Here is a 72,089-nt window from a genome sequence, read left to right as displayed (position 1 = left end):
ATTATGAGACATCCCAAAACAAAATAAGTTAGAATGATGCAGTCAAACAAGGAATGAAAAGACAAGTGGAGAGAAATCTAACTGGAACTCTCATCCGAGCTCGTGCTCGGCGACCACGTAATTCCTCCATCTTCCGAGGAGGCGGGGGGAGTACCTTCCCTATAAGTGTAAGTCAACCTCGAAAGGTCTCTATAGTCATTTGTCCTGTATTGAAAGACTATTCCATCCCATACCTCGATCAGACTATACATGGTGTCATATTTCCCGAGCCAGCTATCGAACCTATGTACCCTCTCATCTACCCAAGACCATACATAGAAATGGTTCCTATCGTCCTTACATAGTATTAATCTATTGGGTTTATTCGTTAGTAGTGAGGGAGACCACAAATCCGAGCTAAGGATGACTGTACCTCTGTCACTCAAGCTCGAGCTCGAGGCTTCATCGTTGGCCTCATTCCCCGATTGCGAATTCACGCGACGCCGAGCTGGAGATGGAGGCCTCGCATTTCTCCTTGGAGGAAGGTTATCAGTTGGGAGAGGCACGAGCTCCCACTGGTCATACTTTTTATTGGACCAGTCAGATGTAGAATGATCCTTCTCCAAGAGGCCACATGCTCGGAGTTTTCCTTCGTGCAGGAGATAGGAGAGGGACCTCCTGCCATAAGGTGGCAGTTACTCAAAAAGTGATATTTTTGGGAATCGTGCATTCTTTAAAAAACCCTGATTTTGTACCCAATATCTTGGTGTGCAAGATATGTCATCTGAAATTCAAAAATTCAGTGAAAGAGCCACATTTGGGTCTTTTGCACATAAACTGGGGTTTGGAACCTATAATGTTAGAATTTAAATCTAATATTTGTCAGCCGAAACATTCTAGTGCGTTAAACTAATGAATGGGCCAACAATGCAACAACATAGACATGCATGGAAGAAACAATGCAAAAATACGGACTTACGAAGCCATGAACAGAAAACTTACACAATACGATCGGCGAAAACAGAGAAATTGATGATTGTATAAGCGGCTGCAAATACGATCTCACAGAATCAAAGAGTCCAATGTTGCTGTGTCTTCTCGGCTTGGGGAACATGCAAGAAATGGGCAATGAGGTTTCTGCTTTTTTCTCTCTGAAAAATCAAATGTGAAAGTAAAATGGGGACGACGAATAGAGTCTTATTTATAAGCCTGTGGAAATGTGAAAAGTCGGATTAATCTAGGCCATTGGCCAGATTCCGTATCAGATCAAATGGCCAGGGACCTGTGAGTTGATAGTATCATAAAGAATGGCAGGCGGATAGACGTGCGCAGGTTTCCAAGGCACTCAAGTACTTTGGGTGATCAATACCCGTTCAATGCGTATCCACACTCGAGTATATTTGATGGTACGATTCCCAAAGGAAGTAGTTCAAAAGTTTCCTTCTCATAGGATTCGAACTAATACTTTTGAGGGGGAAAATTGTTACACCTAGATTTCGAGACCAGAATTATGACCTCGAAAGCTGGACTCGTCAAGTATGAGCTCGAGATATATGAAATACATGTTTATGATCCAGTTGAAAAACCTCCGAAGTAAGATGGCAATCTCGAAGACATGTAACCTCGAGATTCTTTCTAGGCTCGAAAGGGCATAGCATCGGGGTACATCCGTTATCGAGTGCCTTCGAATCGAGTAGTCCGAGCTTAAAAAGTAAAGGCTCGAATCTGACAGCCTCGATGGTATTTATCTGCTCCGAGCAAGTCTTGGAATAAGATGGCCAGTTCGTAACATGACCGTAAGCCTTGACTGACACGATGCTGGTTGCTGACCTCGGAGATTCGATGAGTCATCTGATGTAACACGTTCCGTATGTTTAAATATATTTATTATTGTAACATCCCAACATTAAAGGGAAATTAACAAGTTTGTTATCCGTTTCCGGGTCTTCAGGGGACGTTTCCTTGTATATATGAGTTACAGCATTTAATGTAATTACTTGAATTAATATGCAGAAGTATCTTCTCAAAATATGTGGGAATGAACTCTGTAACCTCTCTATAAATAGAGAGGTAATGATCACTTGTAAAGGACCGATCATCTGATATCTTGAGAGAAACTCTGGGTAATTCATCTCTGAAGGGTTTCCAGAAAACTCCAAGTCTTAATAACATAGACTTGTGGACTAGGCTGATTTAACTGCTGAACCACGTAAAAACCTTATTGTTCCACTATATTATTCATTCGCACCGTAGTTCATATTGTTTAATTGCTCTACAGTTTAAGTTGACGAAAAGCGGCGTCAACAGATTTGAATTTTGAATTTCAAATAAGTTTGTTTAATCAGTTATTTAATTATTCCTTTTTAAATATGATTTAAATAAATAATTAAATTAAATATCAGATCAGTTTTAATTTGAATTTTATTTTTAATAAAATAAAGATTATTTAATTGGATTAAATATCTTTTATAAGTTTGATAGTACGTGACTTTAAGAATAAGCTTTTATTTTTTATGAGATTAAAAAATACAACCCTCTCTCTCAAAAAGCGATAGATTTTCTATACCTGAAAACTATTCTAAACATCTTCTCTCTGTCAAACCTCTCTAGATCTCATTTGTTGAGTATATCTAGAGAGTCACATAAATCAACCTTTTGAATTCTATGTGCCCACACATGTCGTTGTGTGTTTGAGGATTGGTCTGGAAGATCAAGGCGTGAGCTTTCAGATTACTAGATAGGAAGATCGTTGATTTTATACAAAAAAACTCAAGGACATTTGATAGGGTACAAAAGGTAATCCCTAATCTGTTTTGTATGTGATTTAATGTTTATATATATATATAAACATTAAAATGAGTTCATTTTAATATATATATATATGATCTTGGCTGGTATTAATGTTTATTAAAATGAGTTCATATATTCCGTTGTGTACCTTTTGCGACAGTTAGAATCCCGTGATCCGTAAGGGGAAAGACCGGGTAAGCTGTGCAATCCCACACCGCCTGGGGAAGGTCAAGTGTGATGATTCTAAGACTGTGTAGGTATGGGACTACACAGTTGAAGAGGGCTTAAATGGATTGATGTGTACTACCTATATCAACAAGATGCACCTTCTTTTCGGTAGCCCGTCACTTGAGAACTCCAAAGTTAAGTGTGCTTGACTTGGGGTAATCTAAGGATGGGTGACCTTCCTGGGAAGTTTTCCTAGGAAGCATGTGAGTGAGGACAAAGCACGCTGAAAAGACTCGTGTTGGTTTGTAGGGCCACTCGTCATTCCAGAAAGCAGCCATAGTGACGTGGGGCGTCACAAATGGTATCAGAGCCTTGACCCAGCAGGAAGTGTGGCCGACGGGGACGTCGGGCCCATAAGGGGGGGTGATTGTGACAGTCAGAATCCCGTGATCCGTAAGGGGAAAGACCGGTTAAGTTGTGCAATCCCACACCGCCTGGGGAAGGTCAAGTGTGATGATTCTAAGACTGTGTAGGTATGGGACTACACAGTTGAAGAAGGCTTAAATGGATTGATGGGTACTACCTATATCAACAAGATGCATCTTCTTTTCGGTAGCCCATCACTTGAGAACTCCAAAGTTAAGCGTGCTTGACCTGGGGTAATCTAAGGATGGGTGACCTCCGGGGAAGTTTTCCTAGGAAGCATGTGAGTGAGGACAAAGCACGATGAAAAGACTCGTGTTGGTTTGTAGGGCCAGTCGTCATTCCAGAAAGCAGCCATAGTGACGTGGGGCGTCACACCTTTGATTTGATCATTTGATACCAACAAAAAAAGCATCGGCGACAGTATTTTTTAAAATTTAATTTTTATATTAATTTTTTAGAATAAATAAAATTTTTGCCCTCGAACTATGACTAATTCAGATTGTGCCCCATGAGTGATTCACAATGTTGAAAATTCCCCTTGAACTATACACGTTACCGAAACATGAGACTTTTGTTAGATTTTGTCTTAGATTGCTAACCGAATGATAATGTTGCATTTTGTTGTTGATGTGACAATGTCACGTGTAGAATAGTTAGTAATTTTCCCCCAAACTTTGATCAGTAACAAAATTGTGCCCCCTTTTATTAATTTTTTTCGTAAAAAAATAATTAAAGCCTTAAAAATTATAAAAATATCATTCTAAAAGATTAAGAAAGTAAAAAATACCAAAATTTTCAAATTACAAACAAATTTGCAGTTCACTAAATGTAAACCCATATTATAAATAAATGTAAAAATGAACAAATGGGTGTCTTCAACAACCACGAATCTATGCACTAAGAATGAAAGATATGCCTGCGAAGAGTAGAATCTCAGAGAAGACAATTACCATTAATATTACTGGAACGTCCTACCAATCAAGGGTCATTACACTGTGTATTTAAAATAGTGCTTAACTTGTTAAGCGAGTCATTTGGACTCAAAAGTGTACTTAAAATTAAATAGTGATTTAGGTATTAAAATTTTTTGTCAAAGACATAATCTTTTCATTATATTTTTAAATATTTACGTGGAATCCCAAAAAGGTTTATCAAAATATAATTACATTAAGAGTTTACAAAAATAGTCGACCTAAGCGACAAAATTGGACGTATACCCTAAGTCCCTCCAAATCCCTCGACCATGGCAGCCGGGCAGGCCGAACATGTAAGCGCCGCTCGAAAGCTCTCCAACTCATAGCTGGTAAACCTTCCCCCTTGCCCTTACCTGCACCATAGAGCACCCGTGAGCCAAGGCCCAACAAGAAAACCCAACATAGCATATTAAATAACCGATCAAACATAAACAACAAACAACATGCTTCACAAATAATAGATGAACTCATTTCAGTACATAAGCAGTTTACATGGCCTATGCCAAGCGAGGTGTCACTCCTGACACTAAGCATACGACCTTATGTTGAGCAAGTGTGTACAACACTCCATAATGGTCCCGTGCCATCATGGCCTACATTCCGCATGTATTGCCGATTACACCCCATGTCGATCAATCACAAACAAACATATATAATGCAATTAATGCAACAACCACAAATATAGAATGGGGTACGTAACCCCAACTTAACTTTAAAGTAAATAGTTGTAACCGTTACATATCAACATTGGGGCTCGCGCCTTGCTCTATGTGCATGTGCCATCGATTCTAGTAATAATGGCAAGACTACCCAAGTGCAATCCTGTTCAAGCGTCTTTAGCCAAACCTAAACACAATCGATCAAAACTAATTAACACCACGTTTAGTTCATAATTCTGACTCCAAAATAATCACATCTAAACATGGCTTAGGTTGTGGGACATTAGAGATTTTCACAAGCTTTCCAACCATATAAAGAATGTCCAAATCCGACATTAGGGTCGAAAGTTATGATCTAAATACGAAACTAAAAATTCGTGACCTAAATCGAGGTTGGCGCCGAGGCACCTAAAGAAAACTTATTTTGAGTTGCGGTGCCACATAAGTCAGAGAGTGTTACTCTACTCAAGGGAAACACATTTGCGCCGTGGTGCCCACTCAAAAGGTCGCGACGCCACCGCGATAAACCTAGAAATCTGTGTTTTCCCCTTGCGATTTCAGACCTTAATTTAGACCCAAAACCTCTTTCCAACCAGATTTAACACCAATTCCAACCTTAATTCAGTTAGTAAAAACTATAGGCAACATCAAGATGCCATCAAAACATCAAACACACATAAAAAAAATCCCCATTTCTCAAACTTCAAGTTCTAAACTAAACCTTTGCTTCAAAATCCAAAAATCCCAAACACAACTCACGGAATCCAGCAGCAAATCAAAGCTTAGAGAAATTACAAACTTAATTCTAACCTTAATCTCGCACCCAAAACAACCCAACACCATCAATTTTCGAAATTGAGCTAAAACCCCCAACGCTAAGAACACCAAAAGTTGAACTTACAAACTTGAGAATAAAAGAGGTTTACCTCTTTGAATTTCAAAATTTCTAGCCTGATTGAAGATGTCTTACTGCTGCCAACTCCTTTGGAAGTCTCAAATCCCCTTGAAATCCTCAAAAATCAACTTGATCAAGCTTGGATGTCCTCGGGTTCTTGGTTGAGCTTTGAAGAGGAAAACTAAAAGAGGATAAGTGTCTTGAACGTGAATGGAATGGCTGCTGCCCATTTGGTCTAATCTCTTGGTCAAATGACCATTATACCCTCCCCTCTAAACTCCTCTTCAAGGCACCTCAAGGGCAAAATGGTCTTTAGCCTTAATTATATCTCTAATTCCCAATTTAATCCACTAATCTTCCAAACATAAATATTTTCCCCAATTTATTTTATTTACCAATAATTCCCAAAATATGTCAAATTCCCAAAATAACCCTAGGCTCGACCCGAGTCGAGCATTTATCCTTGTTGTGACTTTTTCGCTAAAATCGCTCGAAATGATCAACTCAAGCCGAATATCACATATATATCCACATAATAATGTGGTCTCAATCACATAACACATAAAAATTACAAATATGCATCAACGGGTCAAAATTACAAAAATGCTAATTTTTAACAAAAGCAAGTCTTTGAACACATTTAATATACATAATCAATCATATAACCATAATAAATCAACTCATTCACATAATTATCCCACGTGCCCTTCTGACACTCTAATCAAAGCACTAATTCACATTAGGAGTTTCGGGATGCTACAGTTACTATAGGTCGTTACTCGCCGTCGACTCTTCAATTCCAAATCTGTGTAGCACATACGTCATTTGGTCTATTGTCCTCTCGCGTCCTCTGACTATCTTCGTTGTGTCCTCCGACTGTCCATCTCGCTGCACAACCTAGAAGGGGAAAAACCTTAGTTTTAGGATTTATTTTTAATTTTTATTTTAAAATAGTTTTATTTTATATTGTAGTATAAAAGAAAAAGAAAAAAAAGTTATTAATATATTTTTAATTTTTTAACATTTGAACATTTATTTAATTAATTTGAAAATTTTAGTATTTTTTATTTTATTAATATTTTAAATTGATTTTTAATTTTTTTTAAGGTTTTAATAATTTGTTTAAGAAAAAATAAATTATATTTTTAATTTTTCTTAAATAAAAGTGGCACAATTTGGTAGTAGTCAAAGTCTCGGATGGGAGGAACTGCTAATTATTCTACATATGACATTGCCGCATCAACAACAAAATGCCACATCATCATTATGTTAGCCACCTAGGACGAAATCTAACAAACGTCTCATGTTTGAGTAACGTGTATAGTTCAGGGGAATTTTTAACATCGTGAATCATTTGGGGGGCACGATTTGAATTGGTCATAGTTCAAGGGACAAAAATGATATTTATTCTAATTTTAAAAAAAAATTATAAATAATCAACAAATTAAATAAAATTAGTAAATTTATATCAAACATACTAATTAGATACAAAAATTAGTACATTGTTTTAATTATTTTTAAAAATTTTAAATTAAGCTAAAGTAATTATAATTGTCTTAAACGAGTTAAAACACAGAGAGTTAGGTAATTTTTTTGATTGAGTTGCATTTAGCGTAGGCAAAGCCCCATATCCTTTCTTATAACGAGACTGGCCCCAGAACACCAGTCACTATGTCCAAATTAGGGGGGGTTTGAATTAACATTATCGCCAACACAAGAAGTTGTTAGGAAAATATATGTTATTTCAATGGAAATGGTAAGAATTATTACAATTCTAGACAAAATAATACAAATAAACAAGATTGATTAAATAATGTTACAACTCTTTGACTGAAAAATACAAATAAATAATAGAAGAATTAGAAGAAGAGAATAGAGAAATACAACACTCCTGGCCACGGCCACTGGCCAATTTCAGCACACAAAATGAGGTTGTTTTTCGAAACGGTTCCAATCTACTCCCAATTGATTTTATAACCCCCAAACACATTATTGGGGTTAAAATCATATCTCTAACAACCATTTCACTTATGTCTTTAAGAAATTCAACTCAAAATCGTGTAACTATAAATTTACACAATAATGGGCAATGTTTGGAAGTTACAAATTTGTAACACCAAATATGTTACATATTTGAATATTCACATATATCTAATATTGTAACTCTCTTTTATATGTTACAATAGACACTCTTTGTCACAATTATTTAATCCAGAACATTATATTATAAAATAATATAACATTACATTATATTATAAAATAATATAACATTATATTAGACTAATCTACAAATGAACATCTATTATGATAAGAATTAAATCTTTATGTCAATCAGTAAGTTTATAAAGATAATTAATTCTCATTGGTCCTGTCAGATATAATCTCTATTATATACAACACATTTACTAAGATATCTATCCACATCAGTAATCCGAATCTAGATCACTTGCATCCCATATGCTTAGAAAACCGTACTAGTAACCATTCATTAAAGAATCCTTACTTTAATATGTTACTGACTATTTTATTTATTATATATGATCTTAAATCTCTTGTAATAATACAAGATCATATTCTCATGAATGAACAAGGAATTTTATTGATATTATTATATAATTAATTCAAACAATAATTATAATATTCAAATATAATAAAACTATACTTTTATTTAAATAAATAAAATATCTTTACATGCTTTTTGGGCATTAATGCAAACAATAACTTGTTGCTTCTTACAACTCCATGACACCAAGCATGACCCAAGAAACACACAGCAGACACCAGTAGATTTACGGTCATCCAGACAGCTTGCCCAATCTGCATCAGTAAACCCCTGTAGAGTGAGTGTGTTGGTAGCACTTGCCTTGAAACTAATTCCATATGTGATAATATCTTTGAGATACCATAGAACACGCTTATAAGCCAACCAATGAGTGGTAGTAGGAGTATGAAGAAATTGACTCAATTTAGAGACAATATAGGCTATGTCGGGGCGAGTAATGGTCAAATACTAAAGCGCTCTAATAGTGCTTCGATACAATGACAAATGCCATTGGTTCCCCCTTTCTCTGAGATAGGGTGGTGCGAGGTGGAGCAGGAGTAGAGCAACCTTTAGCACCTATCATTTTGACCTTAGACAAAATATTAGAGATATATTTTGATTGGGAAAGATATAAACTACATCTGTCTCAAAATGCTTCAATACCCAAGAAGTAATGAAATGAACCAAGTTGTTTGAGTGCAAAAGCTCCATTTAAATCATGTACCAGCTGAGTAATAAGAGTGGCACTAGTCCCTGTGACCAATATATCATCCACATATACTAAAAGAAAGAGTAAATGGGATTGCTTACTGTATATGAACAACAAGACATCAAATTTTGAGGCAGTGAACCCCCATGTCAAGAGAGCATCTTTTAACTGATCAAACTAAGCTCTCGGAGCTTGTTTAAGTCCATAGAGGTCTTTATGAAGCTTGCATACATATTGATGATGTGTTGAGCTAACAAATCCTTCAGATTGGGTCATATAAGCTGCTTTGTGTAATACACCATTGAGGAACGTGTTGTTCACATCAAGTTGTTGTATCTCGCATCCAAAATGTATAGCAGCAATCAACAGAATGCGAATTATGACTGGTTTAATAACGGGACTAAAATTTTCATAGAGATCCACCACGGGAGTTTGGTGAAAACTTTCACAAGAGTCGAGCCTTGTGCTTCTGTATAGTACCATCAAGATTGAATTTGATCTTGAAAACCCACTTGTTTCCCACGATGTTAAGAGTTGATGGAGGAGGGACAAGTGACCAAGTACCATTTTGCATAAGAGCAGTGTACTCACTTTCCATAGCTTTTCTCCATACTGAACTTTGAAGTGCCTGTTTTGTAGTATATGGTTCATGAGGACCAACATCTACTACCAAAGGATGTCTCAAGCTAAGAAGAGCTTTTATTTTGACAACCCCTAATTTTATTCATGTTTGCATCTGGTGAATAGAAAGTGTAATTATGAGAAGTTAAAACTATTAGTTTTGAATGGAAATTACTACAAAGGGTTTAAGTGCTTATTAAGGAAAAGTTAGAGGTTGGGGACAGTAATGTAATTTGGTTTTATATGATTAAAATCATATTAAATAATTAAATAATAAGTAAAATAGATTTAGAGGTCATACAATTTTTAAGACTTCTGTTTTTGCACGAAATACGAAAGGGAAAACAGACCAAGAACAATCTCTCATTCTAGATCTAAGTCTTGAAGCCTAAGGTGCTGCAAGAGATCATTAATTTGGATTTTGAAGGGCTAGGAGATCTCATAAGGAGCAAGGATCTAAGCTTTGGGGCTGAGATTTTGATTGTAAGTGTGCAAACCTTACTATTTAAGTAATTTGTAAGATCTAGGTTTTTTAAAGTATTGAGACTATTTTTATTGTTTATGAGATTATGAATATTTACTATCGATTTAGGATTGATAATATTTGGGTGTCAAGGGATAGAAACATGTTAGGATAGCCGATTTGAGGATTTGGGGTCAAAGTTTTACGATTTGGTTCAATTCTTAGGTTTAGAAATCGCAACTGCGATCTCTAAAATTAGAGACCTAGTGCAACCGTGTCCAGCCCTGGTGTGACCGCGCTACATAGCTGGATTGGCCTCGCGTTCTGTGAGCGCGACCACGCCAGTTGCCTAGAAACACATATTTTAGAGATTTTAATGCACCCTATAGGTATAAGATTGTACATTTTTGGAGCTTTATGTAGTTGAGTATTAAGACTTTCTAAAGGGTATTGTGGGGATGGCTGAGCTTTAAAAAGAATATGAGTGTATCTTAATATGGTTTGATTTGGTTGGAGATTTTAAACTTTGATGTTATGTACCATGTTTAGGATCTCTAAGGATACTTGAAGAGACATGTTAGGGTGTATGGATCGCTGCTGCTTTTACGGTAAAAAGAGTGGACACTTGCACACAGGGTGTACGCTTGACGTACTGTATGATAGCAATTGTTTTATATGATATGTTTATGCTAATGTATGAATATGTCAGTGTGTGATTATGTTTAATAGCGTACATGTAATTGTGGTTTATTTGTTTTATGTGTATATGTGATAATTGTGTGGCATGCTTATGTTTTAAAATGCATGTCTACGTTACGAAACTGCATGCTTATGATATGTTGAAATTGCAAGCTTATGTTATACTGTACTTGTCCAACTCAGCTTGGGCTATGTTATTTTATAATTTATGTTGTATTTATCTTTATTGTTATTGTTTTGAACCCCCAGTTAAGGTTATGGGCTTGTGTTCTACACAAATCTTCTTGCTGGGCTTTGGGTCATGGGAACTCTGAGCTGCAGGTAAAGACAAAGACATGGTTACTACGCAATAAGTTGGAGAGCTTTGGCAGAGGGCGTACATGTCAAGGATTTAACGACCATAAGGGATCGGGCCGACATTGGGAATTTATTAAGTATTTTTTTTTAGAATAATGTTTAGTTTTGTTGACTGAATTTAAAGTTTGTTTGTTTTACTTTATATATGATAGATACGAAACTCTAGAGTTTCATTCTTTTAAACGTTTGGTTTGTATTTACGATGAATTTTCTATAAATAGAAGAGTATTGTAATGACCCCAATAACTTAAAGACCTCGGACCATTAAAACTACTAAGACATTTCTATTATTTTCGAATACATACATAAAATAATAAAATTTTATTAGAAAATAAAAAATACGGGATCCCATTGTTATTACATAAAATCATAAGGAAAACAAAACCTTTAATTAATTGTTCAAATACTAAATGCAGAAAATCATAAATACATAACTAAAAAGACAGAAAACATAAACGTCATCCTCGATCTTTCCCATCACTCCATTCACTTAGTTCTTGCCCAATACACATGCTAAAGTCACCATGGATCCGTCCTGCCTTCCGAACTCATTTACCTGCACAATCTACATAAAAAGGAATGAGCCTAATGCCCAGTAAGAAAAACTACTAAAGCATATCATAAATTATAAAACGTAAAAACATAAAATGTATGATGTAAAAACGTAAATCATAAAACATAAGACTACAAATTAATGGCCATTAACTCATTACCGTAGTATGTGATAGAAACCATCTAGGTCCTCTTGCCACTATTTAGAGGTAGTATTAAACACAAATATAGTATATGATAAACCATCTAGGTCCTCATGCTACTATTTAGAGGTAGGTTTAAACATAAATAAAGTCTACGATAATGATAAAAATCTTGGGATTTGCTTATTTGCTATCTAAGCAACCATATTTGCCAATACATAATCTAACCTATTTTCCTTACCAAAACTGGGATATTGGAGACAGAGTGGGATTGGAAAATCCTAAACCAAACAGTAAGATCCATAAGTTTTCTAAAGAAAATAAGATGAAGAGAAGATCTAAACCATCAAGATAAGAACTTACTGAAAACCTTAAGTTTCAAAGGAAATTAAACACCTAAGAAAATGTCATTATAACAAGGTAGGATTTTGAAGAACTGAAAAGAATAAGAGGAACTATAATGAACTAAACCTGAGGATTGAGAGTACCTTAGATAGATTAGAACGTCGATCTACACCTCAATACCAAAATATCAATCTATCTTACTTCCCAAGTGTTTAGAAAGCTTGGATTTGAAAGCTTTTAACCCCAAAACCCTAATGTTTCTCTCTTAAACAAACTTAGCAGCTTGGAGGCTCTGAGAAGTGCTTGAATGATGAAGCAAATGGCTGAGTGAAGGGTCATATTTATAGAGTTCAAGAAGTGAAACTAACTCCTTTTGAAATGAATAAATAATTGAATAAAATTTGAATTTTCTGCTCAATAGATGCTCAGAACTTGGTCAAAAATGTTCAAGAGCAAGTCCAAGTTTTTTAGGGCTGTTTCTAGCTCAGATTCCACTGACTTTCAAAACATGCAAGTGGAGCCGATATATCGCCCCTTATAGGTGATATATCGCCTCCTCCATATTCCCGAGCCTTCATGGTTTCGTTCGTGCGAAGTCGACGTGTTTTCCATATCAATCAAAGGCGATATATCGACCCCTAAAGCTGCGATATATCGGCATACGCTGATATATCAAACACGTTTTTGCACACTTTCAGCACATTTGAATTTGTTTAAACCACTTTGAATGAGTAAAACGTGATCCTAACAGCTAAGGGAAGGTTCTAGACTTCTTAGGTTTATCCTTTATTAATTTAGTCATCTAAAATCCTTAATAAACATACATGTGACAAGTATCACATTCTTAATTATTCTATCTAAACCTTATGTTATAATAAATATCATATCTAGGACCAGCTATATTAATAAAACCTTATGTTAAAATTAATAGTTCTAAACTATAGGCTAAACTTATAAAACCCATAACTATTTCTATGAGTTTCAACTAAATCCCGACTTGAATCAATAACCACGAAAACTAACATTCTACAACACTAGCTACTATCAAGCTAATTAAAATTCTGAGACGCTACGATTCTCCCCTACTTAAAAGAATTTTATCCCCAAAATTTACTTACCAAAAAATTCAAGATACCATTCTCGGATGTCTCCCTCCAACTCCCATGTTGCCTCCTGTTTCGTACTATTACTCCATAACGCCTTGACTATTGGAATACTTTTTTAGCGTAATTCCTTCACCCCCCCCCCCCCCCCCGACTCTCTAGAATGCTAACTGGTCATTCCTCATAACTTAGGTCTTTTTGAAGTGCTAACGTATTGTACTTGAGAACGTGGGATGGGTCTGACACATATCTACACAACATCGAGATGTGAAACACATTGTGGCTATCTGCTAGAGTTGGCGGTAGGGCTAATCTATATGCTATTGGTCCCACCTTGTCTAATATCTCAAAAGGGCCTATAAACCAAGGACTAAGTTTGCCTTCTTCCAAAACCGCTTCACTCCTTTCATAAGAGATGTTCTTAAGAAGACATGATCTCTGACTTTGAAATCTGCATATCGTCACTTGGCATCTACATAACTCTTTTGTCAACTCTGAGCAGCGAGCATACAATTTGAATAAGCTCCACTGCGTCTTGAGCCTCTCTAACAGCTTCGGGTCCAAGAATTTGTCTTTCTCCTACCTCATCCCAATGTAACGGCGATCAGCATTTCCTTCCATAAAGTAGCTCATAGGGTGCCATACCGATAGTTTTTTGGTAGCTATTATTGTAGGAGAACTCTATAAGTGGCAAATACTTACTCCACGATCCTCCGAAGTCTAGTACACAAGCACACAACATATCTTCTAAAATTTGTATAGTACACACGTGTAATCCTGTCACAACCCAAGCCGAGTCGTGTTGCTTAGTTGTTTGTGGTAATCCTGTCACGAAGTCCATGGCTATGCCTTCCCACTTCCATTCCGGAATATTAAGTGGTTGCAATAAGCCTGTGGGTCGCTGATGTTCTGCCTTTACTTGCTGGCATATTAGGCATTTGGACATATACTTTGCTACGTCTTTCTTCATTCCCAGCCACCAATATAGTGCCTTAAGGTCGTGAGTCATCTTGGTCGACCCCGGGTGAACAGAGTATGGGGTAGTGTGTGCCTCTTCTAAAATCTTCATCTTAATTCCATGATCATTCGGCATGCATACCCGACCCTTATATCTCAAGAACCCCTGTCCTGATATAGAGAAATTCGTAGTCTTGCCTTCTTTGATTGCAGCTATATGTGATACTAACGTGTCATCATGCCCTTGCCCGATCCATATATCCTCTAGTAAACTTGACTGGATGGACAAGTTAGCTAGTTGACCCATGACTAGTTCTATCCCGGCGTTAATCAGCTCTTGCTGTAGCGGATTTTCAATTCCAGATAATGTTGCCAGATTTCTGTAACTCTTCCCACTTAACGCATCTGCAACTACATTCGCTTTTCCCGGGTGGTATAGGATTTCACAGTCATAATCCTTTACTAGTTCTAATCACCTATGGTGCCTCATGTTGAGCTCCTTTTGCGTGAATAAATATTTTAAGCTATTGTGGTCCGTATAAATCTCACACTGTTCTCCATAAAGATAGTGGCGCCAAATTTTCAATGCGAAGACCACCGCTGCCAACTCCATATTGTGTGTTGGATTGTGTTGCTTGTATTCCTTTAGCTGCCTTGAGGCGTAGGCTATCACTTTGTCACTTTGCATCAGCACACAACCCAAACATTGCTTGGATTCATCACAGTATACTACAAACTTATCATTGGGTGTCGGTACGCAAAGTACTAGTGCTGAGCATAATTTATCTTTGAGCAACTGGAAGCTTTCTTGACATTTATCCATCCAGTTGAACTTTTGCTGTTTCCATGTCACGTTGGTAAGCAGAGTGACTATCTTAGAAAAGCCTTCTACAAATCTCCTGTAATAGCCTGCTAGCCCTAGAAAACTTCTAACCTCTGACGCATTCTTAGGTCTTGGCCAATCCTTCACAGCCTCTACTTTAGTTGGGTCTACTGCGACTCCATCCTTGGATACTATGTGGCTGAGGAACACTACTTGTGATACTTGGCATAAAGTTGATGCTCCATTAGTCACATCATGGTCAGTCTTAAGTGTTCATCGTGCTCGAATTTGTCCGTGGAGTACACCAATATATCGTCTATGAATACCACGACAAATTTTCCCAAGTAATCCTTGAAGACCTGATTCATTAAGTCCATAAATGTGGCTGGAGCGTTGGTAAGACCAAAAGCCATAACTAGGAACTCGTAATGTCTGTATCGAGTCCTAAAAGTTGTCTTTGGTATATCCTCTTCCCTTACCTTGAGTTAGTGATAACCGGACCGTAGATCAATCTTTGAAAATATACTCGCTCCTCGAAGTTGATCAAATAAGTCATCGATCTGGGGTAGCGGGTACTTGTTCTTAATTGTCACCTTGTTCAGCTTGCGGTAATTGATACACATCCACATGCTTCCATCTTTCTTTTTCACAAATAGAACTGATGCCCCCCATGGCGAATGGCTTGGTCTGATGAAATCCAAGTCTAAGAGCTCTTGTAACTGCGTTTTCAACTCCTTGAGTTCGGTAGGTTCCATTCAGTATGATGCCTTTAAGATAGGCTCGGTTCCTGATACTAGTTCAATTGTGAAGTCAATTTCCCGAGTAGGGGGTAACCCTTGTAAGTAATAAGGAAATATCTCTGGAAATTCCTTTATAATGCAGACGTCTCCAACCTTTAATGATGTTTTCTGTGCCACATTCATGGCGCTTGTTAAGAATGCGTGACATTCTTTCTCTATCATCCTTTAAGCTTTGAGAAATGATATAAGTGGTATCTGTATTTCTGAAACCTTTCCCATAAAACATAGTTTCTGACCCTCAGGAGTATCGAACATCACTTGCTTGCGTCTACAGTCAATGGTTGTGCCATGTCTTGCTAGCCAGTCCGTGCCCAGTATTATGTCGAAGTCCTTGATCTCTAGCTCTATCAGGTCTCCTTTAAGCTCTGTGCCCTCGACTATGATCGATACTTCTCGTAATATTCGTGATGATAGAACTACTTCGCCTGAAGGCAATTCTGTAACAAACCTAGTTCTAAATCTTTCACAAGGTTTGTCTAATTTCTCTATCATTCCTAATGAGATATATGAGTGTGCTGCTCCTGAATCAAACAATACTAAACATATATTATCGAGGGTAGGAAGCTGACCTGTGACCACCTTGTTACTAGCATCAGCTTCTCCCTGGGTCAAGGCGAGGACTCTGGCTGGAACCATCTTGTTGTCCTTCTTTTCTTCAGTTTTGATCTACGGACAATATCTTTTCCGATTACCTTCCTGGCCATAATTGTAACAACCCTTGGTGTTTTCACGACACTCCCCAAGATATCTTTTCTGGCACTTGGAGCACTAAGGGTATTCTACATAAACCGACCTATTATTATCGTTATTGGTCTGTGCCCTTTGGTCAGCGTCGACTTGGTTATTATCAAGATGCTTTCTTTTATGCCCATTATTGTTATGATTTTTGTTGTTGTGTTTTCGGCCATTCTGAGTCTGATTCTGCTGCTTGGGTTCAAACTTGCTTGCCTCCTCCTTACTAACATTTGCTTGGAGCCTTTCCACCTCTATAGTCGTTTCTAGAATATCGGCGTAAGAAGCGATTCCAGGGTTTGCAAGCTTGACTCCTAACTCAATCTTGGGTCTAAGTCCCCTGGTGAACTTGGTAACCCTCAAATAGTCGGTTGGGACCAACTCTAATGCAAACTTGGCTAGACGATCAAATTGTTGAGCGTACTCGACTACCGTCAAATTTCCCTATTTCAGACTGGCAAACTCTTCCACCCTCGTAGAAATGACTACTAAGTTGTAGTACTTTTTGTGAAACAACTCCACAAATCTAGCCCAAGTCATGGTAGTGATATCATGAGTTTTTTGTACCAAATTCCACAAGATTTTAGCATCCTTTTTCAGTAGAGAAAAAACGCAGGATATGCGATCCGCGTTGCCGAGGTTCATGTGTGCTAGAATAGGCTCTACATTCATGAGCCATTCTTCAGCCTCAAAGGGGTCGGTTGTCCCTTTAAAATTTGGAGCGTACTTTTTTACGGAAACGCTCGTAGTCTGGTTCTATGTACTGAGTTGGATAAGGTGCATAGTTCGCCATCGGCCATCCCCCATATGGATATCCTACATTCTGCCATTGTTGGGGTGCTTGAGTCGTTGGCTGAGGCTGCGGCTGAGGCTGTTGCTAAGGCTATGACGAAGGTTGTTGTCGTTGTTGCTATAGTAGTTCTTCTACTTGCTGTCGTAATCGGATAATCTCAGTGTTGTTGTCAACTGGAGGTGGTGCATTTCTATTGGCAGCAGCAGTGGTAGCACGCGTTCCCCTTCTTCGGACTGGACGGGCTTCACCAGTCTCGTTGGAGGTGCTGGGGGCATTGCCATTCGTGCGTGCAGACCTTCGGAGTGACATCTTCAACAAAGTTCTAATAGTTGAGAAAACACATTAGAACTTACCCTAGTGGTTTCTAAGGCAATAACTTAGTCTAAGCAAACATAACTCGGACCTATCAGTTATAATTTATTATGAAAAATTATGTAAGCGTTCTTCATAAATTAGGGTGTGTTTCTATACTTAAAATATTAAGCCATCTTAATTATTTTCTAAGTCTGTTTCTAACCACCCTATATGACTTAATTCTCAAGCTCGAAACTTGTCCCTGTTCCAAAGTTAACCATATTGAGGGAGGGCTGGGATCAGTAAAATCGTTCCCACTACTATGGCCCCCTAAACTCTCAATACGGAACCTGATTCATTGATTTGTATCCACCCTCATCGAACTCAATCATTATATGCCATTTAAAAATAACAACTTTATTCATTTGGAAAAAGATTTTAACTTATTACAATCATAAATTCAAAATAAATAAAGAAACTATACTAATAATAACTAGGGTAAATCTAAAAATTAGGATTTTCTACATCTGACCCTTCATCTAGCATATCATCATTTATTTCCTCATAATCATCATTATCATGAGCCTCAAAACTACCTCGGGGAATATTCATTAGGATATTATGATTTTGTTCATTGGTAAATTGAAACTCAAACCTATAGGTAAACCTAAGTATAAGAAAATAATATCTCATGTTTACTGGTAAATCATCTTCATCATCCATACTCTCCCATAATTCTTCCAATTTTGAAACTATAGAAGGAAAATCCTTAAAAATCCTAATTACTATGACATATTGTTCCAAGGCTCTCATCATAATTTGCTTAGAGATTTGAAGGTGAACTATCTCCTTGTGAAATATGATCAATCTCTGAGTGATTCTTTCTAGCACTCTTATTGTATCTCTTGACTCTCTAACATTTTTCAATGCCTTGATGGCTTAGATATCATGATAGGTCAAAGCTCCATTTATTTTGACTGAAAACACAATGACTAAAAACATTAGCTATTAACATAAACATAACTTTCATACCATAAACAATTACATTGGTGGTTAGATCCGGAGCTTTTCCGTGTGTCTCAAGGAGAACTTCATGCATATGAATTGTGGCTCTGGTACTAGTTGTAATGACCTGACTAACTTAAAGACCTCAGACCATTAAAAATACTAGGACATAGCTATTATTTTCGAATACATACATAAAATAATAGAACTTTATTAGAAATCCAAAATACGGGATCCCATTGTTATTACAAAAAATCATAAGGAAAACAAAACCTTTAATTAATTGTTCAAATACTAAATGCGAAAAATCATAAATACATAATTAAAAAGACTAAATACATAAACGTCATCCTCGATCTTTCCCATCAGTCCATTCACTTAGTTCTCACCCAATACACATGCCAAAGCCGCCATGGATCCGTCCCGCCTTCCATACTCATTTACCTGCACAATCTAAATAAAAAGGAATGAGCCTAATGCCCAGTAAGGAAAACTACTAAAGCATATCATAAATCATAAAACGTATGACGTAAAAATGTAAATCATAAGACATAATACTACAAATAAATGGCCATTAACTCATTACCGTAGTATTGATAGAAACCATCTAGGTTCTCTTCCTACTATTTGGAGGTAGGTTTAAACACAAATATAGTATATGATAAACCATCTAGGTCCTCTTGCTACTATTTAAAGGTAGGTTTAAACATAACTAAAGTCTACGATAATGATAAAAATCTTGGGATTTGCCTATTTGCTATCCAAGCAACCATATTTCCCAAGCGGCTACAACATAAAATACATACATAAATCATAAAACATAGAAACATAAATCATAAAACGTATGACGTAAAAATATAAATCATAAAACATAAGACTACAAATAAATGGTCATTAACTCATTACCGTAGTATTGATAGAAACCATCTAGGTTCTCTTCCTACAATTTAGAGGTAGGTTTAAACACAAATATAGTACATGATAAACCATCTAGGTCCTCTTGCTACTATTTAGAGATAGGTTTAAACATAACTAAAGTCTACGATAATGATAAAAATCTTGGGATTTGCTTATTTGCTATCCAAGCAACCATATTTCCCAAGCAACTACAACATAAAATACATAGTCATAACACATATAATCTAACCTATTTTCCTTACCAAAAATTGGGATATTGGAGACAAGAGCGGGATTGGAAACTCCTAAAAATAAATAGTAAGATCCATAAGTTTTCTAAAGAAAATAAGATGAAGAGAAGATCTAAACCATCAAGATAAGAACTTACCGAAAACCTTAAGTTTCAAAGAAAATCAAACACATAACCAAAACCCATTATAACAAGTTAGGATTTGGAAGAAATGAAAAGAATAAGAGGAATATAATGAACTAAACCCGAGGATTGAGAGTACCTTAGACATATTATAACTTCGATCTACACCTCAATACCAAAATATCACTCTATCTTACTTCCCAAGTGTTTAAAAAACTTGGATTTGAAAGCTTTTAACCCCAAAATTCTAGTGTTTCTCTCTAGAACAAACTTAGCAACTTGGAGGCTCTGAGAAGTTCTTGAATGATGAAGCAAATGGTTGAGTGAAGGGTCCTATTTATAGAGTTCAAGGAGTGAAACTAACTCCTTTTGAAATGAATAAATAATTGAATAAAATTTGAATTTTCTGCTCAACAGATGCCCAGAAGTTGGTCAAAAACGTTCAAGAGCAAGTCCAAGTTGTTGAGGGCAGTTTCTAGCTCAGATTCCACAGACTTTCAAAACATGCAAGTGGAGCTGATATATCGCCTCCTATAAGTGATATATTTCCTCCTCCATATTCCCGAGCCTTCGTGGTTTTGTTCGTGCGAAGTCGACATGTTTTCGTTATCAATCATAAACGATATATTGGCCCCTAAAGCTGCGATATATCGACATACGTTGATATATCAAACACGTTTTTGCACACTTTCAACACACTTGAATTTGTTTAAACCACTTTGACTGAGTAAAACGTGATCCTAACAGCTGAGGGAAGGTGATAGACTTCCTAGGTTTATCCTTTATTAATTTGTTCATCTAAAATCCTTAATAAACATACATGTGACAAGTGTTTCATTCTTAATTATTCTATTTAAACCTTAGGTTATAATAAATATCATTTCTAGGACCAACTATATTAATCAAACCTTATGTTAAAATTAATATTTCTAAATTATAGGCTAAATTTATAAAACCCATAACTATCTCTATGAGTTTCCAACTAAATCCCAGGTTGAACCAATAACCACAAAAACTAACATTCTACACACTACTACTACTATCTAGCTAAGTAAAATTCTGAGACACTACAAGTATTTTTTTTTATTTCAAAACTCAATTATGGTAATAGTCAATTAACGCTTCGAGAAATTGAGGCGTTACAGTTGGTATCAAAGAAATGATTTTGTTTCCTGTAGACTATCCTGACATGTACTCTCGCCACGGAAGACAAGCTCGAATTATTGCATTGTAAGCTTTACTTGAGTTGTTTTGGTTATGTGACTATTTTCCTTACGTGTTTTATTGCCTTATCTGCATGTATAGAGTAGCCAGTATGCCTTGTGTGCTTAGAGTCCCTAAGGTTCGTTTGAACAAGACTCAATGAAGGAAGCTAGCAAGAAGGATAAGGATGCAGCGTTTTGTAGAATGGAGCATCGAAAAGTTAATGGACCATTGTGTGACGATCAATCATCGCATTCAAGACATGGTCTGGGAAGGAGAACTGTAAAGTTGTAAGAAGAGGTACGAGGTATTTAGAGATACAATTTCCTCAAGAAGGATGTAGGAAGAGCTTCAGGCGGTGTCGAAGCACGTACAAGATAGAGCTCTGGAAGGTGCTAAGTACAAGTGTACACTTATGGCCTTCGCAAGAAAACAAGGGAATCCAATGGCTAACAAACCATCTGATACAAGGAATTTCTGTAGAGCTGTTAGATAAGCTCAAAAGTTCTTTTCCTGTGCATAGAATGTGTTTGTAGACGTTTTGTTGTATGCAGATTGGTTTTAGTTGATTTATTTCTTTACCTTGGTTTGTGAGTTTTGTGAATGATGGATGTATCAAGATATTTTAGCTTTATGAATAAATGGCGATTAGTTGTATGATGGATTGAAAGTATGTTTTGGCTCGTGATTTGGAAGAATTGAACTAAGCTACACTGTTGGTTTCAGGAATAAACTGAAATCATGCCTCCTAGAAGATCAATACAAAGAAATGCTGGGGTTAACCACAACCTCGAAAATCTGCATGTTGTTAGATCCAATACGCGAGTTAACCACTATGACAACCCTCCACCAGCTGATGGGGAAAGTAGGCACGAAGAAGATCCTCATATTGCCTACCAAAGGTTGGAGGCACAGTTCATGACCATGCAAGAAGACATGAGAAAATAGGCTGAGGATTAAGGGAGCTGAGACAACTGAGGCAGCAACAAGCTTAACTAGCACCATTAATCTGAGATATTAAACAACCTATAGCACCAATTGTAGTTATTCCTGAAGCTGACAATCATCTGGAGCCATTGTATGAAAGGTTTAGGAAGCATCATCCTCCAGTGTTCGAAGGGAGCACTGATCCATGGAAGGCGGAGCAATGGATAAGTATGATGGGGTCAATTTTGGACTTCATGCAAGTTGAGGGAAATGACAGAGTAGCCTGTGCAACTCACATGTTGAGAGTTGACGCAAGAATTTGGTGGGAAGTGATCACCCAGGCAAGAGATGTTACTACAATGACCTAGGCAGAGTTTCAACAATCATTTAATGACAAGTACCATAATGTTGCAGTACAGGCGTCAAAGGTGGATGAGTTTGCTGTTGGGAAACTTATACATGATCTTTATTTATTTTCATGTAGATCTAATATTAAACAAATTAATATGAGATAACCTAGAACATGTTTCTAAAATTGAATTCAAAGGGAAACAACGATAAAAATACTTACAGTATACGCAACATAATGAATGTGTCCTTCCTTCAGTTTCTCTAACCCTTGTATCTTCTCTGTCGCAGAGTATTATCAAGAAACTAAACCAATCTTCTATTTTCTTCACAGTCTTCCAAAGTATCTTTAGAATCGCCTAGACTAGAGTGGGAAATTCTCAACACATGAGATAGATACAAAGAGAAGAATAGAAAATAACAAAGAGGCTTAGAAAAGAACTTGTGTTTAGAGAGAATCTAAAAACTATCGGAAAATCTAACTTGTGACTTGTCAAGCTTGTGTTTTGACTTCTCTCTAAGCACTCCTTTTATAGACTCAATTAGGCCATTTAATTTAATTAAAAAATCAATAAAATAATATCTAATTTGAAGCCCTAGGTCGAAATTATCACGGGCTTTAGGCCTGTGAAATTTCTCATTTGATTATAAGCCCATTGGACTTAAAATCAAGGCATGTATTATTTTCTATTGATTTCATTAATTAAATAATTATTTAAATACTTTATCAAATTAATTATTTATAATTTGAACCTTGATTTAAACTTATTTATTAATTTAGATACCAATTTATCTTAATTAATAAATCTGCCCTAATTTATCTTTTCTTCTCAAAATTACATAACTTTGTGAAATTATCCAAAATTGACCTGGTCAACTTTGATAATTCTAATTGATAATTAAATCAATTAATTGAGACTATCTAGATGATTTTATCCAAGGTACAATGGGGACCATGGACCTATGAAATCAAGCTCTAATAAGTTTTCATAAATCTAACAAATAAATTTACTAACTTATTAATTCCTCGTGACTCCACTAAAGACTCGGAATTGGACTCTTGAATTCATAGAACGCTCTATAACAAATATAGATATGCTATTAATTATCCATTGTTACAACCATAATTGTCACTCAATCCTCTATAGACAGTCTACAATGAGATGAGACTAAAATATCGTTTTACCCCTCATTATATTTTATCCTTAAAACACTTAGTTCCTTGTAAATGATATTTCAGTAAACTAATTTAATTACTGAAATGAGATCTCTATCATTTAACACCTTGAACCAAACTAAAAGGAAACCACCATTTCACTTCTTCATCAAAAGCTATAGATGTTTATATCTATGATTAACATTCCCACTCAATTATACTACCGAGTTCCCAAGATGTAAGTATGGGCTAGTCCGTAGGGTAAGCTGGTAACGAACAAGCCAAAGAACTCAAATAATAAAATCAGTTAGAATACTAACCACTCAGAATTGAGATTGAATTGACCTATGGTCAACTATATGATATGACTAGAATAGATAATAACAGTATGTTTACTTATCTTATCAACTGTCAATATCGGTCATGTCCGATGTAACAAATACATCTGATCTTATCTATTTTGCTAATGTTCTGGAAAGAACATAACACCACAATGTGTAAGTAGATTATATCGTAGATTGGCAAGTTAGTGTAAATCATGTGCACTGACTAATCTTAGGACTAACTTATTTTGAACATATAATCATATTTACATTCCACTGTGATTACGTCACTATAAATACAATTAACTATATGCTCGGGATTTAATAGAAGTTTATATTAAACAAATAATCATGAAAATAAAACACGTGAGCAAAGTGATTGACCAAGTCAAAAAATGATTTCTATTATTTTATTGATAATAAAATGAGATTACAAAGAATTTGAGTTTTAATTAGGGCATAAAACCCCAACATTTTCTACCTTGACCCAGGGGAAAATGATGGCGATGAAATACACATTAAATTTTGACAGACTTGCCAAATTCGCAGCAGATCTAGTTCTAACCAACACAACAAGAGTAGACCGGTTCATTCGAGGCTTGAAACCTATGATAGACAAAGACGTGGAGATTGTATCAGTAGGGGAAATAGTACATATGCTCAGGTTCTGGAAAGGGCCCTCAGTGCTGAAAGAATGGAAGACAAAACCTGGAAAAAAGGTGCTGCTAAGAGGGAGGCAAGAAAGAACGCCTCCCATGGTCATAAATCTAACGATCAGAAAAGGAAGGGAAGTGACCAGGCAGGGCAGTCAAGCCAGGATAAAAGGGCAAAGGATAACAGGGGAAACAATCACACTGGAAATAGGGAATGGGTACGGTACCCAGAGTGTGAGAAGTGTAAAAAGTGCCACCAAGGTGAATGTTGGGCCAACGCATGCTATGGTTATGGTAAAGAAGGACACATTAAGAGGAACTGCCCATGGAAGAGTCTGGAAGGGGTCAAAGAGCAACATAGGAAGGACGATAATCTGGTTCCAACACGTGTGTTCGCTCTCACCAAGCCTTAGGCAGAAGCAAGCACTTCCGTGGTCTCAGGTCATATTTTTATCGCTGGAATTGATTGTCATCTTTTAATTGATTCTTGTGCCACTCATTCATTTTTTTGCTAAGAGAATAGTGGTAGATTTAATAGACCTTATGAAATGCATGCTAAGGGGTTTGGGACCATGTTACCAACATGGGAGGTGGTAATATCTAGGAAGTGATTTAGAGCCTTGCATTTGAGGGTAGACGGTAGGGAGCTATTTGTAGATCTGATTGAGCTGAATATGAATGATTTTGATGTGATCCTTGGGATGGACTAGCTGACGAAATACAACACTACCATTGATTGCAAGAAGAAAATGGTGGTGTTTAAGCCTGATGGGGAGGAGCCTTTTGCGTTCGTGGGGACAACAACAGGATTACGAATTCTAATCATTTCAGCGTTAGAAGCTGGGAAGATGTTTCAACATGGATGCATGGGATTCTTGGCTAGTGTGATTAACACAGCAGAAGCAAGAACGCAGAGACAAGAAGAATGAGGATAGTACGTGATTACTTGGATGTATTTTCGGAAGATTTACCAGGATTTCAGCCACAGCAAGAAATTGAGTTCACAATTGAGCTAGCACCGGAAACAGCGACAATCTCAAAAGCACCATATAGAATGGCACCCGTTGAATTGGAGTTAAAGATTCAGCTCCAAGAACTACATTACCTAGGTTTCATTAGGCCAAGTTACTCGCCATGGGGAGCACCGATGTTGTTCATAAAGAAGAAAGATGGATTTATGCGGATGTGCATTGATTATAGGGAGCTTAATAAGGGCGCCATCAAGAACAAATACCCTTTGCCAAGGATATATGATCTTTTTGATCAACTCCAAGGAAAGACGGTGTTCTCAAAGATAGACTTGAGGTTGGGATACCAATAGTAATGGGTGAAGGAAGGGGACATTCCGAAGACAGCATTCCGTACTAGGTATGACCATCATGATTTTTTGGTGATGTATTTTGGACTTACCAATGCCCCTGCGACATTTATAGATCTAATGAACAGATTCTTCAAGGACTACTTGGATAAGTTCGTGACAGTATTTATAGATGATCTTCTAATATATTCGCGAAATGAAGAAGAACATGAAGAACACCTAAGGTTGAGGGAGCATAAATTGTACATGAAATTCAAGAAGTGTGAGTTTTGGCTAACTCAAGTGGCATTCTGTAACGACTCAAAATCACTAATATGGCTAAAGGCCTTGATTAGTGTGCCGGGAGGGCATAATTGGTTTATTTGTGAATTTATTAAGTTTGATGCATGATTTTATGATAAGCATGTTTGTATGGCTATATGAATGTAAATGTGATTAAATCCTATAATTGTGAGCACCACATTATTATGTGGGTAAATCTACAGAATGCGACTTGAGGCGATCCTAGGGAGCTAGTCAGCGGGAAAGTCACAATGGGACTTAATACTTGACTTGGGGCAAGTCAAGGGGTATTTCGGGGATTGGATGGTTATTTGAGTTATCGGGTTATGGAAATAAATAATTGGAGATATATTTGAGGTTAGAAAGCTTAGGTGGGAATACTGGGGAATTTTACCATTTTTCCCTCGGGGACGTTTCTGGCACACCGAGCCTCGGGATTGATTTAATTGCTTAAGGATAGACTAGGAAACTTTAGAAAATAGTAGAACCAAAAGATAAACTGACCTTTCCCTTTCTCTCCCTTTCTCTCTCAAGGAAATTACAGAAAAACTAAGGGAATTAGGCTGGAACACAGAGAATTGGGTGGAAGATTTGGAGGATTAACTCAGTGGAAGCTAAAGAATCTAACTAGGAACTGAGGTAAGCACTGAAATGCATTCTTGATCAATTGATTATATAGTTTTGGGGTTGGATTCTAAGATTTTTTAGGTTCTTAACTTCAAGGTTGAATTAAGGCAGAAAGCTTGGGTGTTAGCTCAGTAATTGCTTGGAGGATTGAGTCTTCAATCAAGGTAAGCTCCAATTCATGTTATAGTGTTTGAATTCTGAGTTTTATGACTGGTTTTAGTGTTCTTGAGTGTGTGAGTTTCAGAAATTGAGAAGGTGTTTTGATGAGTTTTTAGATTAGGTTTCTGCTGGCTTGCGCTTCTGAAATCATGCATGGATGTTAGTGATAATTGTGGTATATTATTGGGATGATTTTGAATGGTTTTGAGTGAGGTTTGGGAGTTAAAAATGGAGGTTTTTCTGGGTTCAAAGGGGTCAGGCCGCGACATAGTTCTTGGTGAGCCGCGACCCTTTGAAGCTGATGAATGTTGGAGAGGGAGGGCGGGCTGCGGCATGGGCTACGTAGGGCCGCGGCCCGTGTATGGTTCTAAGTGTGGATGGGCCTCTGTTTGGGGGCCATGCCGCGGCATAGGAAGCTTGAGCCGCGACCCTTAAGGAAATTTGGGATTTTGGGATTTTAAGCATGGGAATTTAACCTAGGGTGCTCGGGATCGAATCTACTACCGTGTTTGGTGAAATTCGATGTTCCGGAGACTAGAACCTTATCTAGAAGCCCTTTTCAATTATTAATGGTATCCCTTATCTTGGTTGTGACTAGGTATAAGCTAGGGGTTCGGCAAAAGGATCGTGCTTAAGAGGCATCTCACGTAACCAGTACACTTGGAAACTAAAGGTAAGAAAACTGCACTCGGTTTTGAATTGATAACGGGACTAAGGGCTCCCTAACTTGTATGCATATTGAAGGATGGTATTATGCCATGTGAATAGTAAACAAATGACCTAAGAGTGTCGGAGTTTACATTAGCGCACAGGGCGCGGCTTAGCCAATGGTAGCTGAGGACAGCTTGTTATTCACTGAGCTCGTTTTAAGCGAATCGGAGTCAGTAGGGTAAATAGAGGGTGCGACCTAAGGGCGTCGACCCTGATTAATATGCGATCTGATTATTATTATGAATTGATGAATTTGTTATGTTGAATAGCTGGGTGTTGATTTGTTGATTCTCTGCTTATGTCTATGGATTATGTGGTATGCAAAGTATATGAACATGCTTTAAGGATTACTCAATTGATGTCATTGTTTGTACTATAATGTTATGTTTTCTTGTTGGGCCTTGGCTCACGGGTGCTACGTGGTGCAGGTAAAGGCAAGGGCAAGCTTGGTCAGCCCTGATTCGGAGAGCTCTGAGAGCAGAATGTACATGATCAGCTGTTCATTCGCCACGGTTGAGGAGGAGATAGGAACAGGAGAACCATAAATGTCTGTTTTGCCCTTAGAGTGGCTAATGGCTGTTTGTACTCTGGAGATTTTGTAAACTAACTTTTTAAACACTGTTTCTTTTGGGATCCCTTGTGTAAAATGTTTAATTATATGAAATGTATCTTTTGAGACCAAAACCTTTTAACCCTAGCTCATTAATAGTTTCAGTGACACGTTTTTAACTAAATGACTTGATTAGCAAGTCCTGTACCTTCATAAATACACAGTGTAGCGGTCTTGGCTATCCGGTGCGTTACACATTCTTAGGACACATTGTTCGTAAGAATGGTATTAAGGTGGACCTAGTAAAGATCAAAGCCGTAAAAATTGGCCACAACCAAAGAATGCTTCGGAGGTGAGAAGTTTTCTTGGGTTGGCAGGGTATTACCGAAAAAATTGTAGAAGGGTTTTCAAAGATTGCTACGCTATTGACAAAACTGATCAGAAAGGGTATCAAGTTTGTATGGACTAAGGATTGCGAACGGAGTTTTAAAGAGTTGAAAGATAGGTTTATCATGGCACATATACTCAGTCTACCTACAGATAATGAGAAGTTTGTGGTATTTTGTGATGCGTTGAAGCAAGGACTAGGGTGTGTATTAATGCAGGCGGAGAAGGTGATAACATATGCATCTAGGCAGTTGAAAGAGTATGAACAATGCTACCTGGCGCATGATTTGGAATTGGTAGCAGTAGTGTTTGCACTGAAGATATGATGACACTATCTTTATGGGGAGAAATGTGAGATTTATACGGACCAAAAGAGCCTGAAATACTTCTTTACTCAAAAGGAGTTAAATATGAGGCAACGACGGTGGTTAGAATTAGTCAAGGACTATGACTGTGAAATATTATATCATTTGGGGAAGGCGAATGTGGTGGCCTACGCCCTAAGTCATAGAAGCCAAGGGCAAGTAATGGCTATAAGAAATATATCTGCCAAGTTGATGGAAGAAGTATAACGAGCAGGTATAGAGTTGATCGTAGGGGGATTAACAAACTTGACTCTACATTCAACTTTGTTAGAAAAAATTAAAGAAGGACAGAATAATGATTCACAAATACAAAAGTATAAACAAGGAATCTAAGACGGAAATAGCAAAGATTTTAATCTCAGTTACTGTGGAAGAGTGAGATATAAGGAACTAATATGTGTGCAAGCTGATTTAGAGGTTAAGAAGGAGATTTTTGATGAGGTGAACATTACTCCATATTCTTTACACCCAGGGACTCTGAAAATGTATCAATACTTGAAGATGTTCTATTGGTGGCCTGGAATGAAGAAGGACGTAGTGGAGTATGTCACAAGGTGCCTCACGTGCCAGCAAGTCAAAGCAGAGCACTAAAGATCGTCTGGTTTGTTGCAACCGTTAAACATTCAAGAATGGAAGTGGGAAGAGATTTCTATGGACTTTGTGGTGGGGTTACCTAAGACCACAAAGCAACATGATTCATTCTGGGTGATCATTGATAGATTCACGAAGTCGACACACTTTATACCTGTCAAAATAGTGTTCACAGCAGAGTAGTATGCAGAGCTTTACGTGCAAGAAATTTTGAGAGTTCATGGAGTACCAAAGTCAATCGTTTCGGATAGAGACCCGAAAATCATGTGTAAGTTCTGGGAAGGATTACAGAAAGCGATTGGTACCAAGTTGAAATTCAGTAAATCATTCCACCCCAGACAGATGGGCAGACAGAAAGAACGATACATATTCTAGAAGACATGCTTAGAGAGTGCATGTTGGATTTCGGTGGATCATGGAGCAAGTACCTTCCATTGATAGAGTTCTCATATAATAATAGTTATCAGTCGACTATTGGAGTAGCACCATACGGATGCTCCACAAAAGGAAATGTAGATCGCTGATTCATTGGGTTGAGACAGGCGGATGTTAGTATTTAGGCCCGGAGGCAGTATGAGAAATGAACGAAGCTATTGCCAAGATTAGAGTGGGCATGATCGCCTCACAGGATCGACAAAAGAGCTATGCTGATCCTAAGCGTAAGCACGTTGGGTTCCAAGTAGGGAATCATGTATTCCTCCGTGTTTCGCCTATGAAAGGAATTCAAAGATTTGGCAAGAAAGGAAAGTTAAGTCCTCGATTTGTTGGACCATTCGAGATTTTAGAGAGAATTGGGGAAGTGACTTATAAGTTAGCTATGCCCCCAGCTTTGTCAAGAGTGCACAACATTTTTCATGTGTCCATGTTACACAAGTATGTTTAAGACCCGTCCCACATTCTTAGTTTAGAAGGTTTGGATATGCAACCAGACCTATCATATGAAGAAAAGCCAATAAAGATTCTTGGTAAGATGGAAAAAGCATTATGGATTAAGACGATCAGGTTAGTCAAGGTCTTTTTGAAAAATGGCTCTACCGAAGATGCAACGTGGGAACTGGAAACTGATATGATGGAGCAATACCTAGAGTTGTTCAGATAAATTTCCAGGACGAAATTTCTTTTTAGGAGAGGATAGTTGTAATATTTGCTTCTACTTGTAAGGGTATTATGGTAAATTGTATGATATGATGTGTTTAATTATATGAACTAGGGTATGCATCAGTTATAGTCTATGTTTATTTTATGTGTTCCGTCAAGCAATCCACACGCATTACCTTCTTCAAATATTAGGGGCCAAATTACAATAGAAGTTGAATTATGGGGGTCAAAGTAGAATTATGGGTTTGGTTAGAAAGTGTACTTATGAGAAGTTAAAACTATTGTTTTTTAATGGAAATTAATACAAAGGGTTTAAGTACTTATTAAGGAAAAGTTAGAGGTTGGGGAAAGTAATGTAATTTGGTTTTATACAACTAAAATCATATTAAATAATTAAATAATAAGTAAAATAGGTTTAGAGGTCGTACAATTTTTCAGACTTCTGGTTTTGGGCGATATACGAAAGGGAAAAAAGACCAAGAACAATGTCTCATTCTTGATTTGAGTCTTGAAGCCTAAGGTGCTGGAGGAGATAATTAATTTGGATTTTGAAGGGCTAGGAGATCTCATAAGGAGAAAGGATCTAAGCTTTGTGGCTGAGATTTTGATTGTAAGTGTGCAAACCTTAATGTTTAAGTATTGAGACTGTTTTTTATTGTTTATGACATTATGAATGTTTACTATAGGTTAAGGATTGATAATATCTAGGTTTCTAGGGTTAGAAACATGTTAAGATAGTCGATTTGATGATTTGGGATTGAAGTTTTATGATTTGGTTCGATTCTTAGGTTTAGAAATCGCAACTGTGATCTCTAAAAGTAGAGACCTAGTGCGACTGCGCCCAGCCCTGGTGCGACTGCGGTACATAGCTGGATTAGCCTCACGCTCTGTGAGCGCGACCGCGCCAGTTTCCCAAAAACACATATTTTAGAGATTTGAATGCACCCTATAGATATAAGATTGTACACTTTCAGAGCTTTATGTAGTAGAGTTTTAAGACTTTCTGATGGGATGACTTAGCTTTAAAAAGAATATGAGTGTGTCTTAATATGGTTTGGTTTTGGTTGGAGATTTTAAACTTTGATGTTATGTTCCATGTTTAGGCTCGTTAAGGATACTTGAAGATATGTGTTAGGGTGTGTGGATTGCTGCTACTTTTAAGGTAAGAAGCATGGACACCTGCACACAGGGTGTGCGCTTGACGTACTCTATGGTAGCAATTGTTTTATATGATATGTTTATGCTAATGTATGAATATGCCTGTGTATTATTATGTTTAATAGCATACATGTAATTGTGGTTTATGTGTTTTATGCGTGCTTACGTTTTAAAATGCATGTCTACGTTACAAAATTGCATGCTTATGATATGTTGAAATTGCATGCTTACATTATACGGTACTTGTCCAGCTCAGCTTGGGCTATGTTATTTTATAATTTATGCTATATTTATCTTTATTGTTATTGTTTTGAACTCCCAATTATGGTTATGGGGCTGTGTCCTACACAACTCTTCTTGCTAGGCTTTGCCTCATGGGTACTCTATGCTGTAGGTAAAGGCAAAGATGTGGTTACTACGCTATAAGTTGGAGAGCTTTGGCGGAGGGTGTACATGTCAAGGATTTAACGACCATAAGGGATCGCTCCTACATTGGGAATTTATGTATTTTTTTTAGAATAATGTTTAGTTTTATTGACTGGATTTAAAGTTTGTTTATTTTACTTTATTGATGATAACTATGAAACTCCGGAGTTTCATTCTCCTTAATCATTTGGTTTGTATCTACAATGAATTTTCTATAAATAGAAGAGTATTTTTTTTATTTCAAAACTCAATTATGGTAATAGTCAATTGATGCTTCGAGAAATTGGGGCGTTACATATAACCTTTGTGTTCATGACAATACCCAATGAACAAACACATAGAGGAATGAAACTGAAGTTTGTTTCGTATGGTCTAAGATGGGGATAGCAAGCAAACCCAATTTTTTTAAGAAAGGTATAGTCAGGTTCATCATTGAACATTTTTGAAAAAGGAGACTTACCTTATAGAAATGGAGTTGGTAATCTATTTATCAAATAGACAGAAGTATGAAATGCTTTCCACCAAGATTGAAGTGGTATTGAGGCTTGAGCAAGCAATGTGAGACCCGACTCAACTATATGTCTGTGTTTATGCTCTACACACCCGTTTTGTTGGCAAATATGCGGACAAGGTTTTCGAAAAAGAATACCATGCTCAGCTAAAAAAGATGGAAAATTCAGCTAAAAAGAATACCATGCTGAGTAAGAATGCTGGAGATCGTTGCATCATATTCAATAGGGAGACCTTGAAGCACATACATGATAAGGTCATCCTCTAAGATCCTTTCTTTGCTGACTGGAGTTGAGTCTTGACCTGCATTGGACGAGCTTTGCTGTTTGAAGATAACAAAGTCTCCAGTGCACGCCAGATTTTATTGCTAGTCTTGCATCTGACTACATGAGAGAGTATCAGAGGCGTGAGAGATGAATGAAGTCACTTGAGGAGGAGCTGATCTTCACGAAAAAGTGGGAAGATATTGCATAGCTAATACCTTCTCTTTCTTGTATTATATATGGTTTGATACAAGAAGTCAAATATTACCTAAAATATCTTGCACGTTGCATCCGATCACCAAATTTGTATAACAGCTCAGCTACACATATTAGGTTGCCCGACAAGAAAGAATATCTAAAGAGCTATTTCAAGTTTGATTAGTCTTGACATATTCATACTTATAGGCAAAGCAAATTCATTATTCGAATTATTACATAAACATAAATTATAAGACGTGATACAAACGCAGACACCACAAATATTTTCATCAAGATTAATCGCCTACTGGCCTCGTGTTACATTACATATATCACTGATAAAAGCATCAAGGTTACTGTCAGAGGAACCACCTTTAGCAATGGCTCGTTGACACGAATCTCTAAGTTCTCCAGCTCTTTTCCTAATCTCTTTCCCCACATCACTTTCAAAATCCATGAACTTTCCCACAAGTTCAGCAATCTCATCTCTTTTCATTATCAAATTTTCATCACTACCCACCTCTCTCTTCACCCTCAACCCAACCTTCCACTCCTCGACAATCTGCCTACTATTCGGAACTTGGTCTAAAAACAGAGGAAAAGTAAGCATAGGAACACCACCAAACACAGCTTCCAAAGTAGAGTTCCACCCACAATGAGTCCAAAACCCCCCAATAGAAGAATGACACAACACCTTCAATTGGTCACACCATGCCAAAACCAACCCCAACTCGCCAGATCTCTCTTGTAAACGAAGAGCTTCAGATCGAGCAACCCACAAGAATCTAACACCACTAGTTCTTAAACCAGCAGCGATTTCGTCCATTTGGGTACTCGAAACCGAAAGAAAACTGCCCAAGGAGATGTATAAAACGGACCCATTTGGCTGTGAATCCAGCCATTGAATACAGTTTTGAGAGGTTGAAGAGCTGTTGTGTTGATCATGAAGGTCTAAGTATGGAATAGCTGGGCCTAGTGGGTAAACAGGGAAAGAAAATTCTGATCTTAGAGTGTTTATTGATTGAGATTCAAGCTCATAAACTGAGGTGAAGAGAAGAAATTGAGCTTTTGAGACCTGAGCTATACAATCCAAGGCTAGTTTCAGAACCTTTTGGTCATTTTCTCGGAGTACTATTTTAAGATCTTCTATTTCCCAAGATGAGAGTCCTGGCATGTCCTCCAAATTCTTGTCATCACTATAATCTATATCACAAAAGAAAGCTATTCAGTATAACAAGAAAAAACAAAATTTTGCTGAATTACATTGTCGTATGAAGATTTACTTACTGGATAAAGAGTCAAGGGGGATATTGAAATCGTTATTTTCAGAGAAAATATTGAAAAAATGCAACATTCTGAAAAAGGAGGCTGACATGGTCCAAGATAAGGCCACTGGAATATTCCTTCGTTTGCCAACATTGATTCCCCAGAGTACTTCTATATCAGCTATGATTACAGTCAACGGCGTCGTTTCGAGGAGGCGATCCAGGAACTGGTCAAAAGGAGCTTCCATGTTAGTCATGACAGCTTCATAGAAGGCTGGGAAGTCGGCGGCTTTTAGCCGCTCCGGTGGGACGACGTTGGGTATGGAAGCGAAGCGGATATTAGCTGGCTTGTCATCGGAGCCGATGTAGCCGAGCCACTCCTCGGTGACAGCGAAGGTGATGAGGATGTCTGGTTTTTTGGAAGCTAGCAACTTGCAGAGGTTCATCATGGGGTTGATGTGGCCTCGTCCAGGAAAGGGCATCGCCACCACGTGGCAGATGGTGGCCGGTTTTGGTTCGTTGCCGAGGGAAGTCATCTTCGTGCACTACTTTCCTAGGAATTTGTATTAAGATTTGGTTTCACACATCATGTTTGCAGAGATTAGTTAGGTTGATTTAAAGAGTATTGCAGAGAATAAAACTGATATATATTTTTTATTTAGTTTTTGTCGAGACATATTACATGATAACTTTCTTTTTCTAAAGAATAATGCACTCAAAATATGTAGTGCCTCAAACATCCAAACCAATCATAATCAATTACAATTGTATTGAATTGCATTGGATCTTGGATCTGGTGGTGTTCTACGATAATTAAAAACTAATTAAATCCAATTACATATAATATATATTAAAAATATTTAATTATTTATATATTTTTTTAAATATATTTAAAAAATATATATCTCTTTTAATATATTATTATTGGCTAGTTATTTGTCCTTACCTCTCTTACTTTTAATATTATTTCAAGTTTTTAGTTGAATTAAACTTGTCAAGTCAATAACTTTATATAGTTTGAACTTAATAAATAGTATTTTTTAGTTTTTAAGTAATTTTTTTTATATATTTTTAAGTTAATATTAAAAATCAAGTTCCAACTCAGTTTCGAAAAAAAGAAATGAGGATCCAACATGAAATTTAATTAAAAAATCAAACAAATCCAATTAGTAATTAAATTATATTGGATTTTAATACTTAATTTGGTTGGATTGAATTAGTACAAAAATATTGAATCAGATCGAATATCTACTCTTAATTTATACCATATATTTGTTCAAAAAAAAAAATATACCATATATTAATCAACCTCTACAATTTTGAAATCAAAAGGGTAATTTGACTCTTCTATTGTTTGCATTATCAAACAATCAAAGAAAGTTGGCAATAAACTAAGACTGCTAGTCACATTTTATTCCCTACTTTGTGGAATCCAATAAAATTTAGGCATGGGAAAATGGGGCAGTGAGGCCGGGTAGGGCGGGGCCCCGACCCAACAGGGCATCTTTGCCCCGGTAAAAACGGGGCGAAATTCAAGGCAGGACACTGCCCTGCTTTGAATTCAAACAGGGCGAGGCAGCCCCGCCCCGCTATGAATTTAAGTGGGGCAGGGCCACCTCGCCTCGAATATTTTTTTTCTATACTCTAACCCGATTCTCTTATGCTACTTATATACATAGTACGTAAAATTGACATTTTATATATGGTTTAGAATATCTTTAATTCTATATAGACTAGAAAGAATTATAAATATTGAAAAATATGTTTTATATAATTCATCCTTATTCTTGTATTTATTTTGTAAATTTTAAAATAAAAAAACAAAATATAATATTTGATGGTGTAGTTGATACTAAGTGTAAAATATAAAGATTATAATAAAAAATAATATTTAGGCTTAGGGAAAATTCTAAAAATATAATTTAATGTTTTTAAAAAAAATGTTAAATGGGGCAGAGCATACCCGCCCCGATTAAGCCAGGGCGGGGCGACCCGCCCTACTCAAAAAACTAATCGGCGCGGCGCGAGGCGGAAGCGGGGCGGGCGTCCCATTTACATGCCTAATAAAAATGATATCTTCTGCTAAAAGAATAATTTCATGATTTTTACATTATAATCAATTATATTACTGAAATATTCATTCTAATAAAATAAACAAAAAAAATATAGAAGACTATTTGGATTAAAGGGGTGGAAAATAGAGTGCAATTATCCCTCCTCATAAACCTTAACATATATTTTTATTTCCATAATAGTTGCTTGATGAAGAATAATTAGATAGTTCAAATCTAGATTAAACCTTCCACTTATTAATTAAGATTAAAACAACTTAATTAATTTAGCTTACTTATGTCCATGTCCATGTCCATGGAAAATGTCCCTAATAAAAGCATCAAGGTTTGAGTCAGATGATCCACCTTTGGATATTGCTTTACGACATGCCTCTTGAAGCGCCTTCACTCTTTTACTCATTACTTTTCCATCACTACTCTCTTTATCCATAAACTTCTTAACAAGCTCTGCTATTTTATCTCTTGTCACCAAACCCTGATTAGCAGTCATTGTCCCAGCTTTTTTTATTACATTATACCCAATTTTCCAATCATCAACAATTTGCTTGCTATTTGGGATTTGATCCCAAAATATAGGGCAAGTCAACATAGGCGCTCCAGAGAAAACGGCTTCCAAAGTAGAATTCCACCCACAATGAGTCCAAAATCCACCAATAGAAGCATGGCACAACACCCTTAATTGGTCACACCATGGCACCCCAAACCCAATATCATCACCACAGGTACCTTCTTTGATCTTTGAGACGTTGTCACGTGCCACCCACAAGTACCTTGTGCCACTGTCATGTATTCCAGCCACGATTTCATCCAATTGGGCAGTTGAAACTGAAAGAAAACTCCCAAGTGAGATGTATAAAACAGACTCTTGAGGTTGAGAATCTAGCCATTTGAAATAGTCAGCTCCATCAGAATGAGTTTGAAGCTGTAAGTGAGGTATGCTGGGTCCAATAGGGTACACTGGAAAGGGAAACTTGGCCTTTAAAGTGTCAAAGACTTGGGATTCAAGCTCGTAGACTGAGGTGGACAACAAGAATTGTGCCTTGGAAACCCTAGAAGTAGCTTCCTTGGCTATGTTTAAGACCTTTCGCCCTTCCCCATCGAAAATCGTGGGAAGATCTTCAACGCGAATCGTAGGGATCCCGGGTATGTAATCCACAATTTCATGTCCACGCACTTTGATACAAAAGAAAAAAATAATTAAAATTAAAATTATTTCTTAAAATTGTTTTCACTTAACCTTCAAAAGTCCATTAATGATAAGATTTTATAATAATTTTTTTTTGTCAAAATAAAATTTTATTATTAAATGCATAAATGATTAAGTTTATTGATAGTAGTGGCGAGGAAGGCTAAGTAATAAAAGTAGGGTTGGTTTCATAAGAAAACAATTTTTATACCATAAACAATATAATCAGTCATTTGAAATTAGTTTGGCAATCTTTTATATTATAAGTTGATTTTTAAATTTCACTTGTTCAATTCTTGAGGTTCCACGTAAATTAGATTAGTTTGAGCAGACTTTTTGTTATTATTATTATTTTTTTTATTTGTTTCCTTCACAACTAAGAGCTAAGGATGCCATACAATTTATTGTTACCATCTGAATAGGGTGGAAAAAAGCATTCTAACAGAAAAAAATGACAAGAACGAAGAATAACTACCCCACATACACTACTAGAAATACAAGCTTCTACTTCATTTTTTACACAAACAATAATTAAAAACCGAAGTAAAACCTTCTAAATAGGTTTTTACTTCGCTTATGGGAATGATGCTTGAAAAAAATAGGCTACTACTTCGTTTTTTATAAAAAAATGAAGTAAAAAGAGCAATGAGATAAGGGTCGTGTTTGGTTGGCACACCATAGCGGGGCTTCCACATCAGTTTTTATGAAAGAACCGAAGTAGAAAAGTGTACGTACCAAACAGGGCCCTTACTTATTGTGCAACCCTTTTACTTCAGTTTATATATAAAAAAACGAAGTGAAAAATGGATTTTCCACTTCGCTTTTTATATATAAACCGAAGTAAAAGAGTTTTATAACCTTATTCCATTTCACTTCGACATCATTTTCCTCTTCTCTCTCTGAAGAAGAAACCCAGAAGCAAAAAAAGTTGTTTCTGGTCGTACGACTGATGAGGGTTTGGTTTTCTAACATTTTTTTTGTTTTCCCACCATTCTTGACTAGTTTTCTTGCTAAAAAATTTAAGTAATGGCTAACAATTGATTTATTTTCATTTTTTAGGAAAAAAGAAACGCTTTGGCAATGAGTCTATTTGGAGTTCGAAAATGAGGTTTCCTACATGATTTTGATTAGATTTTTAGGGTTCATATATGTTCTTGAGCTTCAAAATAGGTATGGATCGTTCAATCTTTGGTTGTATGATTTTGTTTTTAATTTTTTATATTATTATCAGACTTTTTGTTTTTATATATAATATATTTTTTGTTATAGTTTTTTATATATAATGTGTTGAATGAGTTGTTTGTATTATTTTTTTTTTATATTATTTTGATTTTAATTAGGTAGTGTTGTTGCTAATGTTAGAACTTAAAGAACATAAAATGCTTAGATTATTAGTGACTTATTTTTGCTTTCTTTAACTAGTTTGACATGCTATTTCATAATTATGTAACTATTTTTTTTTAATCTTTTTAATAGTCTTGTTGATTTAGTGGTGAGCTTGGTGTTGAGGGATATGATTGTTTTAAGAAAGAGGTGTTTAATTTGAAAGCATATGACTTGTTATTTCAATATTTAAATATAGCTTCAATATGTAGTGTTGTTGCAAATGTTAGAACTTAGAATGTTTGGATTATTAGTGACGTTTGATCTTATTTTCTATAACTAGCTAGCTTGATATGTTGTTTGATGATTATGTAATTAGTTTGATTAATTACGTAACTAATTTTTATTTATTTTTGTTTAAGCTTTTTAGTAGGGTTGTTGATTTAGTGGCCAATTTGGTGTTGATTTCGGGTGACTTCAAGAGTAATATTGGAGGTGGGTAATCTTTAAATTTTATTTATTACTATCGCAACATTTATTTATAAAATTATAGTTAAATCATGCATATATTGAATTTAGTAAAGTAGGTTATGGGAATTTTGCGTGTTGACGGTGATATAATGATAGAATTATGTGTGTTAATTTTTGTGTATGTTTGTATTGAATTTATAGGTAATTATGAAATTGGGATATGCTATAAAAACAAAGGAAACTATGCCATTTTTTTTTTGGATTTTATGAATTGTTTTCATTTTTAGATTTGCACATCATGTTGGGATATTCTATGTGTTATTTACAGGTTTTGAAATTTTGGGATATGTTAAAAGCAATTGTTATGTTGCCGAAAATTTTTTAGACTTCGAAAATTTAATAATTAAACTTCTATTATGTTGGATGTCTTAGAAAAAGAACTGGGAGTAGAAGAAATTGTAGTGTTTTAAAGTAAAGTAAAGTAAGTGTTGTTATAAGTTACTAATTAAATCAATCATTGATTTGTTTTGTAGAATGAACTAAAAAACAAAGTTAGTAGTAGTCAAATCGTCGCTAAGGGTTGGGATGATATCTTGCCAAAGTTAGTAGTAAGCCTATTTTGTTTATAAGTTCGTTTAGTTCTAAGTTTAGTTTTATGTCAATGTATTAATGCTTAGGCTATCTTACTTAAGTACTTATATCAATGTATAAATGTCTATTGTACCTAAATACTTATAACATTGTATAAATGATAGAGTTTTTTGTTTTCATGTCTCTTTTTAACTTGTGTCCATCCTTATGGATGACATTTCTAATGAATGGAAGTTAACTTAATTTCATTATAAAAAAATAGAATTAATTCCAATTGAAAATATATATAAATTTAAAATTAGGCCAATAAAAAAAAACAAGAATTAATATCCAATTTTATTAAATTTGATTAAAAAAAGAAGGAGACTTTCTACTTCAGTTTTTATGTATAAACTAAAATAGAAAGTAGGGAATCTACTTCAGTTTATACATAAAAAGAGAAGTAGAAAGGTTTATATAGGTCACACACTTAATTGTTCAAACATTTCTATTTCGCTTTTTATGTATAAACCGATGTAGAAACCCTACTTTCTACTTCGGTTTATACATAAAAACCGAAGTAAAAACCATACTTTCTACTTCGGTTTATATATAAAAACTGAAGTAGAAAGTTCATTTTCCACTTCGGTTTTTCACCACCTTTTACTTCACCCCGAACTACTTCGATTGCGAATTTATGCGAAAACCGAAGTAGTTCCACCTTAAAAACCGAAGTCGTAGCCTATTTTTCTTGTAGTGATATTTTCAGTATGGTGAAAGCTATAATATTAGCATAATTCACTCTCTATCATGTTCAATATATATAATAATTACTTTATTCATTTTAGTTTTATATACTAATTATATATAATTTTATTATATTTACATAATATTAAATATATCATATACTAAAATATTAGTATAAATAACTAATATTTTATTTTTAATGTAGCATGTATAGATATATAGTTAACCTATAAGGATAGAGACTGTGATATTCTAGAAGCTTGCTCTTCGCAAGTTAGTTTACTTGCGCCTAAGGCCACCTGCCAGGTTGCCCAAACTGTTCGTATAAATTGGTTAACTACTTTCTTGTGTTAACTGCTTTCTTGATAGCATTGAACTTAGGCGAGTTCCAAGAAAATAGTAAGTGGTCCCTTTACAAGGAGTGTGTGCTTTGTGACTACAAGAAAAAACAGCTTTTGCAGCGAAAGTATTTGCAGCGTTATAAATTTACCACAAATAACTGTTATAATAAATGCCATGGATTTGAAATTTTTTTTGCAGTGAATAAATCACCGCAAATAATGGAAAGAAAAGGCGCGAAATACTCGTGTGTGCATTATTTCAGGGGGTAACTGCATACTTATTTGCGGCGAATAATATGCTGTAAAAAAGTTGAAAAGTCACGAAAAACATGGGCAAAAAGTTTGGTGGGAAAAGTTTGCGGGCATTATTTAGCTTAATATTAGCGGCGAAACTTTTCGCCGCAAATGAAGATATTTTTAAGGGTTTTAGTGGAACGGCAGTGTTTTCCTGGTTACTGATTAAAGTCATTTATTTGCGGCAAACAGGTAGGGTATATGTGGCGAAAATTTTCGCCGCAAATAACTTCCTCGATATATTTTCCAGACCCCCTTCTTCTTCCTCTTTTCTGTCTCTCTCTCTCTCTCTCTCTCTCTCTCTCTCTCTCTCTCTCTCTCTCTCTCTCCTATTCGATTCTCTGCAACTCCAACCTCCCATCCCCCAACCGCGGCACCTCCAATCCCACTCGACCCCAGCCGACCCCACCCCAACCCCACCTCGACCCCATGGAACGTCATTTTCTCTGTGTATCCCTAAAAAATTCTTTAAAATGCATTTTCTTAAAAATCCAAAAAAAAAAATCTCACTGTCACTTCCAACCACGACCTTGTGCTCCTCCACCACGACGATGACGACAACGACTATTAACTTAGGTATATTCACTTCCTCAATTTTTTTATATATTTTTTGTATCCCATTTTATTTCGTTGTCGCCACCACAATTGCGACGATGCCGGAGCAATGCTGCAACTCTAGAGAAATTGCCACCACCACCTCGCCGCCGCTTATACATCTTAGCCGAGGTATATATATGCATATATATATTTGTTAAGTTAATAATATGTATAAAAAATCATTAAGTTAGTAGTTATAAAAATGATATGTTGTTTGGATTAATGATTTTTATATTAAGTTAAAATTGATATTGAAAGTTTTATGGTAATTCAATTTATAAGTTTTTATTTTTAGGACAAAAGTTTGATGTTAGCAATATATTAATAAAATTATAATGTTGATTTGAATTATTTTACTAATTTATTGTATTGAATGTGCTGTATGTTCTGGGAATGGATTTAAGTGTTTTTTGTCGGGTGTAAATTTTGGGGATAGTTAGAAATATAGATGTTATGTTGCTGAAATTTCGGTAAATTTTTAATTAATTAAATTATAGAATAAATTAAACTTTTTAGTAATAAAATTACCAAATAATTATTATAAAATAAAAGTTTAAATTAGTGTAAAACTAACTTAATTAAATAATTTATAAGAATTAAAATATTATAATAAATTAAATTTGAACATTTAAAGAAATAATTTTAAAATAAAAATAATTAAAAAACTAAAAATATTAATATTTAATAAATTTTAATTATAAATAATTAACAAATAAAATAAAATATTAACAAATAAAATAAATAATAAAATTAGATTTTTGTAATTGTAGAAGTAAAAACAATAATAAGTAAAAAACTAAAAAAATAATTAACAATTTTATCTATAATTAATTTAAAAAATGAAATAAAATTTTTCGTTTATAAATTAATATCAATCATTATAAAATTAATGTAAGGCTTAATTAATTTAATAATTAATTCAAATTAAACATTAATACCTAAAATAGATAATAAAGTTAAATTATATAGAATGAAGTTGAGAAATAATAAATTTAAATATTAAATTAATTATATGTAATGATTTTGAACTTAAACATTATAAATATATATGATATAAGGAAATGTCATAAAACTTAACAAATCATAAGACATCATAAGATCATTTTTTATTTGTCTTGCTTTTCTTTTGGTAGTAAGATTTTATTACTAAAGATAGAGTAGAACGACTACTATCACATAGTGATAATTTTTTTTAATTATTTGTAATTACTAAATACCTTAGACTCGTTCGGAGAGGCTGAGTCAGTAAGGACTCTTAAATATACCTCTTTGAATTATCCGGGACTTTTTATCCACATGGATGTTTGGGTATGTGTCTCCTTATTAGTTCTTGTAAGTAAGTAGATTTAAATTTAGTTTGCCCACTTATGAGAACTATGGGGAGGTGCTACCGAAATTTGTACCGATATGAAAGAATATTAAGAGTATAGATCACACTATATGTACACAATAAATTTGAATGGGATAGGTTCTTATCCTTATAGAAATGGAGTTAAAATGTGGATTATAGGGAGCACACACACACACACACACGTAGTTTAATGATACTTAATTGTGATTTATTCGTGTATCGTAGATGCTGATCAATAAGAGTTGGACGTTTTTGAGAAATCGTAATAATGATGGGTATTGGAATGGTCTACATGTCTTTATGAATTTGGCAATGCAACACAAAGACTGTGACGAAAATATTAAATGTCCATGTCTGAAATGCCTAAACTTGAGGTTCCATTGCCCGGATATTGTAGAAGGACATATCTTTCGATGGGGTTTTCAAGAAATTTATCAATAGTGGATTTTCCATGGAGAGGTGGACAAAGTTGTTGTCGATGATAATGAAGATGCAGATGAGATGATCGACGTCATTGGCGATTTCATCTTACCGGCAAATACAGAGGAAGCAGATAAGGCAAAAGGCAGTCGAATGGGTCAATATTACGATGAGTTGTTCATAGAAATTGAAACTGAGTTGTACCCGAGTTGTAATTGGATATCATCCCTTAACTTTTTGGCAAAGTTCATGCACTTGAAAGTTAAGGGGAAGTGGCAAAACAATTCATTCGATGAATTGTTGAAGTTACTAAAGTTTGCATTTTCGAAAGATAATAAAATTCCTCCAATACACTATGATGCCAAAAGAAACTAAGTTAGGGTTGGAATATCAATCAATTCATGTGTGTAAATATGATTGTTGCTTATTTTACAATGAGCATGCAACTAAAGATTCATGTCCAATATGCGAGAATAATAGGTGGAAAAATGAAAGGACGGAAGGGAAAAAAGTTCTGCATAAAGTGATGCGTTACTTTCCATTAACCCCCGGGTTAAAACAAATGTATAGCTCAAGTCATACAACAAAGGACATGGTATGAAATTATACGGTAAGATCGAAAGAAGATGGGGAGATGCATCATTCTATTGATGGGGCTGCTTGGAAAGACTTCGACGTCAGACATCCAGAGTTTGCAATAGATGCTAGAAATGTTCATTTATATTTGGCTACCGATGGGTTTAATCCATTTGGAAACAAGAGTCTATCGTACAGTATGTGGCCAGACGTTTTGACCAATTATAATCTATTGCCATGATTGTGCATGAAGGAGTATTTCATGTATTTCCTAGTAAGGGCATAGATGTATTTCTAAGACTGTTGGTGGGCGAATTGAAGGAGTTATGGACTAACAGAGTTGACACAAGAGAAGACAGAAAGAATGAATTGTTTAAGATGAGAGCGACACTTTTGTGGATGATTAATGATTTTCCTGCTCGCAGTAGTTTGTCTCGATGGAGTGGGCAGGGATACAAAGCTTGTCCAACATGTAATGAAGATGCTTCATCTATCCGAGTGATTGGTAAAACATCTTGTGTTGGTCATAGGCAGTTTTTGGGAAATAATCATAAGTATAAAAATAACAAAGAATTTGACAGCTAAGTTGAGAAGAGAGATTGCCTAAGACAGTTTACTTGCCAGCAAATTTTAGAGCAAGTTAATGCTCTACCACCTAAAGTTCTTGGTAAACATGACAGTTTTGGGGGTGTGAAGTGCGAACGAGGTGCATATGAAAATAATTGAAGGAAAAAAAGAATATTCTATGAACTTGAATATTGGAGTTAAAACCAGTTGAAACACAACCTGGATGTGATGCATATTGAGAAAAATGTATGTGACAGTCTCCTTGGAACATTGTTAGAGTATGATAAGTCTAAGGACACTACTAATCCAAGAAATGATTTGAAGAAAATGGGATGTAGGAAAGAGTTGTGGATCTACAAAGATCAGAACAAAAGCATATTGAACCCGCATGCTCCGTACGTTTTGATTGTTGAACAGAGGCGCCAATTTTGTCAATTTCTAAAAGGAGTAAATTGCCAGATGATTTTTGTTTCAATCTGAAGAAAAAAGTAACTGATAATGACACAAATATTATTGGGTTGAAGTCCAAGGACTATCATGTGATAATGCAATGGTTGCTTACAGTAGGTGTTCGAAAGTTTCTACCAAAATTCATATCAGGCACAGTCATGGAATTATGAAATTTCTTTAAACAGTTATGTTCTAGGACGTTGAACGTAAAAGACATGGAGAAAGTAAAACAAGATTTTATTATCATTTTATGTAAGATGGAGTTAATTTTTCCTCCAGCATTCTTTGATATAATGATCCATTTGGTGTTGCATCTGCCTGATGAAGCTATATTAGGAGGGCTTGTATTTATTAGGTGGAAGTATAATTTCGAAAGGTACATGAAAAACTTAAAAAACTATGTCAGGAATAAAGCTCGTCCAGAATGGTCTATAGTAGAAGGATATGTTGCAGATAAGGCTTTGACATTTTCTCCATGTATTTCAAAGGTGTTGTAACAAAATCTAATCGTCTTGATCGGAATGAAGATATAGTTTATGTCCCACGACAACTTTCAGTGTTTCAACCTCAATGTCATCAACTCAGTAAAAGATATCTAGTGAGTTTAGTTCAGGAGACCCGCAACATAACTGAGTGGTTCATTCTCAACAATTCTTCTGAAATTCAATGTTATTTGGAGTAAGTTCTTTAATAAAATTAAATTTGGTGATCTGTTATCATTAATTCTAATATGTCCACTATGTTAATTAAAAGTTAACACCTAATCGAGATCCGACAACGTCCTCTATCTGTTAATCATGGGGAGTTACAGAAGAAAGAGTTTTGTACATGGTTTCATAAGAAGGTAATTTGTAATTACCAAATTATTTACTCAAACATTGTAGATCTTTCTATTGTCCAGAATCTTAATTTAAGTTTAATCTATATATAGATGTTTGAGTTGCACAAACTCGGGTCACCTGACTGCACATATGAATTACTAGCTTTAGCATCTGAGCCAGATTTTCTTGCCCATTCCTACCAAGCTTGTATTGTGAAGGAGGTTCGAATTGTGACACATAATCGAGATTAGAATCACATTACACAAAATAGTGGATAATCTGTTGCTGGAGAAAAATGTTTGACATTTTATGACCAACTTGAGGAAGTATTGGAACTATCTTATACTGGTGAATATAAAGTAGTATTATTTTGGTGCAAATGGTTCAATACTGTCTGAGCAGGAACAAATAAATTACTAAAAATAATATTACTAGTATAGATGTCATTGGTGAATGATATAAAGATGACCAGTATATACTTGCTATCCAAGCGAAGCAAGTTTTCTATCTTGACGATCTGGTGAAATGTTGATGTTGGAAGGTGGTTCAAGATGTGAATCATAGACATGTTTGGGATATTTCGGAGGCTAATGAAGTCATCACTAATATTGATGTTGTCCATGATGAGAAATCATCAAATTTCATCCTAACTATCGATTTGGGAGTGTTGATTGTGCAACAGTCTAACGAACCAACTCAACATGTTGACGTTGTGTCTCGTCCTTCTACTACTAATCAACAAGACCATGACAGTGGCGATGAAGGTTTTATTAACGATGATGATGAGGATGATGATGGTGAAGAAGGCGGAGCAAATGATGAGGAATAATTTTTTGAATACATTAGTGATAATTTAAATCCCATTAATGTAGCTTCAAGTAGTGATGATAGTGATTACTTTATGTAGTAGTATTTTGTTTTCATACATGTAACAAAACGTTATGTTTAGAAATAATAACATGTCTCTTTTTATTAAGCCAATGTGTGTCTCACATTAACACTAACTAATTTTTTTTCATATTTCAATAATATATTTTTGTTATAAATATATCAGTAGACGTCGCACGCTCTCATGGTGGAGATGCAGGTTGTGATCCTCTCCCTGATCCTACTAGGATCCCTTCATCTTGTGAGTCAGGTAATGAAATTTAGTATTTTTTAATTTTAAAAAATTAAGTGATCGATTTATTATTATTTATCAATGTTTTAATTTTGTTTTATAAATAAATAATGCGTAAAGGGCATGGAGGAGGAATGGGCCAGGAACTCGAAAAGGTGAGGCGCAAAGTTGGCAAACCACCTCTAATAACTTTTGACCCAGACACTTATAAGTCATTGGGTAAGCATGGAACATGGTTCACACGTTTAGTCAGAAATACCGTAACTAGCAAATTACCACCATATTTTCTGAATTGGAAATCAGTGCCTGATCAATACAAACAATTGCTTTATACCAATGTAAATGTAAGTAATTCAAATATATATCTAAATAATATATGTTTTGGAGGTACGCCGTTTTACTAATATTTTTTATTTTCAAAATGTAGCATTATTTTGATATAGCAAGGCGACCAGACTATGATCATATTATTGAGGCTATAGATGATAATGTTATCGTCAAATATCGTGATAGGAAAACGCGTAGAAAGACACACTTCAAGAAAGTTTATGGTGGTGATAAGAACTTTGAGAGGGCCCTCAACAACCCCCACAGTGGTGTTAATGCTGAAGATTGGAAATAATGCATTGACTTATGGTTGGATGAGAAATCAATTAAATAGGCCGAAAAGAATCAGGCCAATAAGGATATAATGAAGTATCCTTCTACCCAAGGATTGAAGTCGTTCGTGGCAGCCCGTCACGATAGAGTAAGTAACAAAAAAATTATTAATTTTCTTTATTAATAAATTATTTATCTAATAAGTTATTTTTTTGTCAAGTGAATCCGGAATCTGGGAATGTACTGGGTTACATTGAAAGTTTGAAGCAATTCCACACCCGCAAAGATAAAGAAGAATTCGTCAATGAGTAAGTGAGAACAGACTATGTAAGAATTATCTTATTGTTTGACCTTAAAATCACTATAGTTTGGATGTATTACTGATATTTTTCTGTAAAAAATAGGAAATGATGTACAAAGATTTTGAAGCGCAGAGCCAACAAGTCATGTCTTCTATTTCTGATGAAGGAAGCACGGTTGATGAAAGGATGATCATGAGAAAAGTGTTGGGTGAACGTACTAGGCATGAACGAGGAGTTGGTCGCACATTAAAGGGGAAAAAAGCCTCCAACAGTTAATCTCAAGCTCGGGCATAGTCATTGTCATACACCCAACCTGTTCAATCCAATGATAATAATAGCATGATGGGACAGACGATGACTAACTTGCTGAGACACTACAAAGTAGATATTGAGTTCCTGTCTCAGGGCCTTCCTCCTGAATCCCGCCTACCACCTCAAAACAATGAGATCAGATATGAAGTAACTCAATGGTGAGAGATGTATGCAGCTACACCTTCACATGCTCCATTACTGCCTCCATATATGTTCGGAGATGATGCGCCTACACATGTTCCCCCGCCAGTCCCGTCTCAATCTACATTTAGAAATGACGTGTCTTCGTCAGCACCTCTGCCACGATCTCCACCGCCCTTGATCATTCAGTTTCCAGATGACAGTGACGATGATGATGCAATCAACTTAGGATAGATTATATAGTTATGTAAATAATAATGTTTATTTGTTTTAATATTATTAAGACAATTATTAATATTAGATTGTATGGTCTTTTTTCTTATCAATTAATGGAGACTACAATTCTAATTATAAATTTTATTATATATTAAATTTGATTTTTTTCAATTTTTTTTATTTCTCTTATAATATTTGTGGCGAAAATATATTGTATTTGTGGCGAATTGTTCGCCGCAAATAAGAGTCATATAAGACACATCAACCATTATTTGCAGCGAATAATAAGATTATTTGTGGCGAAATATTTTAAATTTTCACCGCAAATAAAAATCAATTACAACAAAATCTAGAATTATTTGCAGCGGTATTTTCACCGTAAATAATGAGGTTATTTGAGGTAGACATTTTTTTGCCGCAAATAATAGTATTTACAATAATTTTTTGTGGCGAATTATTGAGGTATTTGTAATGGAATTGATCGCCACAAAAATCCTAATTTTTTGTAGTGTGTGAGGAAGATATTATCTTGGAACCTTGGCTTATGAGTTTGAGAGTGATGTAATCTACTTCAATTTTTTGTCTTTCCCTTTTATTGTTTATCACTTTATTTAGAATTCTTCTGTAATTTTAGTTTTTTTCTTTGCACATACTTGCCCAAGTTTCTTTTGGTTGGATCAATTATTGTCACTCACTCAAAAAAAGTTGACTAAAGAGCCGTTTCCTTGTTGCTCATTATTAATTAGCCCCTTCCTTTTTTCAAAGTGAGTATCTTCTTTATTATTATTTTTTTTTTAATTTTTATTTATAGCCCTCCTTTTCAGTTTGACATATTAAAAAAGAGAAAACAATTACTACTTTTATCCAATGAGGACCACGCATGCATGGCAGACAAAAGATCGAAGTATAGTACAAACCGTGATACTCTACCGACCCACTAAATTTTTTTCTATTCTGAATCAATTTTATGAAAAAATAAATAACACCATAACCATCACTGTTGTAGTAATTTATATAAGTTTTTATTTATATTATTTTAATTAATTTTGTTTTAAATTTTAATAAACTGTCTATTGAGTTTTTTATTTATATTATTTTAATTATTTTTTTCATATTTTAAATTAAATTTTATTTATACTTTGTTAATGTCTAAATAATTTTTAAATAAAAAATAAACTTTTTCAAAAATTTAAGTATTTAAATATTTAGATGTTAATATAACTTAAGTATTTTAATCGTCAATTTCTTATTTAGTTACCGCCACATCAACAATTAATACAAAACTTAACAATATGTACTGCCAATTTTTTTGAAATTATGTGTATTTACTATAAAATTTTAAGTATTTAAGTACTTGAAAAACAATAAAACAATTTTTTTTAAAATATTAAGTATTTTAGTTGTGATTTAATTTAATAATAATAATAATAATAATAATAATGCACGCTCATTAATACATTTCAACATTGTCTTAAAAGATGCTTAATTAGCACCATGATTCAAATATATTGTTACCTGAAAATTATGTCAGGTATGGTTTTGTCTTTTTTGGTAGAAATGTTTTTTTTTTTTTAGGAATGGTAGCAATGTTTTAAATTTGTTGTAACTTAATTATTTTGGTATGAAATAAAAAGAGTAAAAAAAAAAGGTCATTATGGTAGAATTAATATACGCACGCATACCTGATAGATCGATTGGGAAGTGACCGTTTTGCTCGACAAGCTCAAAATGACGGAGCACCGAAAACACCGACGCCGACATGGGCCAAAGCGAAGCCACTGGAATGTTCCTCCGGTTCCCAACACCGGTCATCCAAATCAAGTAGGTGTCGGCTATGATGACGCTAACTGGAGTCTCAAGCCGATCCAGGAGCTCCTCAAAGGGAGCTTCCAGGTTGGTCGAGACGGCTTGAACGAAGCCTGAGAAGTTCTTTGCTCGACCCTGCTCAGATGGTATGACGTTCGGCACTGTGCGGAATCGGACTCTGTCGAGTTTCGGATCCGACCCGATCAAACCAAACCACTCTTCGGTGACTACGAATGTGACGACTATACGGGCATCCCGTGAGACTAGCTCATTGCAGATGTTCATCAAAGGGTTGATATGGCCTCTGCCCGGATAGGGCATCGCCACCACGTGGCAATCGATGGTTGGCTGAACTTGGATGGTACCAATGGTAATGGTTGGTGCGGCGCGGGTGGAGAAGAGAGCTTTTTGGAAGGTAGGATTAGGAGTGATATTATGATACTGACTCGAATGGATGGACTATATAGCACGCTTAAAATTTATCCCGACACGTGCTAAAGATTTTGCCACGTAACTTCTTTTTTTGGTTTGATATATATATAAAAAAGCAATATTTTCTCCTTTTCTTCTTTAACTTTCTTGTTCACATGTGTACCCCATCCCACATTATCTTGTACAATATTCCCCATAGCAAAATTATATTTGAGGGATGATTGCGGCATAAGTACTTAATGTTTGAGTTTTGTATGCGGTATAGACTCAATGTTTATTTTTAGTAGCAATAGTACCCAAAGTCAGTAAAAGTGTAATTCCATCAGTCTCCTTCGTTAGGTCTGTTAATGAGTTGATTAAGCAGACACGTGTCATGTTTTTATTGCTCCAAATCATAATTATTTTTAAAAAATTATTGAGCTAGACCAATTACGGAGTGACACGTGTTAACCCAGTCATCACGAAACGGAGACCTAACAGAGGAAGCTGACGCAATTACACTTTTACTAACTTTGGGTACTATTGCTATTAAAAATAAATATTGGGTCTATGCCGCGTACAAAACCCAAACATTGAGTACTTATGCCGCAAATATCCCTATATTTGATGATGCTTGATTTTGCTTTTTTTTTTCCCAAAAAAAAAATCCAATTAAATAATATACTAATTATTTAAGTTCTAAAAAATTCTCCTGAAAAAAAAAAAATCTAAGAAAGTTAAGGTAGAAAAATCTACATATACAAAGTCTGTCACTTTTATATTATCTCTTTCTATACTTTAATTTATGGGTATTTTGGGATCGATTTTGTTACCTCTTGCTTTCGCTCTTTCAGATTCAATTTTGGATTTATCATATAGAACATCCTAAAAAGAATACTAGAGAAATGTTGCTGAATATAACTATGTAGGAATTTGCTCTGATTTTTAGGAATTATTCGACCACAGACTCATCTGGCACACGCCCAGATCAAACTGACGATGACGTAAATCAGCAAACAGATTAGTAAGAAACCAACAATAATCAAAGAAAAATAAAAAGAAATGAGGCAAGAGAATTTATCCTGGTTCTGGTCCTAAGATCAATTCGATCTTAGGCCGTACATCCAGCTGAGCATCATCATCTCCAATCCACTATATCAATCTTGAGTTTGTACACTTTACAATGGTAGAAAAGAGCCTAGGAAAAACACAGCAACCCCTCAAGAACAATCTCAGTTCTTCCTGCAGAGAACCCAAGTTCTTAGTCTCAAAGAACTTCTCACTATCTCTCTGTTTCACTGCTTCTCACTCTAGGATTCACTCTTTTCTTATTGTAATTCTCTCTCTCCAAACTCTCTCTTCCGTATACTGTTTTTCCTTTTTTTTTTCAAAACAGAAAAAAAAATAAGCTATTTATAAACATAGCTTTTACAAGAAAGTAAATCTTGACTCTAGTTCCAGCCAAGGTTAGTTTGGTGCAGTTAAACTTTAGGAGGATTAACCCACAAATTCCACCTTCATCCTCTAAAGATTAAACAGACCCTCTCCAAGATTGATCTCAGAAGATGATGATATACTCCTCATATTTCAGCAACTTCCAATGTTCAGTAAGTTGAGACAATGTTTCAACTTACTGAAAGTAAGAACCTTAGTTCCCATATCTGCTGGATTCTCACTTGTGTGAACTTTCTCCAACTCAAGTACCCTTTCTTCAATCTTCTCTCTTATCCAATAAAGCTGAATATCAATGTGTTTACTCTTCTCATGGTAAACTGGATTTTTGCATAAATGAATTGATGACTGGCTGTCCGAGTAGATTGTTCCTTTTCCTTTCAAAAGTTTTAACTCTTGGAGAATACCTTGAATCCAGATTGCTTCTTTAAACGCCTCTGTAGTAGCCATAAACTCTGACTCAGTTGTAGACAAAGCTACCACTTGTTGTTGTTGTGACTTCCAGCTTATACAACTTTTGTTCAGGACAAATACATAAGCTGTTGTAGACCTCCTGTTGTCCTTATTAGATGCATAATCAGCATCTACATAACCATTCAGAACAACTTTTCCTGGATCTCTTTGATATATTAGGCCATACTTAGATGTTCCCTTCAAGTACCTCATAAGCCATTTTAAAGCATTCCAATGCTCCGGACCTGGGTTGGACATATACCTGCTCAAAACACTTAAAGAATGTGCAATATCAGGTCTTGTGCTTACCATAATGTACATCAAACATCCTATAGCCACTGCATAAGGAACTTTTTCCATTTCCCTTCTTTCAAACTCAGTTTTAGGACATTGCTCATTTGACAACTTGAAGTGTCCAGCCAATGGTATTGCAGTAGCTTTAGAATTTTCCAAACTGAATTTCTTCATCACTTTTTCGATGTAGCTTCTTTGAGTGAGAACCAACTTTCCTTCCTTTTTGTTTCTAAGTACTTCAATGCCTAAAATCTTCTTCACGGGTCCAAGGTCTTTCATTTCAAACTCACTCTTGAGTTTATCCTTGATGAACTTGATCTTGGTCTTATCTCTGCCTATGATCATCATATCATCAACGTACAGCAACAAGAATACCGTACCTGCTGTTTCCAAATCCTTGTAATACAAACAAGAATCAAATTTTGATCTCACAAAGCCAATTTCTTGAGCAAACAAGTTGAACCTCTTATTCCACTGCCTTGGTGACTGCTTTAAACCATACAACGATCTCTTGAGCAAACACACCAGTTCTGTTTTACTGTTTTCCACCTGAAAACCAGGTGGTTGCTCCATGTAGATTTCTTCATCTAAGACGCCATTTAAGAACGTTGTCTTGACATCTAACTGTTCCACTTCAAGATCTTCATGTGCTGCAACTGCCAGCATCATTCTAATGGTTTTGTACTTCACCACAAGTGAGAATATGTCTGTGTAGTCTATCCCCTCAACTTGTGTAAATCCTTTTGCTACTAATCTCGCTTTGTATCTTGGTGGTTCCCCTTCTACCATGCCTTCCTTGATTCTGAAAATCCACTTGCATGATACTACCTTCTGCCCTTGAGGTCTTGGAACCACTATCCACGTACTGTTCTTCCTCAATGAGTCCATCTCCTCATTCATAGCATCCAACCATTTCTTCCCATATTTGCTCGATACAGCTTCGTCATAGGTAGTTGGATCTGGTATCTCTTCAGGTGAAACTGACGCTAGTGCATACGCTATAAGATCAGCTTCAGTGTATCTTCTGGGTGGCTTTATCTCTCGTCTTGTTCTATCCCGTGCCAACTGATAGTCTTCCAGTTCTGTCTGGTCCACCTGGCGAACATCAAGACGTTCCACCTCAATTTCAGGTTCTTGGGCTGGTTCTTCTGCATTATTTTCATCAATTTTTGCAGGAGTCTTTTCATTTGCTGATATTGGCCTTCCAAGCTCTATATAAAATTCAGTCAATTCTTTCTCATCTTTGCTGCTTCCTGCACATTCAGAAAACATACCTTTCTCGGCTTTCAAGTGCACAAATTCATGTTCATTGAAAATCACATCTCTAGATATAACAATTTTTGGTCTTCCATTTTCAAAAGTACATAATCTGTAACCTTTTACACCAGTAGGATAGCCAAGAAAAATACATTTTATAGCTCTAGGATTAAGTTTATCTTCCCTTTTATGAGCATAAGCAGTGCAACCAAATACTTTTAAGTGACTAAGGCTTGGTGCTTTTCCTAACAACATTTCATAGGGTGTTTTCAAGTTCAGTACCCTATTAGGACTCCTATTTACCAAATAACATGCAGTAACTAAAGCTTCCCCCCAAAAACTCTTTTCCAAACCGGAACTAATTAACAAGACCTAACTTTATTTAATAAAGTTCTATTCATCCTTTCAGCAACTCCATTTTGCTGGGGTGTGTGCTTAACAGTTCTATGTCTAACAATGCCAAATTCAGAACATAACATATTAAATTCAGCATTAATAAATTCAAGGCCATTATCAGTTCTCAACACTTTCAATTTTCTATCATATTGATTTTCCACCTCAATTTTCCATTCTTTAAATTTAGGCAAACATTCATTTTTAGTTTTAAGCAGATATACCCAAACATATCTACTATAATCATCTATTATTGATAAAAAATAATGTTTACCTGAATGAGTTCCAACCTTGTGAGACCCCCACAAATCCGCATGTACATATTCCAAAGGCCTTCTTGAATTATGTATAGCTGTAGAGAACTTCAATCTGTGGTGCTTTCCCAAAATACATGTCTCACAGAATGGAAGTGAGCCTGTTTTGAACTTTCCCAATAAGCCTTGCTTGTTTAACTCCTTAATGCCCTGTTCACTCATATGTCCCATCCTGTGGTGCCACAGTTGCATCTGCACTTCCTGACGTGTTACAATACTTGCTTCTGAAGACATGATGGTTTCGCCTTGCAGTAAGTACAATCCATTTTTCTTTTCTCCCTTCATCACAGTGAGAGACCCCTTTGAAATCTTCATCTGACCATTAATGGATTTGTAACTGAAACCTTCATCTTCCAAGGCACCAAGAGACACTAGATTTCTCCTTAGTTCAGGAATGTGTCTGACATTGTTTAACGTTCGAATAGTTCCATCAAAGTGCTTGATCGCCACTTTCCCTATGCCAATGACCTTGCAAGCATTATCATTACCCATTAGCACAGTTCCACAATCAACCTTTCGGTAATCAATAAAATTTTCAAGAGTTGGGCACATATGAAATGTGCAACCCGAATCAAGAATCCACTCTTTTGTGATTCTTTGATTCGACACCATAAACATATCACCATCGGATGAACATTGGTCTACCTCCTCTGCAATAGACACTGAGTTTTGCTTCTTTTCTCTGTCTTCCTTGAGTTTGTTTCTAAACTCATTGCAGAACCTCTTTATGTGACCAATTTTACCACAGAAATAACACTTTCTGTCTTTGTGATATTTCCCTCTTGACTTTGATCTAGATTTAGATCTATTATGCCCTCTGGAATGATCCCTTCGAACTGGATCTCTTCCTCTTGCTTGCTCTTTCCCTCTTGCCATGAGTGCTTCATCTTTCAGCTTGTCATATTCTTTGTTCAGTTCTTGTTCCTTTGATTTAAGTGCTCCAAGAACGTCATCAAGTGTGAGTGTGTCCCTTCCATACTTGATCACTGCCTTGAGTTCTTGATAAGCTGCTGGTAGAGATCGAAGTAAGATGACAGCTTGACTTTCTTCATCTACAAAATATTTCAGATTAGCTAAACCAATAATAATTTGATTAAACGCATCAAGATTATCATCTAAAGACAGATTTGCAATCATTTTAAAGCCATATAAAGATTCTAGCAGATTTATTTTGTTAGTTAACGAAGGCTTCATGTAGATCTCTTCGAGTTTGTTCCACAACTCCCTTGCTGTCTTTAAGCTTTGAACCTTTCTCCTCACTGTATTGGAAAGGTGCATTATAATGGTGTAATAAGCTAACTCCTCCATATCTTCAATCTCTTCTTTCTTCAGCGTCTCTGAAAGTTCATCTCTGGGTTTGAGAGCTTTAGCAACTTTCTGATGAACAAGAATCCCTTTCAAGCTTTCTCTCCACAGCCCGAAATCTCCGGTTCCATCGAACTTCTCAAGTTCGAACCTTGTTGTAGCACCCATCTTTGAATTTGATCAATCTTGGATGAATCTGGGTTGAATTCTGTCGAATCTTGGTCCTTTCTCGCGGATCACGAACCTGGCTCTGATTTTGTAGGAATTTGCTCTGATTTTTAGGAATTATTCGACCACAGACTCATCTGGCACACGCCCAGATCAAACTGACGATGACGTAAATCAGCAAACAGATTAGTAAGAAACCTACAATAATCAAAGAAAAATAAAAAGAAATGAGGCAAGAGAATTTATCCTGGTTCTGGTCCTAAGATCAATTCGATCTTAGGCCGTACATCCAGCTGAGCATCATCATCTCCAATCCACTATATCAATCTTGAGTTTGTACACTTTACAATGGTAGAAAAGAGCCTAGGAAAAACACAGCAGCCCCTCAAGAACAATCTCAGTTCTTCCTGCAGAGAACCCAAGTTCTTAGTCTCAAAGAACTTCTCACTATCTCTCTGTTTCACTGCTTCTCACTCTAGGATTCACTCTTTTCTTATTGTAATTCTCTCTCTCCAAACTCTCTCTTCCGTATACTGTTTTTCCTTTTTTTTTTCAAAACAGAAAAAAAAATAAGCTATTTATAAACATAGCTTTTACAAGAAAGTAAATCTTGACTCTAGTTCCAGCCAAGGTTAGTTTGGTGCAGTTAAACTTTAGGAGGATTAATCCACAAACTATATTGAGTATGAGTTTGATGGATTTAGCAGCTGGCTTTTGTGTTTCTAAATTTTGACCCTTAGTATTGATTTGTGTGAGTTCATTGGGGCCATGGTTTCTAGCTTTAACACCCTAGTTAATTTGCGAAAGCCTTAATCTTACTAATTTATTGATGTTATAATATTGGATGTTGTTTTGTTTACAGATTAATTTTTTTTTTTAATTTTCTTACTAATATCTTATGACTAATTTTTCCATCTCCCATTTTTTGTTGTTGCCAAATGTCATACTATTAGAAATGTTGGAATCTTATGTATGTTAACTTGCTAGAACCATTAGCAATTAACCCTTGTTGCAGTAGGTTTGATGGGATTGTGAAAAATAAGGACACAATTATAATTGAATGTTCAAAAGTTTTGTTTAGTTGGGGGTTGTATATATATAGTAAATTTAGTATGAAGTTGATATATATTTATGATATTAGATATGAAAATTTTTGACTGCAACGATGTAATTAAAATTATGAGTTACATAATAAAGAAATAATAATACAAAAATATTTAAACGTAACGAAATTAGTATAAGTTATGGCTGTGTTATATATGATTTTTGCATTGATTTAATTGGATAGATTTGATTTTGTTAATTTTTTTTAATTTTTGGATGATTGAAGTATCATTAATTTTTGGATGAGAATAAATTATCTAGATTATTGAATTTTTAGAAACCCTTACATGTTTTATTTTTTGTGATTGATATATTTTTCCCACAAACATATTAATTTTTTCGATCTCAATTTTGTCTTTTTAATTTATTTTATAGTTGATAAGATAGATTTATGATACTTTTTAGTCTTATTTTTTTTAGTTTATATATATATATATATTTAGTTCTTTTTATGTGCAGTTGTTGTATTTTTAAGTTGTCATGGATATTTGAGAAATATTTCAAAATCTATTTGAAATATTGTCTTCAATCAAGAGAAAAATAATAGAAGATATTTATTTGAATTGATTAGAGAAGATAAAAGAGAATTTAAAATTAAATTGTTGGAAAAAAATCTTAGATATTTTGAATCCGAGATAGTTTCAGTATTTTGACCACATCTCCCTAGTCACATATCCGATTTATCTGTTATTGGTGGCGTTGGAAAAATTATTCAAACCCCTACAAAATCTTGTTTCACAAAAAAAGTCAAATTCAATCATTTACTAGTTGATATTTGACTTACAAGATTACACATCCTAGAGATACGAGATTGGAAATTCGAAGATATTTTGGAGAACATCTAGAAAATTATTCTCACAACCTTAACACTATAAAAATAATGTTTTAGATTATTTTAGGGACCTCTCTCTTTCTTCTCTTACTTCTTTTTCCATTCTTTTCTATGAGTTTGTTTATGATTTCCTTTATCATTATGACTTAATTTTCTTTTCTAAGGTTTTAATGTAGCCACTTGAATCTCTATTATTTTCTACGAGGATTTTATAATTTCTTCTTCATCTTTATTTTGAATTATCTAATTTGTGTTTAATGCTTGTGAGTGTCTGATCACCATTTACCTAATTTATGATTTTGATTTGAAATCTGAGAAGTAAGAATTGAATATGTTATAATTAAATAATCACAAATTTTGATATTGGACGAGAATACCTGTATGATTTGTGTAGCTTTTAAGGTTTTTGTTATTAATGTCTGCTATATGTTGGAATTTATCACATAGATGTAGAAAATGCACATATAGGTTGAGATTCTTATGTCCTACAAAGAATAGGAATTGTTTTAGGAAGAAGAGTTATAAAATCTCAATGGTGAAATAATAGATTGGAAAGTTGATGAAATTAAATGCCCCAGTTTTCATCCATTGAATTAGATCAATAATTATTTTCTTGTTTTGTTTTGTTTCTTTATTTTATTTCTTAATTTTTTTAAAATTAAAAATTCGGTTACCAAATAGATTTAGAATTTAATTTGTTGGTAATTGATAATCAGTCCCTGTGGGTTCGACACTCTATTTATCACTTTATTACTTGTGTTGCGATTACGTGCACTTGCATAATGCATAATTCCCACAACAAATTTTTGACATCGTTTTCATGGATTGTTTTTATTAATATTAATAAAATTAGTTTGATTCTAATTTTTTTTTGTTTTTATTTAATTTATGTTTCTTTTTTTTGTTTGACTTGGGAGGTTAATGAAAAATGCTCCATCAAGAATACATCGTGGATTTTTCCCAACAACACAAGGAGCCATTTTATTCTGCTTGGGGGAGATTTAATGAATTGGTAGAGAGATGTCATCACAATTTATCAAGGGGGTGTCTTACACTCTTCTTTTACAATGAACTAGATGATGCAACAAGATGTTGGGTAGTGTAAAGAGCGCCCTAATCTATTACTTTATAAAAATATCGCTCAACTCATATTTATTTGAGAAATACCATTTCAGAGAAAATGTTTAGTGGGACCTTGATAAAGCATGAAATTTCGGGCCATTAGTTTGAAATAAAAATGTTGTGTCTTTATGCAGTATTTGGAAACAAAATAAAAGTAATAAGTCCCACTAACATAATTAAAATATACACTATAACATAAGTTCTTAATTATTCTTGGCGCTCATCTTGATCGTTAACTGCTCATAGGACACCTCGCGTCATACATGCCTAGACATCGGAGCCTCCCACATCATTGTGCATGCCAAGGAAAAACCCTATTGCCTACCTAAGGGGGAAAGTAAGGGGGTGAGCTAAAAGCCCAGTAAAAAAGTACAAACAAATGCAACAATATTCAAGAAGAATATGGGGAAAACTACATAGGTATCGTAAATTCATGGAAATTTATATCGTAATCATATTGTATTCATACTCATATTCATAATCATAATCATACATCTTGTGATCATGGAACCCCTATTGTCCATGTCACATCTTGAGGTAACCAACAAAAGCATAAATCGGTAAGACCTCCTCTATGAGGTAAACAGGAACACAGGTCCTCGAATAACCTCGGTGCGTCCGCCCTATGAGTTACGTCACATCCTTAGTAACTCATTTGTTGTGTCGCGTTCAGCATGCTAACAACCTACTGCTTTTCATACAACATACAAGCAGACATGCAACAATTCATATCATAACATAGAAATTCGTACTTTTCGTAACACTTTAGCTTACCATAGCTGATACTTTCCATAACATCATAACTCTTACAATCATATTAGTTCATACTTTTCATAGCATAATAGCTCATATGACATATTACCTCATATTTTTCATAACATAGAGCATAGAAATTCTAGCTAACTTCCTTACCTCAAGTCCAAGCAACAATAAAGTGCAGGATACTTCACAACAAGCCTATAATTACAATCAAACGTTCGTCTTAATATCAAGTAAGATTACACATGCCCAACATACATATCCCACGTGTGCATGGTGCACACGTGGCACAAGTTGCACCACAATTCTATTCATACAACAACGTCACATAAAATCATAAAAGAATAATGTCAGTTCTACTAAATAATTCTTAATGATTTCAAATTAGGAACCATGGATCTAATTAAATAACATATATTTGAGCGTAAAATTGAACTTGCATATAACAACCATACATAGAATGGTACTTAAAACTAGCGTTGAAGTTGGAATTATTTGTTCATTTATTTTCTTGTTGATCGGTAAAATATGTACGCAAGTGTACGTGGTTGTGTCAAGTAATAAAATTTCGTAAGAACGGATATCGTCCCATAGAGACTATTAACCAATTACCAATAATCACTTTTCACTTTCTATTTGGTGATTAAAATTGAAATGAATAATTATAAACTATGAACACAATTTAAGTAAATATAAATTGAACAATAATTCAAAAGATAAAATCAATAACAAAAAGCCTAGGGAATTAATTTCATCAACTTTTCAATATATTAATGTTACTAATCAGTTCTAAATCTCTTCTTCCTATTCTAATAGCAGGTTAACAATAATCGATTCCTATTCTTTTCTAGATATAAGATCTCAACCCAAATGCAAGTTTTCTACATCTTTATGATAAACTTAAACACATAGTAGCCATTAAGAATGGTAACCTAATTACTACACAAGTCATACATGTACTCTCGTCCAATATGTAACCTATGTCTATATAACGATAACATATTCCATTTGCATCTTTTGAATATTGAATCAAAATCATAAATCAATCAAATAGTGATCAAGTATTTAATAGCATTAGGCAAACATCATATAGATTAGAATAAAGAAGAAGTATCAATAGAACATCATAATAAAATTAAATCAAAATTCAAGCGACTACATTAACCCCTAGAACTATGTGTTTAATTCATATTAGTCATGACTAAAACAAAAGAATAAGTTGTTGACCCTCGATTTGGCCAACGACACAGAGTCAAATAAACGACAAAAGATAGAACGACAATTGAAAAAGATAATCTAATGGAAAGGAAGAAAACACCAAGGAATTATAGTGGTTCGGCCCCAAAGAATGGTAATGACCTACGTCCACTTAGTGCTATTGTTATTATTGAATCTCAAAGTCGTGATCAAAGAACTAGGGTTCTTGAGTTTCACAAACCTTGAATGTATTACAATAAGACGATGGACAATTCACTATAGCTCTTTTTTCTCTCAATATTTAGCAAAAAGACTCAAGAATCAAAAGTCAAAAGTCCCTCCCTTGATCTATTTCATGTATATTTATAGGCTCAATAAGGGTTACATGTGTCAACGTGCCCTATCTTTCCTTAATAATCGCGTATCAAGATAATAATGAAGAAATATTCAATGCAGTTATTATAAGATTACAATATTAAGAAGGAAATAAATCAAGTTATACGACCAGCCTGGTCGTATTAAAAATTAACCCTGACGATGCGGTGTGCTTTTGGTCGATAGTTGAGCAGTACTTTTGCCACGTGTCAACCACGTGTGAGAAATTCTCGCCACATCATCAACAACCATTTTTTGGGTAAACATAAGTATTCATACTCATAAAATTTAAAATCTTGAAGAAGAAATAAAAATATGAAATGTCAGAAAGATAATGTCTCAGAATCAAAATTGCTCTCAAATTCGTAATAAAAAATCTAACCTGATTTTTTCTAAAACCTAAAGTCTAAACTTATATATTTATATATATATATATAAAATGAATTCCTCTTTGTTGGCAAGGCGGACTGCGACTTGGCCTTTCTTAGGTTGCAGCCCGTGTCTTTTCTAAGGCTTTTCAGCATTTGTCACGGTCTTCAGGCGTCGCGACCCTCTTCACATAGGTCGCGACCCGCGTCTTCTAAGGTGTAATGCCCCAAATTTCGTAATAAGGTTTAGGATCTTGATTAGGTGGCTGGGAGGGCCATAATTGATTTATTATGTTATTAAATGATTATATGCATGTGTTAGGTGTATTAAATATGCATGCGATCCCATTTCTGATTAATTGGATGATTTTCATATTTTGGCCATTTCGGGCATATTTGGCATATATGTGATATGTGTGTGGTACTTTATTATTATTTGGTTATGCTAAGGTTACTCAGCATGAGATGATCCTAGGAGATAAGCTAGTGGGAAAGTCACAACGGGAATTATTCTTGACTCGGAGTGAGTCAAGGGGTATTTAGAGCATTATCGGGTTATTGGGTAATTGGAATCAATATTTGGTGATAAATTGGGAGTTAGTAAGATCAGGGGGAAATTCTGGAGGTTTTGACTATTTTACCCCCAGGGAGTGTTTTCAGGACCCCGAGTGTTAGGATTTGGTTGAGGCTACTTAAGCTTGAAGTAACCTTTTAAGAAATAAAAAGAACGTTCAGTAAGTTCTCTCTCCCCTCTAAGTTCCATTTTCGTCTCCCGATTCATTTTCTAAGGAAACTTGAGTTCTAGGACTCGGATTCAAGCGAGGATCGAGGCAAAGTGATCCTAGGAAAGATTAGAAGCTTATTAGCTAGAGGATTTAGTTGGAAACAACTCAATCAGAGGTAATTCAAGTTTTAAGTTTTTTTTAAAATTTTAAGCTTGACTTGGACTTTGTGTTTTGATGAGTTTTTGATTGAATTGAAGCTTGGGTTTTATGGGTTTTGGATCGTGGGAATGTTTGGGAACTTTGATTTTGAGTTTGGAGATGTTTGGATAGGTTTTTGGAAGGTTTTAAAATGGAGAAATCGAGAAAAAATCATTGGTTCGTGGTTAGGCCGCGACCCTGTTCTTGGGCGCCGCAGCCCAGGCTCGATGAAGAAGGTGAAGGTTGCTGGTGGGCTGTTAGGGCCGCGACGCAAGGTGGAGTGCCACGTCGCTAGGCTCAGGTAGAGAAGGATTCTACCTCTAGTTGGAGGTGGGCCGTGACGCTTGGGAGGTAGGGCCACAACGTTGGAGGCCATTTGTGGCCAAAATGGTATTTTGATCATGGGACTCAAACCTTAGGCCTTAGGATCATTCTTACTACCCGTTTTAGTGGGATTTGATGTCTCGGAGGCTAGGTCTTGGTTCCGGGATTGGTTTTAGAACTTGAACTCATTGGATCACCGTTTATGGTTATGACTAGGTTATCACTAGAGGCTTGGAATCATGATCGTGCTTGTGGCTCATTTATTGGTAACCTGTGCTTGGACCAAAGGTAAGAAAACTGCACCTGGTGTATATGACATGCATGGTTATTCTTGATGCATGTTGGATGTTTAAATATGATGCATGTGATGCACGAGAAACATGTGATTAGGGCATGCCATGAATATTGAATATGAGATTGTTCAGAGCTTGAGCCTCTGTGTTTATGCATGATCCTAATTATGCTAGAAATTGTTAAGTAAGCATGCTGAATGCCCTGTGTTCGGATATTTGACATATGATATATGCCTTGTAACATTGCTTACTTGTGTGTGGCACTGACTAACTAGTCAGGATCGGCACTGGTCGCGTTTTATTGACCTAAAAGTCAGAAACGACATAAGTGTCATGAACATAGAGTCGATAAAAGATTAGATCTAATCGATATCAACTTTAAATGACTCAATGAGCATTAATGTTGGACTGACCCGAAGGTCGATGAAAATTATAAGCACTTGACTAGCCAAAGGTTAGTTACTCAGAGCCAGGGCCAAAGGCCTAGGTGACTGTTTTGTCACATGGCTGAGGGAGTGGAATCCCATGTTAGTGACTTAATACTTAGTCACTCGTTTAAAGGTACTGACCCCCCTGATAGTGACTTGTTAATTAGTCACTCGTTTAATGGTACAGAACCCATGTTAGTGACTTGATAATTAGTCACTCGTTTAAAGGTACAGACCCTCTGTTAGTGACTTGTTGATCAGTCACTCGTTCATTGTTTGAACTTATTTGCCTGCTTGAATAGGGCTGTATTTTCTAGGCATGCGCCTTATGATTTGATGACATGTTATTACTGTTCATGAGCATATTGAGTTTTCTTGCTGGGCTTCGGCTCACGGGTGCTATGTGGTGCAGGTAAAGGCAAAAGAAAGCTGAACCATCCTTGAGTTGGAGAGCTTTGGTGACGATGTGTACATATGCGGCTGCTCGACTGCCATAACCGAGGGTTGAAAGAGGAACTAGGGTTAAACCCTGTTTTGCCGCTTAGATCGGCTGGTTGTAAATATTTTATTGTAATAGACCTTTAAATTATATTTTTTGGGATCCCAATGTATACAGTAAACGTTCTAATGAAACGTTATATCTTAACCAAAATTTTAATCCCTAAACCGCTAATCATACTTAGTTACACGATTATGGCCAAATGACTCGATTAGCGAGTTTAGCACTGTTTATAAGGCACACCGTAATGGTCTCTGGAGTTTAGGGTGTTACATAAGGCCTCCCAGAATTGTCTCGGTTTCCTCTAGTTTCGTGGCCCTCTTGACCAAGTCGCGACCCTAAAACTCTCAGCAGATAAGGCAGTCGTTGACTTTGCCGAGCCGTGACTTGCTTGACCAACTCGCGACCCTAATTCCTCGTATGCTCAATTTTCTCTTTTCTGCTCTTTTCTCCACCTCAAATTGTCTCGACTCCCCTCGGATGATAAGAACTAATGCCAAATGACTACAAATATCATAAAATTTCCCATTTTTGTCCACCAACTCCACTTCTTTCCATTCCATCCCGCGATTCATAGCAAAAACCTGAAAACAAAACAAACACAAGCATAATACCGTACAAAACTCACAATTTGACTTAAAACCACTATAAAAACATACTCTAAAATGACCCTAAAACGAACTTATCACTTGTCAATTTTACAAAAAATCAACAACCTAAAATAATAGCTAATTGATTATTACCACTTTATTCATTTAAATCATACATTTGTTATCCATAAATTTTATTAAAAAATTCAATTTATTTTAAAAAAATATTCTTTAGTCCTAATTGTATAATATAATAATCTCATTTATTTTTTTAAAAAAGTGATTAAATTTTGTAGTTAATTGTAAAATAATTAATTTGGCATGATTAATTTATTTCTCAAAAGCCCTTTTTATCTTGGAAATTAAAATAAATATTTAAATGTGACATATTAAAAATAACATTTCTAGAATCGCAAAATTACACATTAAAGTCATCAATATATAAAAGTTGGAAAATAATCCAACTATATTCCCATTTATTAGATAAATCCTTTGGTCACCTTTTAAAAATAATGTTACTTAATTATTTTGTAGATAAAAAAATACTGTATAAATATATATGAGAAAATACCCACTAAAGTATGGAAAAATTACATTTTTTATGTACATAGTCTAAGGTTTAATTTACTTGAGCACCTGCTTTAATTATTTTCTTTAAAAGACATTTTTCTCCTAATAAACCAAAATTTCCTGTAATCTCCCAAATTACCTAATATGGCTTAGTGCCTTGATTAGGGGGTCAGGATGGTAAATTATGGAAATTATGTGCTTATGTAGTATATATATGTATCATTGCATGATTATGTGAGTTATATTATAATATGACTTGATATGCATGTTTATGTGTAATAAATATGCATGTGGGCCTTTTTCTTATCAGAAGGGGAATTTTCGTAATTTGGCTCGTTATGGGTATATTTGGCATATATGTGATATATGTGTGAGACCACATTATTATGTGGATATATTTGGGTTGCTCGACATGAGACGATTCTAAGGAGCAAGTTAGCGGGAAAGTCACAACGGGATTAATACTTGACTCGGGGTGAGTCAATGGGCATTTTGGGTATTTAGTACATTACCGAGATATTGGGTAATGGGAATGATTATATTTGATAATATAATGGGAGTTAGTGAGATCAAGAGGAAATTATGGGAATTTTGACTATTTTACCCTCGGGGGCATTTTTGGGACCCCTATTGGGATTTGTTTAAGGTTACTTAAGCCCTAAGTAACCTGTCATAAACAGAATTACGTTCACACTCTTGTTCTCTCACTCCTGTTCTCTCATTTGATGTCATAAGCATTTTCGAAGGAAACTCGAGTTTTAGGGCTCAGATTCAAGCAAGGTTAGAGTCATAACGATTCTAGTAAAGATTAGAAGCTTGATAGTTGGAAACAATGTAATTGGAGGTAATTTAAGCTTTGAATTATTGAGTTTCCATTTTCTTAAGTTTATTGAGTTTTTATTTGGATTTTTGTAGTTAGGTGAGTTTTGATCTATCGGAACTGCGAGTTTTGAGGCTTGAGAGGTTCTAGGGATGTTGTGTGATTGAATCATGAGTTTGGTACGAATTTGGGATGATTTTTGAGAGGATTTTGGGCTAAGAAATCTTAGTTCGCGGGGTCACGCCGCGACCCTCATGAACTCAGACGTCTGGCGGTTTCCTGAAGCTAGGTAGTGCCACGGCGCTTGGTAGGCTGCGCCGCGGCCATGGTCTTGTGTGTTTGGGGCTGGGCTTTCTGGTTGAGAGAGTCGCATATCTAAATGATGGGGCGCCACGACCCTAATAGGGTGTGTCGCAACGCAAATGGAAGTTTTTGGCCAATGGAGGTTTTGAGTGTAGGAACTCAAACGTTAGGGCTCGGGATCGATCCTACTACCCGGTTTAGTAGAATTCGATGTCCCAGAGGCTAGGACTTGGTCCGAAATCCTGTGTTTGCTTTTTATTGATAGGATTCTATACTTTGTTGTGAATAGGTTATCGCTAGGGGCTCAGGATCAGGATCGTGCTTGAGGGTCGTTCTTATTTCACATTACACTTGGACATGAGGTAAGAAAACTACACCCATTATGTGATGTACATGATCAGGGCTTGGCCCGAATGTTGAATATAGTCTTGATTAGGGCTGTAAATGTGCATAATTATGATTATCCCTGTGAATGATTGATTAAGCATGTTGAATGCTCTATTTATGGATATTTGTTATATGATGAATGTTTGTTAGAATTATATAATTTCGAAAGGCTTGACTTATGAGTCAAGGACGGAAATAGCGTTAGTCGAAAAACATTGACTTATGAGTCAAGGACGGCAATAGTGTTGAGCGCTGGTCGAAAAGCATTGACTTATCAGTCAAGGACGGAAATAGCGCTGAGGCTGGTCGAAAAGCATTGACTTATGAGTCAAGGGTAGCAATAGTGCGCTGAGTGCTGGTCGATATGGTTAGATCTAATAGAGAGCGCATTATATGCTTGTCCAACCCAATGGTTGTAGAAAACTAAAGCGCTAGGTATGCTGAGCTAGCTCCAAGGCTGATTATTCAGAGGATCGGGCAATGGGCCCTGGGGTGACTTATTAGTCCTAGATCCATATGACAACGGGCCTCGATATGTTCTAGTTAATCATTTAATTAGGGAATCTGGCCCCATATGACATTGTATTAAGTTATATGAGTGGTATGCATGCATGGGTAGGGTTATTACTGCTGGGCATATTTATTATGATTTGAAAATGTGTTATTCACTGCTTTTGAGCATGTTTAAGTTTTCTTGATAGGTCTTGGCTCACGGGTGCTATGTGGTGCATGTAAGGGGAAAGGAAAGTTGAACCAGCCATGAATTGGAGAGCTTAGGTGGCGACGTGAACATATGTGACCGCTTGACCACCACAGGCAAGGTTTCTCAGAGGAACTAGGGTTAAACCCTATTCCATGAAACTTCGGTGTTAACTAATAATGGAGACCACACGAGTTATTGTTACATCTCCTTCTCCTACTCACTATTTTAGAATATGTATTTTCTCAAAACATTCATGATTTTTAATCAATTAAATTAATCCAATTAATTTACCAAATGATATTCTAATAATTAATAATCTCATTAAGAATTTAAATATTAAACAAAATTTAATAAAACTACTAGAGAGGCCCTTAAATTCCAAATTGCCCTTTCACTGATTAATCCCAGTTTCAACTCTTACCTTGAATAATGTTGATAGAGCCTAGTTGGGGACCTATGGACCTATAACTTCAAGCTCCAATAAATTTAGATTATTAATTAAATCTCTTTAATATAATAACCTTAATTTATTATTCTTAATATTATTCCACTAAAAATATGAGACTATACTCTCGCAAATATGGACATTTATTTACAAAGTAATTTCTAATAAAAAAGTGTCCATCGATTTAATTATTCCATACAATTCAATCCTCTATTAATGGTTCATAATTAAAGCAGGGATAAAATCACTGTTTTACCTCTTTAATTATTTCTTGTTTCCTTAAGTACCATTAAGTTTATCAGTGAAGGTTAATTCATAAGTTGATTTATGAATTTGAGCTCAATAACCGTTCAGTTCCAAAAATTAAACATTAAGGGAACCATTATTCAATTCCTCTAAAAAAGGTATAGATTTCATATTTGTATACTATGTCTCTAGTCACTTACATCAATGAGTCCTCAAAACAAAAAAAATTCAGTTTGATCATTTTCACAAACCATAACGAGGGAATCAAAGGACTCAAATGACATAAACAAGATTTCATAGATACTTCAGGATTAAGATCAATTTTTATATGATCATCTTATTGATATGTTTAATTAATAATTATAAAAAAAAATGGTATTTAACTACATATTGATAACATTTCGGGTACCAATACTTTGATTTTCATCCAAATATTTCATATAACTTTGTTTTACTGTGAACTATTTAAATTTGTTCTCTACAATCTTAATCCTCTCGTACCAATACAAGATTGTAGTCACATAAACGAATTTGAGAATTTTCTGATATTCATATAATATTATTCAAATAATAATAATAAACAATCAAAATAACAAAAATTTATTTCATTTATTTATTTCACAAAAACATTATCCAATACATATGCTTTAAAGTTCCTAACAAAGACATCCTAAATTTGTTGGGGGACGTTAATAATTTTAACGATTGGACTTCGTGAGTCAAACAAGTATAATCTTTCATTTATACAGTATGTTATGGTCACACTTTTCATGCTACCATGTGTTTAATATTTTAAATTTAATAAATGTAGGTCATTATTTTTAAGATTATCGTGAGACATAAGTATTACCTGTTTTGCCACTTTATTTCTTTGTCATTGAAATCTTTTACAGTTTTGAATGCCTTGACGATCCTTCCTACTGATGGTAGATGGCTTATTTGAACGGTCTGACTTTTCCCTATATCCCATAGTACAGCAACATATTTCTACTAGGTCCGTGAGACTGGTATGTTTCCTTGTCTTGTTAGAATTTGTCCATAGTATCGAGCAACTATCGAGTTTCATCGAGCAAAGACGATTGTTTCATGAAAATCTTGATTTTTAAGGCCTAATCGAGTTGGCATTGAGCATTGTTTAATGCCCAAAATGTGACATTCACTAGAAGTAATTGTAGCATGGATGAGCGATCAATTCCCCAATGAGGTAACTTAGAACAAAAAGATTAGTAGAAAACACTACAAGAAATAAGACTTTTGTCGATGCCTTAACATAATTTTGTTATGATTACTTAAATGCAGCAGATAAGTGTTAAAATACAAGCTAGGTATAAACACTTAGTGCATTTCACATAGTGAAGATGTGAAATTTGAGTTTCAATTATAGGCACCTTAAAAATGTGTTTTTGGGTCCAAAGTGATGAATGGAGGTATATAAGGGGCCCCAAAACGTTTGGTACCATCTGGAGAATTTAGTGTTAGGAAAAAATAGATTGCCTCAATGGAAATGGGTAAGAATAATTACAACTCTATGCAAAATATTACAATAGACAATGATTGATTAAATAAAGTGTTACAACTCTATAACTGAAAATACAAATGAACAAAAGAAGAAGAAGAATATGATGAAGAAGAAGAGAATAGTGAGAATACAACTCTAAGTAAAAGATTACAAGTAAAATAAAGTGTTTGAACCAAAAGAAAAGATTACAACTCTTAAACAAAATATACAAGTAAATAGAACAAGAGAATAAGAAGAAAAACAGTAGAATAAAATGAAGAAGAGAAACACAAGTAAACTCTCACTTACACAACCTAAGTGAAGAGGGTTGGGGATCACCAACTTGAATAAGGTTTAAAACCTTTGTCCAAAAGCTTATTTCCCCCTAACTCAAGCACTAAGGGATCTCTCTCAGATATTGGAAATGCTTTATGGAATTATCAAGCCTCAAGGTATTTCTAGCCAAGTGCTTTAATGGATAAAAATGTTGTGTCTTTCAAGTGAGCTATAGGCTCCTATTTATAGAGTTTAGAGACACCCTTTGAATTTCAAATTTCACCAACCCCCATGACTGTTACCAATGTTTAATTGGATTAATATGGAATTTAAAATGAGATTTGAGAGTTATTTGAGGTTTTTGAGCCGTTCAACAAAGATTGAAAAAACTGAAAAAATGTTCAGTTTTTGGCCTATGGCTGCGGCCAGAGACATTAGTGGCCACGGCCACAACTCTCTATCCCACTAACCGCGACCACCAACATTCAGTGGCCGCGACCACTGACCATTTTTAGCACAAAATTTTGTGCTGTTTTTCCAAACGGTTCCAAACCCTCCCAAATGATTTTGTAACCCGCCAAACATATTATTGGGGTTAAAATCATATCTCTAACAGCCATTTCTCAAATGGCTTTATGAAATTTATCTCAATATTGTGTAATACCAAATTTACACAATGAAGGGTAATATTTGGAAGTTACAAATTTGTAACACCAAATATGTTACATTATTTGGATATATCTCATATATCTAAATATTATAACTCTCTATTATATGTTACAATATGTGACACTCTTTGTCACATTTATTTAATCTAAAACATTATATTATAATATAATATAATATTACATTATATTATAAAATAATATAACATTCCCCCACTAGGTTAAATAGTTATCTAGTGTAACACTTATTTAATCAATCATTATATTTTTAAAATATAACATATCCCCCACTTGATTAAATAAGTACTCCTCTCTTATAGGAGTCATTGCATTAGTGCATAAAGCAAAGTGTTTTTCAACTTGAACTTTACTATAGTGTAATTATCACAAAATTTGTCGAAAATTTGGTTGCACT

The 72,089-nt window shown here is 35.2% G+C and overlaps 2 protein-coding genes across 13 annotated transcripts; one reads left to right on the top strand and one right to left on the bottom strand.

The window, feature by feature from the left end:
• Positions 1-33,514: 33,514 nt before the first annotated feature.
• On the bottom strand, positions 33,515-50,915 carry LOC133792747 (UDP-glycosyltransferase 87A1-like). Its single transcript, XM_062230668.1, has 3 exons — positions 50,777-50,915; positions 34,640-35,170; positions 33,515-34,555 (listed from the first exon to the last, which is right to left on the bottom strand). The coding sequence occupies exons 2-3, from the start codon at positions 35,151-35,153 to the stop codon at positions 33,657-33,659; spliced, it is 1,413 nt and encodes a 470-aa protein (XP_062086652.1). The 5' UTR covers positions 35,154-35,170; positions 50,777-50,915; the 3' UTR covers positions 33,515-33,656.
• On the top strand, positions 37,379-50,872 carry LOC133792748 (uncharacterized). 12 transcript variants are annotated; one of them, XR_009874267.1, is made up of 9 exons: positions 37,379-37,832; positions 38,935-39,045; positions 39,621-39,693; positions 41,814-42,347; positions 47,458-47,541; positions 47,644-47,867; positions 47,951-48,271; positions 48,344-48,431; positions 48,528-50,872. XR_009874267.1 is itself a non-coding variant. In XM_062230675.1 (9 exons), exons 2-7 carry the CDS (start codon positions 38,993-38,995, stop codon positions 48,143-48,145), a joined length of 1,155 nt encoding a protein of 384 aa, XP_062086659.1. In that variant the 5' UTR covers positions 37,379-37,832; positions 38,935-38,992; the 3' UTR covers positions 48,146-48,271; positions 48,344-48,431; positions 48,528-50,872. The 12 variants fall into 12 exon arrangements, 8 of the variants coding, with proteins under 8 accessions (XP_062086659.1, XP_062086655.1, XP_062086653.1 ...); XM_062230675.1 differs by having other exon boundaries at positions 39,629-39,693; XM_062230671.1 differs by having other exon boundaries at positions 39,629-39,693; positions 40,203-42,347.
• Positions 50,916-72,089: the final 21,174 nt, after the last annotated feature.

Source organism: Humulus lupulus, chromosome 7 (genome assembly GCF_963169125.1).
Source record: "Humulus lupulus chromosome 7, drHumLupu1.1, whole genome shotgun sequence".
Lineage (NCBI taxonomy): Eukaryota > Viridiplantae > Streptophyta > Magnoliopsida > Rosales > Cannabaceae > Humulus > Humulus lupulus.
This window is presented reverse-complemented; position numbering and strand designations above follow the sequence as displayed.

Bases quoted from the DNA above. Each gene is read 5' to 3' on its own strand.
- LOC133792747 (XM_062230668.1), bottom strand. From the start codon at position 35,153: ATGACTTCCCTCGGCAACGAACCAAAACCGGCCACCATCTGCCACGTG. The intron at 34,556-34,639 runs GTAAGTAAATCT...TTTGTGATATAG, and splicing joins CCCCCTTGACTCTTTATCCA to ATTATAGTGATGACAAGAAT.
- LOC133792748 (XM_062230672.1), top strand. From the start codon at position 41,657: ATGGGCAAAAAGTTTGGTGGGAAAAGTTTGCGGGCATTATTTAGCTTA. The intron at 42,348-47,457 runs GTATATATATGC...TAAATATATCAG, and splicing joins GCTTATACATCTTAGCCGAG to TAGACGTCGCACGCTCTCAT. The intron at 47,868-47,950 runs GTAAGTAATTCA...TTCAAAATGTAG, and splicing joins TGCTTTATACCAATGTAAAT to CATTATTTTGATATAGCAAG.